Below are 72,089 nucleotides of genomic sequence, written 5' to 3' on the forward strand. Positions count from 1 at the left end.
TCTTCAATGTCTGCATCTTAAGTCCTAGTCAACATTTAGAGTAGTTTAGTATGGATGACATTACTATATAAATCTGCTCTTACCTTCTTTTAGGACCCTTGTGTGGTCTTCCATTTCCTACCCCTCTCAATTTCTGTGTCTTATGTTTCTGAGACCTTTAATGCTCCTGACTGCAGCAGGCTCAGTGCCAAGTCACTACTCACTCTTGCAAGCAACCTGGCACATTCATGTCAGCATCCAGATCATTATCTGGTAAGTGCTTTCACTCCTCCTAGGCTGACTACCTTCACGTTGCCTTTCTGTGATTGTTCTGTCTCTTCCCTGACATTCTAGCTTGCTCACCTCATCAGTGGAGATATGTTTCTCTTTTATTAATGGTTTTCCCCCCCATCTCTCTAATCCCTTCCTCCGGCCTTTCCTCTCTCAGAAATTCATTAGTAAATGAGGCAGAAAGCCACCTCACAGCTGTGCATATCCATTTGGTTTTCTGTGTTGATGCAAAGCAATTTTTGTAATGGATGTGTAGCAGAGACTGTTCTGTACCTTTCTGAAATCACGTAAGACATTGTCTAGGATGGTATATTTACTGCCTTCTGAGGTAAGTAGTCTAGAACTATGCACAACACCTGTTGATGATTAAAGCAACTCTAGACACTCAGAAGTCCAGCTGAGAAGATATTTTCTTTGCTATCTACATCCTCATTGTGAAAATGACTGCACAGCTAGAGTAGCTCATTTCCTTTAACACTTTTCTTTTTTTCTCCCCAAGCCTAGAGGACAGATTTATAAAGCTATAATTGCTAGGGGGTGCTGATCTGGTATCTGAGCAGTTTTACGGAAGTGCCTGAAGGGTAAGCATTGCAAAGGACAGCACGAAGTCCCTAGTCCAATACCTAGTCCAACACCATCCCAAGCCTTTAAATCTGCAGCAGTTGCTCAGCCGCACACAGAAGGCTGAGCTGCTGTCGGAAAGCAGTGAAATCTCCCTACGTCCCTACACGAACCTGGCTACACCAGAGCCTGACTTGCGCAGAGTCGGCTCAGAGTTGTCTTTTCACATACACATGCTCCCAGTTACCTGGACATGACACTCTGCAGCTGTTTGAACAGCAGAAAACTGATACAAAAGCATGACCTTTAAAGTCCACTCAGGAACTCATAGGGACTTGTGTGGTTTAAGGCCCATGACTTGAACATTATCCATCCTTATGTCTCTACGCCCATGTTTAGATAAAAAAATACTAATATACTTTTAGAAGCATAATACAAATGAAAATTTTCTCCCTGATTCTCATCAGGAACAACTGTATCTGTGCTGTTTCTACAGCAGCTTGCTTTGAGATAGATAAATTCAGGAGCATTTAGAAGGGAAAATAACAGCCCATAGCGCTAAAGCAGCCACATCCATTTCACCTCCTATTAGGCTTCGGGTTTCTGTGGTGTTGCAACTATAACAATCACAAAAACTCCTGAACAACTGATTTGGTTTTGTGGTACTGAATCCCTGAGATGTTCAAATGAGGTCCCTCTAAAATAAACAAGTTATATATGAGATATATATAACTAGCTTTACTATCCACCAGGTGGAGGCCTGTGACAAGTGGTGTTCCTCAGGGGTCAGTACTGGGGCCAGCACTGTTTAACATCTTTGTTGACAACATGGACAGTGGGATCGAGTGCACCCTCAGCAAGTTTGCAGATGACACCAAGTTGTGTGGTGTTGTGGACACGCTGGAGGGAAGGGATGCCATCCAGAGGGACCTTGACAGGCTGGAGAGGTGGGCCTGTGAGAACCTCATGAAGTTCAACAAGGCCAAGTGCAAGGTCCTGCACGTGGGTCAGGGCAATCCCAAGCACAAGGACAGGCTGGGCGGAGAATGGATTGAGAGCAGCACGGAGGAAAAGGACTTGGGAGTGCTGGTGGATGAGAAGCTCAACATGAGCCGGCAATGTGCACTGGCAGCCCAGAAAGCCAACCGTATCCTGGGCTGTATCAAAAGAAGCGTGGCCAGCAGGTCGAGGGAGGTGATTCTGCCCCTCTACTCTGCTCTTGTGAGACCCCACCTGGAATACTGTGTTCAGCTCTGGAGTCCCCAGTACAAGAAGGACATGGAGCTACCGGAGCGAGTCCAGAAGAGGGCCACGAAGATGATCCGAGGGCTGGAGCACCTCTGCTGTGAAGACAGGCTGAGAGAGTTGGGGCTGTTCAGGAGACCTTCCAGCAGTCTTCCAGTACCTAAAGGGGGCCTACAGGAAAGCTGGAGAGGGACTTTTTACAAGGGCATGTAGTGATAGAACAAGGGGTAACGGCTTTAAACTGAAAGAGGGGAGATTTAGATTACATATAAGGAAGAAATTTTTTACATTGAGAGTGGTGAGGCACTGGAACAGGTTGTCTAGAGAAGTTGTGGATGCCCCATCCCTGGAAGTGTTCAAGGCCAGGTTGGATGAGGCTTTGGGCAACCTGGTGTAGTGGAGGGTTTCCCTGGCCATGGCAGGGGGGTTGGAACTAGATGATCTTTAAGGTCTCTTCCAACCCTAACCATTCTATGATTCTATGAGATAGCTGCACAACCTTTATTATGCAGAGATAATGAAGCCAGTGGAGCCAAAGGCTCCTCAGCTGTCTGCCTTTCCTAACACAGTGGAAACTAACAGTTTCTATAAAAATACAGTGAAAGCCATGCTAATTACTGCCTTAAAACCATCATTTGCCTCCAGTGCCCTGATCTTACTTAAGAGACCATCGACATTATCCCCAAAATGTTTCTCTTCAATTTTAATGATGACACAAATAATAAACATAAGACTAATAATTAATAAGCATAATTAATTGATAGCATTGCTATATATCAATATTGAATTGTACTTTCTCCCATGTGTATATTTCTCCCATAAATATGATCAACTGTCTCTGTCCTCCTTCAGAATGAAGAGGGACTGAAGTGAAGGGTGGCAAAGTAACTCACCCAACTCCACCTATGGATGTGGCAAGAGTTTGTAATGGAATCCGGACACTCTACATCCCAGGCCACCACTGTGCCTACAAGTCCACATTGTGAACACCTCAACTGAAACCTATGGCAGATTAAGTTAGACATTTTCTTTTCTTATGGCTCAGTCCCCACCATAAACAGTTATGCTACAAAAAGTATCCCAAATTAAAAATTAGCCCTTTTTTTGAATAAAAGTTGCTGTTAAAAATAGCCACAAATTTGAAATTGTGGGAGAACAGAATGGAGATAGAAACGTGCAGATATCTAAAGCCATCTGCAACCCACTGAGAAAATATTTACAGTGTGGCTAGCTGAGTTATGCAAGGTATCCTATACTGTCTTGTCTGGTGGAATTATCATTGCACAATTTTACAAAATTGCAATTCTGACCTTTCAGGAAAGCAAAGCCATTAACCCACAGAGCTGACTTATTTGCTGCTCATCTTCCTCTCAAGTGATCTTATTGGTGCATCTCTTACATTTTTTCCTTTGAAGTGATACCACAGCTTGTTGATTCTTTTTAGTTACTTTAGTTACTTTTTATGGTCCTGCCCTCATTTCATGCGTAATGTATATGATGCATCAGCAAAGCAACCACACGTTGCCATGCACTGCTTAGGCTGGTGGTAAGGCAAGCTCATCTTGGCTGAAAGTCTCTCCCTACACACCCTGCTGGGAAGTGTTGTGCTAAGAATAAAGGTGATACATGACATCCACATGTACTTATGATCCAAGTCTGCTTAATTTGAAATGCTGTAGGGTATAATTTTAGAAGCACTGTAAATGTGTGAAAAAATATTATATAGTAAGAACCTGTCTCAGAGTTGGCAGACTGAGTGATTTGTATTGCTACTGAATTTAACACTGAGTGGTCTTCTGCAGCATGGGACTTTGAGCAACTGGCTCTCGTTTCAAGTATAGTTAGGAACACTTTAACGAGAAATACAAACCTTTGCATTCTGACCATATTGACCATCAGGATCACATCAAAGAAACCATGATTTCCATCAATCTTGCCTCCTAGAAAGACCTTGAATCTTGTGCTTGGGTAATGAGAGGCAAGACATTTATCTTCAGATAGCCTTGTAAGGTGGATTACAGTACGTGCACTGTTTTGACAGGTGGAAACTAAAGCACAGAGAGACCAAGTTAATTAAGGTTACATAGAAATCCTAGCAGAAAAGGGATCCGATTCCTTAGCATCCTGGCTATGAGGCCAGAGCACTCATTCCCAATACTGCTACAGGTACAGAGATTAAAAAAAAAAAAAAGATGGCAAGTGCTGATTAATGGCTTGATCCTAAGCCACACTCACTCACTAGAAGAATTAAATGCTGTGTTAGGATCATGTGTTCAAACCTCACAGCTATGGCTCATATTTGGGCTGAGTCAGTAAGAAACATTCCTGAAAGTTCCTGTGTACTCACTGAACAAACGTAAACAAGTAGCAGACAGCAGTGTTTTATAAACACCAGTCTACTGCACAGCTGTTTCCGGCATTAATACAGTATCACATGCTGTTGTTAGGGTATCACTACATCAGCTTCATGTAACACTTGTGGTAGCATTTACAGATTTCCCATCTAAAACTAAACTGCAGTTGGCACACCAACATGTGTAGACAGCCCATCTTCCTCGGAACATGCCCTTCCAACCTTGACACAGGTTGCTGTTACAATGCTTTAATAAACAGTAAGACAAAACATTGCCAGATCTCTCTTTTTTCATCAAATAGATTTTGAAAGCTGAGTTTCTATGTGTGCAGCAGTACGCACACACATCAAGACATGGGCATTCCTTACAGTGCCTTCAGCTAATAAGTAGGCACATCCAACAGCAAAGACAAGGAAACATCTTCTGACTCTTCAGGAGTATAAAGGTATAGCAATGGTTTTTGTAGCAACAACCAACAGAAATACAGACATACCAAAACAGCATAAGAACAGTCAGTCCCTTGCCAGGGTTAAAATCTACTTTCACGGGTCTTAAAATGACAACATTTTCCTAAGGCCAACGTTTCATTGTTTTTCAAAGAACTTCTTTTCCCAACTTTTTTCTTACCCAAGTTTTACAGAGGAGAGTCTAGTGACTTCTGTGAAGTCGGTCCCAGTTCACATCGTTATAAGATAATACAAACATTTTCACCAACATTTCTTCCTGCTACTTCATGGGAACACTGAATAGCTATACATTCTAGGATGAGTTACACCTCAGAACAGCCTACGTATTACAGAAAAGGCTGGGAACACATTCAAATAGACTATGATACTTTTAAAATTTTTCTTTTAAACAGAAAAAAACGATCTACCAAAAATTACTTGGCAGGCTACACATTCTGATTCCCTCTGCAACTCCTCTCTAGTTTGAGGATAAATGAAACACTCCAGTGTGGTTCATCTGTTACAGAGTATTTGATTTTTATTTAGCTCTAATACTGAATCACCCTCAGGTCAGGTGCATGTATCCTTTGGTAACTGAATGATGTTCTACCAACTTCACCATTTTTGCTGTAGACTACCCTGTTTGTGAATGATGCACTGCCTGAGCACAATGTACTGACTGTAGTCTTTTTTTCAAGGAATTCCTAAACAAATGGTTTTCATGTATTTTGTAGCTCAGCTGTCTCTGAATTCCCAGCAAATCTGATGTGTCTCAGATACGTCGGGTCTGAGTAAGCACTGGGCCAGTGATCTGCATGCATGCAGTAAATCCTATATGCTTAACATCCACATGCATACATCAGCTGTGCAATTTGTGCACTATATGTCCAACATCCCTACATTATGATTTACTGCACCTGTAACACAGGGATGATCTTTCCAAGTGCAGTTAATTCAGGGCACCTGGTTTCTCAGCCACACTGGGCTCCAATTGCTCTTTCATTTGAAACATTATAAGGCAAGTGAAAGCACCCATTGCTAAGGAGAGAGCTCCAATTAGTGTTATGTCTCTTGTGGCAATGCCTGCTTGGCTTTTTGCTCTACAGAAGCTGATATTCCACCCTGAGATACATTTGTACAACTCCTATTAACTTAAAGAGAAAACAGAAAGTTTTTCTACTGTCAATATGGCTACCTCCACTTGATGTATTGAGCAAAGTTGATATCCATGCCTGAGGATTTAACCCCAGCCAGCAACTAAGCACCACACAGCCACTCGCTCACTCCACTCTGGTGAGATGGGGGAGAGAATCAGAAGGGTCAAAGTGAGAAAATTTGTGGGTTGAGAGAAAGATGGCTTAATAGGTAAAGCAAAAGCCACACACTTTCCATAAGGAAAGCAAAACAAGGAATTCATTCACTACTTCCTATTGGCAGGCAGGTGTTCAGCCATCTCCAGGAAAGCAGGGCTCCATCATGTGTATCGGTTACTTGGGAAGATAAACACCATGACCCAAAAAGTCCCCCTCTTCCTCCTTCTTCCCTCAACTTTATATGCTGAGCATGATGTCATACGGTATAGAGTATTCCTTTGGTCAGCTGGGGTCAGCTGTCCCAGCTGTGTCCCCTCCCAACTTCTTGTGCACCCCCAGCCTCCTCACTGGTGGGGTGGGGTGAGGAGCAGAGAAGGTCTTGACTCTGCGTAAGCACTGCTCAGCAGTAATGAAAACATTCTTGCTATTAATGCTGTTTTCAGCACAAATCCAAAACACAGCCCCATACTAGCTACTATGAAGAAAACTAACTCTATCCCAGCCAAAATCAGCACAAAGACTAAGTTAAAAATTTAAAAAACTAAATTAAAATTTAAAAAAATACTAAGAGACTAGAATTCAAGTCTGTTTTGTTGGACTTTAAAGTTACTTATTACTAGTATAGCTTAATACTTTTAATCATCAGAAAAGACAAATAAAATTTTGCCTCAAAGATTGGCTAGAAAACCCCACAACTCTACTTTACGTAGAAAAATGCAGTTTTAATTATTTTTTTAAGCAAGGAAAAGAAGAAATTAGACCATTAGACTGTAGGAAAGAACAGGCAGCAATGCCAGAATGCCAGTTGCTTCTGAGTTTACAATATTATCTTAAAATACAGAATACTAACTGCCCGGCTGCCTGTTATTTTTGACAACCCATTTTTCATTTTTTTTTTAATTGGAAAAGTTGTTTTAGATGTCAACATGTAATTCTGATTTAAGTGTTTTGAAGAAGCAGGCTCAAAACTAAACTTAGTATCACAGAGACTTGAACCAGCATTATCAACTTCTAGGGTAGGTCTTACTAGTCAACCACTGACTCTGGGATAAATAAAACCCTGTAAGGTTTAGTTGTTTGGATGGGTGGTTTTTTTTTTTTTTGGTTGGTTGGGTTTTTTTATTTAACACATTCCTGCAAACCCTTTTCATTCAAGTAAACAATACTTTTGATGTTAGCTTCTGGCAGACTTTTCCTACCTGCTCTAACCTGCAGTTTATTACTAATGTGAACAAATGTAAGTAAACTACAGTAAAAGCATTGATTTATGTATGCTTGTAGATGGAACTATAAAAGCTGAAAGCAGTTACTGCCCTCAGCTGTTTCCACTGTTGCTTTTCCTGAGGTTGCTCCTGTAGAAGGGACAGTTTGACAGGACACACACCTCTAGCTGGTTACTGTTCACAATTCAGTAAACTCAACTGAAATTAACTATAATTTACTCCCTAGTATTCAGAGACATATATTTTCTAAGTCATTGTACAGTCTTTCCTTAATTTACTGTTTCTTTAAATACTTATTTCTTTCAGATGCATGTCTGCTACAGACATATTGTATCTGAAGCTTTTAAAAAGCTTCTATTTTAGTACCGTTACAGAAGCATACATAATTAAACATGAAATAAAGCAGCTGTTATAAGGCTGCTCTATAACTCTTCACGAACCTTTCTGGAACTAACAGAAGTCTTAATTCTGTTTAACTACTGCTAGCTTTTCATTCACACTAGACCAAACAGCCAAAACAGTCTTAATTTCTGTAGGACAAACAGATCTTAGGGAAGGTTAGAGTTTTTATACCATCTCATCAGGCACCAATAGGCTTTAAATACCCTCAGCAGCACCTAGATTGTCTTGCCCGTAAACCCAACTGGGAGTGCTATCTGAGTTCTGCCTCAGGCCTTGTTTGTGGTGCTGGGAGCAGTGAGATTGAAGCTGCTGTAGTAGGAAGGATGAGGGATGAGCAGGTCACCAACAATTACAGTGTAGACGGGGCTGTGTCCTCACTAATCAGCCCTCAGCAGTGTTGGGGTAGGGTTGGTTTCTGCTGCCTAATTACCACCAAACAAGTTAATAAGACAGCTCTGATACTAGCCTGGGAAGCCCAGGGAGCAAGCCAGAACTGGCAGGAGATCTGCTGGATGCCTGCCCAAGCAGGGGCTGGGGACTCAGGCCTGAGCCTGCCCGTGAGATGCCTCATGCTATAATGAAAGTTCTTACCCTACCAGCTACAGAGAGGTGGTACCCAAGAGACTGGGAAGAGGGACCCAGGATGAAGGACTGTGTAAAAAAACAGGTATGGGTTTAAACCTGACCACTGCAAGAAGTGAACGATCCGTGTTGCTGAAGAAGGTGGGTGGGTGCCCCTTCCTCCTTCTCTTACCCTTCTTGCGCACGGTGCCAGGACAGCAACGAGCCCTGGAGCACCTGGCGGCTGCTGCCCATCCCCTTCTTCCGCGCATCCCGCTGCCTGCCCTCCGCACCGCGCAGCCCTGCGCCGCGGGCCGAGCTCGGAGGCGAACGTGAGGCGGGCAGGTCCGCCCGCCGACCCCCGCCCCTGCCCCAGCGCCCGCCCGCACTGGAGAGCCGAGGGGCGGGCAGGGCAGGGCAGGGCAGGGCAGGGCCGGCCGGGAGGGAGGGAGGGCCGGCCGGCCGCCCGGCGGGGACTGCGGCGGGCCGCCCGCCACCGGCTGCCGGCGCTGCGGTGCCGCGCATGACATCACCGCGCGCGCAGCCCATGCGCCGCCGGGCGGCGCGGCCCCGCCAGCCCGGTGCGTGCGTGGGGGCGTGCCGGGGGCAGGGGCTGCCGTGCCGCGCCCGCCCGCCGCCGCTCGCCCGCCCGCCCACCGGAGCGCCCGCGGCCCCCCCGCACCTCGCCGCCCCCCGCACCTCGCCGCCCCCCGCGCGGCCGGCAGGGAAGAGGATGGCGGAGAGCGAGGCCGAGACCCCCAGCACGCCCGGCGAGTTCGAGAGCAAGTACTTCGAGTACAATGGGGTACGGCTGCCGCCCTTCTGCCGGGGGAAGATGGAGGAGATCGCCAATTTCCCGGTGAGGGACAGCGACGTCTGGATTGTCACCTACCCCAAATCAGGTAGGCGGGCGGGCGGGCCACCCTCCTTCCCACCCCCGCTCCCGCCCGGGCTGGGGCTGCCCCCGAGGGGATGGGATGGGCTGGGCGGCGGGAGCGGCTTCTCCTCCTCCCCCTCTCGCAGGTAGCCGGTACTGGGCCCGCGGCGCCCGTCCTTGCCCGGCGGGCGGTGCGCGGCGGCGGCGGCGCCGTGCCCCCGCGGGAGGCCGGGCCGAGGCCTCCGCGTGTGCGGAGAGGCGCTGCCCGTCAGGCCGGCGGCTCCTGGGGCGCCGCAGAGCTGAGGGGACTGCCCGCCGCGGGGCCCCGGCCCGGGCCCGGGTGGGGCGTGCACCTCCCTGCCCTGGGGGCACTCGCCGGGTTTAGATACGAGCCGGCGCCGGGCGCTGCTGGCGGTGGTCGTGGCCTCGGCGGTGCCGGTGCCCGCCAGCTCTGCTGCTCGGGGGTAAAGGTGCTGCTCCAGGCAAGGGAGATCTCGCTCAGCCTACGTGTAGAAAAGTGGGAACGGGTCTAGCACGCGTGCAGATCCCTGATGTGACATCCAGGTCCGTGTTGTGCTCCTGCGGCAGCCACCCGGATCGTTCCGGGAGAACATGTGCTCCAAGTACATTCTCGCTGCACTGGCTGAATTGCCAGAAATGTCTCCTCTTAGCAGTATAAGTGCGCGTTTCTCTAGGAAACGCATCCTTTGGCTGTTTTAAACCGTTCGGGTGTCTGCTTTTAGTATCCTGTTTCTTGACTTCTTATCCTCTCCTTTTCCAAGTAAAAATGTTTAAACAGAATTAACATGGCTAAAATGCTGCCTGCAAAGAGGCAGACAATATGGTAGCTTTGTAACCCACCTGATAAATCCAAAAGTGAACAGGGATGGAAAGACTATTTCTTTAGTGACTTTTCCCGGCAATAAAGTGATCTCTTTCTAGAAAATTCAAAGTGCACTGGAGATAACAGATGTTAGCTCTGTAAATGCCCTTGTAAATGATGTTTCAGTATCGTAGGTTTCTGACTTATTTCCTTGTTTGTTGTGTAAGTGGCTAACATCTTTCTCTTCAGCTGCTTCAAACATACACATTTTCTACAATGCAGCATCTATTATGTTACAATTTCTCAAGCAGTTTCAAATACTTGTCTTTATAATTTTTTTTGATATTTTATTGCTAATGATGCTATTAAAGACTGGCTGGAGCTTGATAGATGCATACATCAGGTAAGGGATAGTATGGCCCCCAAAATGCTGGGATTAGATGCAGACAGTTGCATCTTTATTGTTCTTTTAAACTGTCTTCTTAAAGATGTATAGCATGCAGCAAGACCGCTATTTAATTCTTTCAACTTTAAGGTCTCAGTTTGCAAATCTGGATTTATGATGTTCCTGTGTCAGTATAGCACCCCAGCTTCGTATTGATGGATCGTTAAATATCCTCAGCTCACCTCCGTTTCCAGACACAATATAACTAATAGGTCAGTTGGCAATAGCTTAGTTTTGATGGCTATACAGTTGGCCGTGGAAAGCCAGCTTGCATAATCATATTTAATTTGCTCTTATTTTGTGAGTATAGCAACAGCATATTGGGTCTCTTGGGGCCCCAGCTGAGGCCAGTGACAGGCAACTGTCCACTTCAAGTTAAGTGGCAGTCTTACGACGAGAGGATTTACTAACAGTCACTGTGGAAGAAGGAAAAGGGAGATTGAGAACTGGGGCACCAAAACTGAAGGTACAGTGTTGGGTGGAGGAGCTGGGGCAACAGCCTTGGGATCAACATAGGTGCCATAGTATTTTACTTGCCAGGAAAGAGGATACTTAAGTCTTGAGGAATCTGATGTCCTTGTCATGCAAGTAGGCTCTAGACAATAATAATGTCTGCAAGCTCCACCTTTAGGTAGCCTGAAGTCTACTGGGACCCATGGAACTTTTGTCAGCTGATCCTATGTGGCTTACAGCTCAGTGCCTTATTTAGGGCTTCTGAATCAATTATCAAAGGGTCTGTTGACTAGGGACAGGCCCGTCAGTAGAAATTAGGCTGCCCTAATATGGTTCCCATTGATTTAGCCAAGGTCATGCAGGAAGTCTACAGCAAAGCCAGAAATTGAATCCAGAACCCCAAGCTCCTGTGCATTACCTTAACTACAACTTCATCTTCCTGTCTCTTAGCAGCATTGACGAAGATTTTTCTGTTTACTGAAGCTAATCAGAATTTTCATAGTGTTGCTGTAATAAAAAAAGTAGGTTTACAAAACAGATTTGGTGCACAAAATATAATTATTTGGGTGAAATACTTTGGCTTTTTTGGTAATCCTTAAAGGTAAAACATGGTTGGAACCACTTACCTAGTTTCTGATAACAAATTACATTTGAAGGAAATTTTGAGAATATTTTTGACAACAGAATTTTAGGAAGAGAAAAATGCACCATTGTCAGATAAGTTCAATGGAAAACTTTTTTGTTTTTCTTAAGGAAATCAGTTTTGTTCAGTGTTTCACCAGCTCTTTATCCGCTCAAACCGCAGAAAATGCGTAAACAAGCCCTTCTGCTAGATGTGTGACAGGCCAGAGCTTCTGGCTCTTACTGAACCCTATGCTACAGCCTAATAGCAGAAGGCTCCATCAGTAGCTGATGACCATACATTGGTGTATCTGGCAAAGAAAATACAGAAGTGGCTTTATAGGGTCAGGACTGTTTTGGTAATCCTAGGGACTGATGGAGTAGTATGTATGCCATTTTGAAGACATACTCTGCAAGACTAGACGATACAGCTCTAGACATGTGAAATGGAGATAGTCCTTGGAAAGAGTTCAGATATTGGTAAACTGCAAGTGACCCAGGAAAAAGCTGGTCCAATAATGGCAGAAAATTGAATATACCAGTGGCCTTACTGGGAATAATGTAATAAGCCTAATGGAAAATTAATCTGCTTTAATGTGATTTCCACTGATGGATGCCTAAATAATGATGCTCCTTATATCTTTAATTATTCTTAACACCTGTGTCCAATCAATGGTAACAGCTTTTGGGAGCTGCTGGACTAGGAGAAGCTTACGCCTAAAACCCAGAGACTCATTTAGATGTGTAAATATGTGAATGTGCATATATGTTTATGCATATATATATATATAGTGGAAGTGTGATTACAGAAAACCTTTTTATCGTGATGCATAATTTTGAATCAGATGTGCTACTGCTTGTGAAGAAATGAAGTCACAAGTTTCCTCTTACTTGAAACTTTGTAATATAGAATGGACAGGCTCAATGTGACACACTGAGATTTAGAGTAGCTAAAATGGAATACCATTCTCTATAGCATTAAATAACTGGAGCTCACGCAACAGATTGCTTCACAGATAAGATACACATGCAGTGTTCCTAGGAAACAGCAAAAAGTCACAGCTATCCTTGAACCCTCTCATACTGTGGGCTTTTTGTACCCTACTTGAAAATTGAAATTCTTCTCTATGAACTTAAACTACAGAATTAATGAATAAGCAGATTTTTCATGGTACTCCCTCAGTCACCATGCCAAGAGCTAGATTAGCTGTTTGTTAAGGTCAATGATTTCAGTGGAATTAAATCAGTCCCTAAAGTATGGTATTGAGTCCGGGTTCACTTAGTATTTTGCTGTGTCTTATGATGCTAACCCCTGACTGCACATGGTCTGTCCATTTGCTTTACTCCTAAGTGGTGTGCAATAGCTCTCTTAATACCATCTTGTATCTGTTCCGAATGAATGTGAATTTTACATTCTTGGGTCAAAGCCCATGGATTAATGCCTTTTGCAAAATTGGTAATTTGAGAAAGTGAGCTATTTACATTAATAATGAAGCTGTCTCTCCCATGTTGATTATTTTGCCAAATGATTTTCTGGAGTTCTGTATGGGAAAATGTCAGTTGTTGGGCAAACATAAGCTTCAAGTCCAGAATTCTTGCATTTAGCACCAGACAACAGGTCGGAAGAGCAAGTGCTGGATATGGCCTTTACCTGTCTGGAGGTGGTTTTTTGGTTGTTTTTTTTTTTATAGACAGCATTTTGAATTTTTAGTTGCAGCACTGGATGTTTTTTTATAACTACCTATTAGCTTGTAGGGAATATGATGGCTGACTCTAGGCCTTTGGCTTAATGAGATGCCAACAGTGAATTTGCAGAGCAGTTCAAGGACAGTTTTCCTGTGTGTACATTCATTGAATTCTCCTCTTTCAAATTCTTTAATACTCGCCTCCAGTGTTGTATGAAATGAACCAGAGAAAGTTAAATTGAGTTGTCTATTATTTTATTTGCTTAAAAGACTCCATATGTACAGAAGAAGGTCATGCTTCCCAATGTATCTGTGGGTAAAGTGCATTGCACGCGTTGTGGGTTCTTGGTCTCCTCCCATTCTGCGTGCCTCTCTCACTGCATGCATGCCACTCTTTTATCCTCTTCTGTTTCCAGTGCTCCTGAGTCGAACACCACCTCTTGTTGGGACACTGGTATGCCCCAGTCCCTTCCCTGGCTGATGGGAGGAGCTCTGTTCACGGCTCTGTCCTTCCCCTTTCTCTGCCACATGTTAGGGGCTCCATCTGCATTCTCCCATGGCCCATTTCCCTCATACTATAATCCCTGTTAATTTTTCCATGCCAGGGGCACTATGTGCCCCGAGGTTTTCTTCTGTTATGGGGAAACTGTTGTTTGACCCATTGGCTGTTAGAGCAGTGACAATCACAGCTGCTGGGCTGTGAACCAGATACAGAGGGTACAATGTAAATGCCACTTTTTCTTGTTTGTCTGATTCTTCACTAAAATTAATGGACTATTACTCATCAACATCTAGAATGTTCTTTGAATCAGACTCGGCACTCAAAAGTTGTTACACTTCAGGCAAAGGGAGGCTTGAACCATTGAGGAGGTAGACACATAGTTTTTCTTTGTGAAAATGGTTTAAGGATTTCTTATTTCTGGACTCTTCTTTCTTCCCCTACACCTTCCAATGAGTCTTAGCTGTCTATGGACTATGTTATAAAAACATATTGGCAAAATGTCTCGATTTAAGAAATCCACCGTAAAGAAAATATACCAAATGAGTATGTCTTGTGTGAAATCTTGCTTTGTTTGTCTTGTGCAATCCTAAACTCCGTGTTTTCCTCAGACTATAAAAATCTCTTGGCAGGGATTTTATATTTACCGTTAAGGTTGGTTTCTGGTTCTTTCAGTGTTAATGTACTGCACAATAATACCCATATGATTCAATATAAAAAGATTTATTGCTTGACTAGGATGACGTGGCTGCACATGACCTGTGCTTGCGGGAACATTGTACAGTCTGTGGACATCTAACCAACCAGCTAACATATCTAGTTACCTGCCATAGCAATCGGTGAGTAGGTGACAGGTCTGCACAGAACTGCATCAATTGAGTATTATTGCCGTGGGTTAGGCCGATCCGGCAACTAAACTCCATGCAGCCGGTTTCTCACTCCAGTAAAGTGGAGAGGAGAAAAACGTAATAAAGGGACTGAGGGTCGAGACAAGAACAGAGAGAGCATCCACCAACCATGGTCCCGGGCAAAACAGACTGGGCTTTCTTAAAGCAAAACAATTTATTGACGGTTACTTAAAAGGACAAAGGGAACCAAAACCGGTTATTTGAGAGGGTAAAAAGAAACAAAACCAGATCTTAAAACCGACACCTTCCTTCCCCCCCACCCCGCCCTTTTCCTTTTCCTCCCGACTCCACCTCCTCCCCCCAGCAGCGCAGGGGGACAGGGAATGGAGGAGTGCAGGTCAGTTCATTCCATGTTGTTACTGCTGCTTCTCTCTTAGAGGAGGAGTCCTTACACCCTTTTCCCTTGCTCCAGTGGATCCCCTACTCATGAGGAAAAATCCACAAACTTCTTCAGCTTGAGTCCTACCCGCAGGATGCAATCCTTCCCCATCGGATTGCTCCAGTGTGGGCTTTACCACAGTCTTGGATTCTCAGGGAGCTGTTGCCACTCGATCTGGCGTGGGTCGTCCCACGGACTCCAGATGCCTCTCTACCTTGTCGCGCGTCCCAACACAACCATCCTCAGGCTCAGGCATCTTCTCCTTCCATGGGCTGCAAGTGGATCTCTACTCCACCGAGTCCGTCCTGGCTGCAGGGGGGCCGCCTGCCGTCTCGCCACCGGCTGCAGGGGAAACTCAGCTCCGGCACACCTCGTCCTGTTCCATCTTCACTGACCTGGTGTCGATGCGGCCGTTTCTCTCAGTTCTCAGTCTTCTCCGGATGAACTCAGCCCAGTGGGCACCCCGGGAGTGGGGTGCTCACTGAGTTCCCCAGCCGGCTCTGCCACCGCCATCCTCAGTGGGTGGTGCTGGCCCAATGCAGGCCGGGAGCCAGGGAGCGGGGGCAGTGCCCATGTCCCTTCTCTCCTCCCTCCTGGGCAAAGCACCTTTTCCGGTTCCTTTGTCCCAACTTAAATAGGGCAATTCGCAGAGGCGCCGATTAGCTCAACCCCGAGGGGGATGGGAGTCTGATCTGGTGGCCAGAACCAGGTCTAACCCAGTTCCAAAACCAGGGAGGTCACAGGGAGCAAAGCCCGTCTCCTGCCACCAGAACCCTCCCACCCCCTCCACATCAAACCATGACAATTATGTCAGGGTATCACTGTGCCCATGCGCTCTGTTACTTGCCTGCAGGCATACCCTAGTTATGGCTTGGTAAATTGTACTTTTTCTGTGCCTTGGCTTGCTGCCTAACTGGCTAACGTGGATATGACAGGCTGATAAGCCTGAGCACAAGGAATCCAGTTCTTCCCACCTACCTGTATATGCATAGGTCCAACACTGCTGACAGTCAATTCTGGTTTGCACAGCCATAAATCAGAGGAGAATCAGGCTGAAAGGTTACCCAAGGATGTGCCCAACCTGTGGAAGTTTCTAGGCTGGAAGCTGTGGTGAATTGCAGAGGCTTACCCTGGTAATGGCAAGTCTGAGATGGCGTTATGCCATTGTAGCTAAGGCTCCTCAGGGAACGTGAGCATCCACGTGGATGTTTGTGTGTTAAATTAGTTGACTTGCCTTGATTTCCAGTGTTCTCGTATGGAACCCCTCCCAAGAGTTTTGTTGGTATTATTTTGTAACAACAGTTTTACAGTTGCAGAAGAGCCAGATTCTACTATTCTGGATTTATAGTCCTATACTCTTTGCAAGATCTTGGTGCCTTAATCCTTTTTCATTTAAAGAATAAATGCAAATGTTACTTGCCCAGAGGCATGCCTCAAGAAATCATGAGGTTGGCTTAAAAATCAAGAGATTTTTACACAAAATAAATTTGGGATTCTTTTCCTTTGACCTTTTTTTTTTTTTTTTTTTGAGGCAATATTATGCATACTTACAAGATCTTCACTGTGACATGGAATGATAGGAAACCTCTGTTAGTTTCATGAATGTGGATGAACAAGTTAATGTCTTTAAAATCAGAATATGGTATTTAACTTTTTCTCTTTTACAATAACATCACAGTTACTTGGTTTCTCTATGTTAAGTAATTTATAAAGCTCAGATATTGTTCTGTTTTAATGTGATGTGAACATGCATCAGTTCTCATACCAACCAGCCAGAAAGAGTGGACGACTCATGCAAACAGAAGAGAAACAGCAAACTGCATCGGATGATGGAGATATGTTTAGTGAGCTGTTCTTTTCGGGACCGATGTACAGGGTCCATATTTGAATCATGCTCTCGGTCACTGGAGTCATGTTCTTTCCACCAATGAGAAGAGTAAATACTCTGCTGCTTAAACTCACTCCATTGAGAACCACTCAGGTGCAGAAAGTAGCACCTATAGACAAGTGTTTGTGGGGTTTAGGGCCACAGGGTTCCTGTGATTTGAGAGTCCTTTTGAAATGAGTCTATCTTTTGTTTTATTTATGTATAGCTCAAAATACCTTCTGATATTGACTCAGTCTTAAATACTGCTAGGCAAAGAAATGATAAAGAAAAACATCAAATAATAAGTAATTGAAGACAATGTTAAGTTTGCCTCTGATGCATTTGACTTGATTTCAGTGGTAGTAGAATTGAATAGCTCCTTTTGTGCCTCAAACAGGAAATAAAGGTGGAGAAGAAAAATCTGTTGTTAAGGAAAACTCGTTTTTGTTACCTAGCTAGCAGTGTTTCTCTCATGAGCCTTTTATCAAACCAATGAAGAGATGTTACTAGAGACAGAACAAATGGTTCAGAAGAGGAAAGAATTCTCCAGCTACCTAATAGGTTTCACTGGGTCTTCTGCTACATTTGCAGAACTGATTCCCTGCTGTGAAGTAGTGAAAAACTCAAGAAACTTGATTTTTAAAAGGAGGCTCAGTGGGAAAAAAAGAAAAAAGGTTTTGACCTGTGTAAAAAAAGAAGTGTATTCTGGACATGTGAAATCACTATTAACTGGATTAGATGATAATGACCTCGAAGACTAAAGAATTAGAAAATTATGTAAATTGGCCAAACCCAACAGCCAGTCATTCTCATTGCATGTTAATGTTCATCTTGCATAGTGAAGATATTCATGAAAGGGAGCAAAATGCTTGAACACTGGCATGTATTAAATTAAGCACACATCACTTTTCATTCTTATTATGCAGTCTTTTATTAAATGGAGCCTTTTGTTGGGTATGATAGGGATTCATACACCCTTTGCTGAGGGAAAGGAACTATCCCCTGTATTGTCTCATCAGTGCTGCTTTAGAACTGATACAAGGGTTGGTACACTGGGCATGTGATATGACTTTCTGGCTAGAGATTCTGTGACATTGTATAAGTCATATAATCTTTCTGTCTACATTTCTAATGGAGGCATGAGGCTGTATTTCTTCTCTACCAGAATTTTTTATGTATAATGACAAGAAATTCTCTTGGACAAAGGTTATCACCTACCATCTATATTTTAATAGAGAAACTAGCAAATTGTGGCTCTGAAATTGAATTAAGCATCCAGGTATTAAAGCTGAGTACATAATAATGCTAGTATATAGGAATGTGTTTTTTCCCTTCAGTGGGAGGGAGCAAGGAGCAGAGGATTAATATCATGAAGCACTCAGGATGTCATCACTTTGACCCTATTCAGAGTTTCTGTAACACCTTGAAGAATCCAGGAAGGTGGGGGGGCACAAGAGCAGAAATAATTATGGTTCTGCATACCGAAGTCTTCTAGAGACTCTTACAAAAGAATTAAGCCACTTATGTCATGCATTAATCCTGTAATATATATTGCAGATTCAGAAGCAAGAGAAGTGTTTTGCTGTGTGTGCGTGCAGACAAGACAGTATGGCAGAGGAAACGGTCCATCTCAGCCAAATTGTGCTGTAGGCTTAGGAAAGCCACTGTGAGGGGATTGAAGGGGTACTGAGGAATGTCAGGAAGGAAGCTTATCAAAGGGCTGAATGTACGTAGTGGAGGTTTGGCTGGTTAAGTCTGAGGCAGTGGCTGAGATAGTAAAGGGTAAAAGGAAGAGCACTAGAGAAACAACTGAGGAGGGATTTTTTTCACTAAATGCCAAAATCCATCTATAATTTAAAAAATGCAAGCTGATTTCACATGCTTTTACCCACCTGCTGTTTATAGCACAGGATGGGAAGGCCATCATCCCTTATAAGGCTGCAAGTTCTAGATGATGTATAATGACATGAGATCACCATATAGGATATAGACAATGGTGCAGAATTAGCTGCATGAGTAATAAATTCCTCTAAGCCAACAAAATGAGACAAGCTTGAAGCAGGTACGATGAGAATCATGTTCAGGAGACACACACTGATTATACATGTCGCAGTCCAGATTTGGCAGTACGTTGGCTGCTTTGCAGTGTCCTGTTGATGCAAGGTGATCATAAACCCAGGTTAACCATCCAGTTAAAAGCCTATTTACTACTGATCAGGGTTGCCAAAGTGGCATGAAACAGGTACAGACATTGCTAAAATTGGGTTGCTCGATGCTTATATAGTTGAAGTGCACATTAATAGCGATCAATGTCGGTGCTGCAGTTGGATCACCAGTGCTCTCTGTCAGAAATAGTGTGTTCTCTTCAGCGATTTTGCTGCAATACTGAGAAAACCTGGGGTGATACAGATTGGCTGATCGCCTTTTATGCTCTTGATTAGATCTGTTTCCATTTCTAATTCTGAAGAGCAGCAATAGGAATACAATAGAAATGGCTGTAGTTTGCCTAAAACTAAAATCCAGCAAACAGAGGGAATGACTGTGTGCTAAATATGAGTGGGAGCATAGCTACCTTGCAAAGAATGATTTTGCTTAGGGCAGCTATAATTTGAGGAGGCTTCTGTTTGAGATCAAATGCTTTAGTCCCTGACCTTAGACAACCAATAGCTGACTAAACAGGCTGCAGTTTCATGTGTAGAGGGTAAACAATATTTCTTGAAATTCTGAAACAAAGATGTGCCGCCTTTTTTTTTTTCTTATGTATAACTGTTACTTGCAATGGTTTCACATGATGCTATTGGTGTGCTGCCTTCTTGCAATTTAACCACTTAATATATGCAAATACACATTAATGTGTAGGCAGGTTTTGCCTAACAATTTTCCTGGAAGGGACTGAAACTGAGGCATAGAATTGCGTTTTGAGTAGTGACAGACATCTGCTGAAATACGCTTACCACATGGGGAGAGGAATGTGTTCACAGCAAAGGGTGTGAGAACTACCTCAACACAGGTTTCTAGTATGGGTGCCCGATTGTCTCCTGCCTTCTGATTCTATTTCAATCAGCAGAGCTCACCACGAGGCTCTGCTTTTAGCCACAGACCATATTACGACTCTGTAGAACAGAACATAGAAAGTGATATAGTTGTCCTAGAAATCCACGGCGCTAAGAGTAACTATGAGCTTCTCTTCAATGTAATGAAGTCCTTGAGAGTGATTTTAAAAAACAATGACACGTCATTACAGCAGAGTTCTCTTCTGCATTGTTATCCTTGGTACGGTGTTGTCACCTGTACGAAAATGAAGGGGGATTAGTCTCGGTGGGAGGACTTTCTGTTGGAGATTAAGCGAGCTCCTGCTGGGGTAATGTATGAGGCAATTTAGGCATGGTTTTGGTATAGGCTCTAAAACGTTGGGAGAACGCCAGAGAATGCAGGGGAGCAGGATGCAGCTGAGATGAGACTGCGGTAAGGGAATGTACCTTCTTATGTACGCTCCAGAGAGAAGGTGAGGTTTGAAAATTTGCTAATATACCTTTTGCCCATCACTCCGAGGAGATATCATTGCTAGTTCACATGGCCAGAGTTTACCCTATACCTTTCTGATGTTTGAGACAGGATCTGCCCTCTAGCATGTATTAGCCAATAAAAATACTCCTCCTCCCATGAATTACTGTCCCGTTGGCCAACCCATTGATATGACTGCATGATACCACACGCTCACAGTATTGTCATGAAAGGCATGGTGTCTCTGAATTGCGTCACCAGGATGTCCATCAAAGGGAGAAGCCTGGGGAAGGAAGGTAACAACTGAATGTACTGGATTGACTTTAGACCTGGTCAACCTTGAGCAAGCGTGGGAAGGGTGAAAAGGAATGTCATTGTCGGATAGTTGGAAAGGGAGCTAGCAGGCTTGTCTGTTATTTTCATGTTCCTGACATGTTATACTATACATTTTTTTCTTTTATTTTAGCATGATAGATGTTGTGCTTTCTTACACTGTGGGACCATGTTTGGTTGGCAAGTAGAGACTGAAAGAGATAAATAATCTAAGGGTATGGGTAGATGTCCTCTTTTAAAAGCATCTGCGCTAGTGCAGGGTGTTAGTGTCCTTAGCCTGCTGTTTGTCATTTCTCTTCAAGAATCACCCGCAGAGTATTTTGTGTGAATGCATTCTAGTTTGTCCCAGGCAAAATTTGCTAGGTGAGTTGATGCCAAAAAATAGCAAGTCCTTAAAATTAAACCAGCCAAATTAGCTTTGGAGTAACTTTACACAAACTGCTCCATGGGTGATGACATCTGGAGCAGATATGATGAGCATCCATAGACATGGATGTATTGTACCAGCCCAGCTGAAGTTTAAAAAGAATAAAATACTTTTCCCTTTGAATATCTGATACCAAGAAATACCAGTTACCAACCAATATCAGCTGTCAGTGAAGGACTTGTAACAAAATCTGGGACATTTAGATATGATGAAATCATGGATGTGGAGACAAGCTTGAAGACACAAATCATGACTCTTCAATCAGAAGATAAACCAGTGTCTTGTTGTTTTTAATCCCAAGATTTTGAGCAACCTGTGGGCCTGACTCATAGTTATTAGAGCTGTTAGTATACTACTTACCCAGTCCTTGCTGCAGTGCACGTGAGGATGTTGTGGCTTATTAAGAGGGATGGAAAAGAAGCACCTTTGCCCAGCTGTCTTCAACATGAAGCCTTTGCCTTGCGGACCTCTGTCTGCTGGGACAGGTTGGGGTAGCCATAGGTTTGATGCAATGGTTAGGGAGTATGTGACTTGAGCTATTTTCTTCTGGCTTTATGAAGTCTAAAGTGGGCAACATAGGCAATCCAGTTACCTGCTTCACCATGGCTATGCTAGTAAACATAACTATGCCAGAGGCTCCGACAGGCCCTTTCCATGCTATTTCCCTGCTGGCTTATTCCCAGACAGTTTTGCTCTCCCCTAGACAGTGTGCTCCCCAGCATTTGCCATCCAGAGGGACCTCGACAGGCTGGAGAGGTGGGCCTGTGTCAACCTCATGAAGTTCAGCCAGGCCAAATGCAAGGTCCTACATCTGGGTCGTGGCAATCCCAGGCACAAATACAGACTGGGTGGTGAATGGATCGAGAGCAGCCCTGAGGAGAAGGACTTGGGAGTACTGGTGGACGAGAAGCTCAATATGAGCCGGCAATGTGCTCTTGCGGCCCAGAAAGCCAACCGCATTCTGGGCTGCATCAAGAGGAGTGTGGCCAGCAGGTCAAGAGAGGTGATTCTCCCCCTCTACTCTGCCCTCGTGAGACCTCACCTGGAGTACTGCGTCCAGTTCTGGAGCCCCCAACATAAGAAGGACATGGGCCAGTTGGAGAGGGTCCAGAGGAGGGCCACGAAGATGATAAGAGGGCTGGAGCACCTTTCCTATGAGGACAGGCTGAAAGAGTTGGGGCTGTTCAGCCTGGAGAAGAGGAGGCTCCAGGGTGACCTTATAGCGGTCTTCCAGTACCTCAAGGGGGCCTTCAAGAAAGATGGGGAGAGGCTGTTCAGGAGGGCCAGTTGTGATAGGACAAGGGGTAATGGTTTTAAAATAGAGGGAGGTAGATTCAGATTGGATATTAGGAAAAAATTCTTTACCATGAGAGTTGTAGAACACTGGAACAGGTTGCCCAGAGAGGTGGTGGATGCTCCATCCCTGGAGACGTTCAAGGCCAGGTTGGACAAGGCCCTGAGCAACCTGATCTAGTTGGAGATATCCCTGTTCCTTGCAGGGGGGTTGGACTAGATGACCTTTGAAGGTCCCTTCCAGCCCTAACCGTTCTATGATTCTATGATTCAATGGTGAGATGGCTGGAGCTGGGGACTGTTCCCAGGAAGCTATGGATGAAGCTGCCTTGCTTTGGGAAATTATCTCTGTGAATGTGGATTCGGCTGTCCCGCATGTCCTCCCAGAGGGCATGTCCTCCCAGATGACATGTTGCCATAGTTTGATGTGTGTGTGGGTGTTCTGGTGGCAGGGGAGGGGATTTGCTCCCTGTGCCACCAGATCTGAGTCCCATCCCCCCCGGGGGAGGTTGAGCCAAATTGGCGCCTCTGCGAATTGCCCTATTTAAGTTGAGACAAAGGGGCGGGAAAGGGCTTTTTGCTCAGGAGCGAGGAGAGAGCAGGAGGGCGCTGCCCTCGCTCCCGGCTCCCGGCCGGCGCCATGTGCTCAAGATGGCGCCGGGGGAGCCGCATGGGGGACTCGGTAAGCGCCCCACTCCCGGGGTGCCCACCGGGCCGAGCTTCCCCAGAGAGGATTAATATCTAAGAGAAGACAACCACAACGACCGGGTCAGCCAAGATGGAGCAGGAGGAGGTGTACTGGAGCTGAGGCTTCCCTTGCAAATCGGTGTGAGATGGCAGGCGGCCCCCCTGCAGCCAGGGTGTACTCGGCGGAGCAGCGACCCACTCGCGGCCCGTGGAGAAACCCACGTCGGGAAGGAGATGCCTGAGCCCAGGAGAGGTCGTGGAGCAGGGGATGCGCGACCAGGTACTGTTGATAATGGGGCATGGAATGCACGACGAGGTCGTGGAGGCATCTGGAGACTGTGGGACGACCCACGCCGACGCGAGTGGCAGCAGCTCCCTAAGAGGCCGAGACTGGTAAAGCCCGAACTGGTACAATCCATGGGGAAGGATTGCAATCCTGCGGGCAGGACTTACTTTGGAAAAGTTTGGGGACTTTTTCTTTGTGAGTAGGGGATCCACCGAAGCAAGGGAAAAATGGTGTAAAGACTCCTCCTCCTTTAAGAAAGGAGCGGCAGTGAACAACATGGATGAACTGACCTGTACTCCCCCATTCCCTGTCTCCCTGCGCCGCTGGGGGGAAGGCAGAGCCAGGAACGAAAGGAAAATAGGGGGTGGGGAGGTGTTGTTTTAAGATCGGGCCTTGTTTTCTCTTTTCTCCTCTCAAGTAACCGGTTTCGTCCCCTTTTGTCTTTTGTTAAGTAACTGTTAATAAATTGTTTTGTTTTATTAAGAAAGCCTGAGTCATGTTTTGCCCGAGACCGTGGTTGGTGGGTGCTCCTTCTCGGTTCTTGTCTCGACCCTCAGTCCAAAAAAAACCACGACACATGTCCTGGCGTGTTTTATTTACTGCTGTTTCTCCAGCACTAGGATCCAGCATGCTCAAAAGCGTCTGTAGGCTTTGTTCTCTGAGCTGCTGCTGCTGGTGTTAGCGGTGAAACACGCTTCATCACCAGCTTTGCTGATGGATGTAGAGATCCCTCAACAGTTGGTGCCTGGTCTGAGATGCACTGTGGTCGATTCTGCACTTTTCATCCTGTCCGCTACTGAGCAGATAGTGTGCTAATGTAAGGCAGAATTAGGACTCAGGCCATTTTTTAAAAATAGTACTAATGCATTAGCCAGAAATAACACTGTTTTGTAACCAGTTTATTAAAGCAGTGCTTTAGGATACTGTATTAAACATAGTAATAGTAATTCTATGGATAATATGTGTGTAAACAGTTCAGTGACAGCTTTTTTTACCAAACAGAAAGTCCATTTTAGTCCTAAATAGAACACAGTTTTCATAGTTTGCTGTTTACAGACTCTGGTGAAACACATTCAAAACACAGCTCAGACCTAATGGGCCCATTTCTGCATTGTCTGATGGAAGCCCAGTGAAAGGCAAGCAGAATTTAGCCTATCAGTTTTGTTTTAAAAGCCAGTAGCTGCAAGCAAAAACTAAACTGATTAATTAAAGTCTGAAAAGCCAAGACCTTGCTTAATTAATGTTACTGGAAACCGGGTAGTTAACCCTTGTTTTAAATTCAGTCTTATTTAAGCTGTTGCCATCAGTTTCAGAAGATCTGGATTCAGTTTCCTCACATTCCACAGGCTCCCTTGTCAGGTCACTATTGAACTTAGGGGCATTTAGGCCATGTAAAAGAGACATTGATCTTAGACGATGAGGCTGCTTTCTGAAAATTGGGCCCTCTAATACATATTTAATTAGGCAGTCAAAAGAATTGGCAATATCACATCACAATTTCAGCCTTTATTCTGGATCCTGAGTCTCATCTGGGAGCAGAAGAATTGGAAAATGTGGTATCAAGGTGTATAATTTTTTTTTTATTATTGAAACCCTGATCGGTAATGAAATTCTATATTCTTAAGCCAGTTGGGATTCCAAGATGTAGGAGAACTAGAACATACAGACCTCAAGAGGAGATGTTTCTATGGTTTGGAAATTGTTTTCTCCTAATGGAAAAATCTAATTTTCCCTCCACTATTGTAGGGTGAAGGTAAATCTGTCATGCTTACCTGCAGATACATCCTGAAATTGGTAAAAGAGAAATGAGCTTGCAGGCAATTAGAAGAACTATGTGGGGAATGTACAGCACTTGCTAGGCCAATCTGACAGCTTTAGCAGCCCTCGTTTTTAATGAGCACTTGCATCTACTGAAGCTATAAAAAAATTATGAGTCATAATGGGTCCGTTGCATTGTATTAGGTGAAAGTTGATCAAGCATTGGTAGATCAAATGAAGTGCAACTAACTGGGAGTGCTAGAAGACTTAGTACTAACATTAGTGTTTCTTTATTTTGTTTTTCCATGTGGTTCCCAAACAGGAGGTGAATAAAAGGAATACACGAAAGACTTTTGCGTCCTTGAGCTGCAGGTTTGTCCCATGTTAGCTGATAAAGAGGGAAGAAAGCTGAAATAAACTACATTAGAAACCACGCAGGGAAGCAGAATTTCACAGGAAGTGTTATGGTTTTATATCTGCCACTTCCTTTTGAACAAATCTGTGAGGTTCAGTGGCTGCCTGGGAGTGTGCCAGCTGGCCAGAAAGTAGTGAGAGGAGCCACAGAACAGCTGCACTAAAGAGTATTTCTCCCTCCTACAGAAACTAAATTTGATGTCAGAAGACATCTAGTGCATAGAAACAGAAAGGAGTAGCTGTGGTGTTTCTAAAGGTTCGGCTGTCTTGCTGTGCTGTCTGGTTGCTGCTGCAGCAGTTACACTTACTGATAAGCAGAGGCAGTGTGACCATGAACTGACTTTGCTGTTGTCGCTGAGGCATTGGCCATGAAAAAGGGTACACATGAAGAGTTCCCATTCATCACAGGGGCGGGATCATCACAGGGCAGGGGTGACAGGATTGTTAATGAGTCCTGATTTCTGTGCATCGTTAGACATCACGGAAAAAGACAGTGCCGTCTGACTAGCACACTTTCAAACTGTTGTCACTGGGCTGCTTTTGTACATGCTATTATGCAAAGTAGCAATGCAGGTTCACGGATAATTTAAAAGACTCTTCTAAAAACCTGCAAATTCTGGCAGTAGCTTATCACTGCTGTTTCCCATCTCGTCTCTTTCCAGATACCGTGTGATAAACTGGAACACTCTTGTTTTCTCCTGAGATGTTGTATTGATATAACAGAAGAGCTTGTCAGGGCAGAGCATTTCTCAGGTGCAGTGCACTGAAGATCCTCTGATGCTGCCTGACTCCATTTTAGTTGGAATGGGATAAACATAAATGAATTCCACATCTGTTTCGGCGGTATGACCTTGGAGATGGCAGGGCCAGCAGTCTTCCTCCAAGATGAAATGTGTATGTACCGCAACTGGAAGAAGGAAGGGTAGAATTGCAGGGTACTTCAGAATGTTGCATCTGGTGCCTCGTGCCCAAAGGCTGACAGATTACTCCTGTTAGTCAGAGACTGTTTACTCTTCTTGTACCATCCCAAGTGAGGCATGAGCATGCATGCACATGCACTCAGCAACTCAAGGAGAAAATGATGTAAAATACCAGCGATGCACAAGATTCACTGATTGTCTCCAAGAAAAACCTAGGCTTCATATGCGTGCATGCTAGCTTTTTCACTTAGTGACCTAATCCTTTAATTTCACTTAAAAAGTGAGTAACCCTCAAGTGACAATAAATCATTGTTGGCAGCGAGGCCAGAAATCTAGGGAGTATAATGGTAAATTCTGCACTTTTTTTTTCTTTAGCTTCCTTCATCTGTTTCTTCTCTCCAAGTATCATCGTGATCCCTTTTACTAATAAAGTTTCTATGGCTTTTAGATCTGGCCAAGTTTTGTAATAGACTGGGATTATCAAAGGTTGTTCCCAAAATCTCCTTTGAAAGTCTCAGTTTCAGCGATTTACTCTAGCTTCTACCCGTAAAATGATGGTTCTTGCCCATCTCCACAGACATCAGTTTAAGTCAGATGTTCAAATGGCCAATTTTTATATGGTTTATATGCAGGTGAGGAATCAGGGGCTACGGCAGAAATCATGGTTCCCTCAAAAGCTGAATCTCTAGTTTTCATTTTTATTAAGACTCTGAAAATCCTAACCAGTGTAACTCAAGTGCTAATGTGAAAGAAAATCAGGCTAATATAGTAGGTGATGAAAGTGAAAACTAGCACAGAGATCACAAGTGGGAGAATTCAGGATCGGTGGTCCTACTGCAGGTGTTAGGAGGAGAAATTCCAACCTGCCGGATGGCCAGAAGCCAGGTGTCTAAACTATCAGGTTGCAATCCTCCCCTTTGTAGAAGAGATACTGCAGAAAGACTTTTTGCTGTGTGAATTGGAATAGGATACTGGACTACGTGCAGCACTTCATACATAACTACAGTAATTTGTGTGTGTGCGTGCTAATAATTAGCATTGAGGTTCACAAATTTAAAACACTGTTTTAAAGAACCTGTACTTGATGGAGATTTTTAATTTTCTGCCTTGAGTACCTGCCATGTGCCCAGCATTTCTCTTTCAATGAATCACTGTTTTCGATGGAAGCACATTTAGATGAAGAATTCTGAGCTTCTGAGGCCCACTTCCTTCTGAATCGGAACCCTTCTTCCCCATGCCTCCTACATTAATATGTCATTTCCTATCTCCCCTGTGCTCCATGGATCTGCTAGCAGTCAAGCCAAGTCTAGTGCATGGCCACGAGTCTGAGCAGAACTAGGTAAGGTTGTGGGAGCTGTGCTCCCTGGCCCTCACCTCCTGCTTGTCTGGTGGACTTTGTGGAGAGCTGGTAGGGAGCATGCTGCTCTCCTGAAGTTTCAGCATAGTTCGGCTCTTCCATATTCAGAGGCGCAATGGAGGTGGCTTTTTGCCTAGAGAGAAGCTGAGTAACAAAAAATTAGAAAGTCCTGGTGGCAGTGTATATCCCCATGCAGTTATTCCTTTTCCTTTTGTGGCACAAGGTTGCTATAATAGCATTTTTCTTTGCAGGCGGATTTGGAAATACAGAAATAAATTATGGACAACCAGGGTGTCTCCTGTCAGAATAAATATTTAATGAGAAACAAGGGTTGTGCTCATTCAGAGTCACAAGGACAGATACTGAAGTACTATATGTATGTTAATTTTAATGTATAAAATATGTGCTTGGACTTAAAAATGCAGAGTGAACAGCCTTAAGGCCAAGTGTGTATTAAGCCTGTGACAGCTGTCTCTGTGGGTGATGATAACGTAAAAGTTTCTTTTTTTTCCAAGCCGTTTTAATTTACCCACCAATCAGTCGTCAGGAAACACAGGAATCTTAAAGTACTTGCTCTCCAAAGCAGTTCTTGGAGATGTGTTTTCTTTCGTGTTGTTTCCAGACTCTGTTCACTCTAATGAGCCTCTGAAGTAAATGAGCTTTTTTTAATTCTTCCTAGCTCAGACTAAACAAAAATCCAAATAATGATACACTGGTTTTCTTAGTGTTGGAACAACATACAGAATTTGTACAAAACGTGTCTGTTAGTGTGTACAGTCATGCCAGTTAACATGAATTAACTGGTGACTGTTAGAAGTTATTTTCAAGTTAAAACAGGAACAAAAAGTGTGATCTCAGAGTTTGCAGCTTATCTTTCCAAGGACAGGGGATGTTGAGGCGGGCTTGGGCTTTGTAAAGACTTCTGGAAGAATAAGTTGTTCCTTTAGGCAACACAAGAGAGAGAAGAAATCCTAGTCTCGTTTTTATTACCACTCACAACTCTTAAATAATTGGTCAATCTGTTGCAGTATCCAGGACGTCCCGTGCCTGTGTGACTTAGCTAAACTGCGGAGTCCCTTCTCTGCTAGCTCACTTTGATCTCTCATTCTCTTCCTTCATCTCACCAAAAGCCCATGTCTTTCTCTTCATAAGCCTTTGTCAAATATCTCTGAACCTTTGTTTGCTTGTTTTGAGAGTTTTCTACCCTGAAGGTAAAGTCATTTGAAATAGTTTCCCTGTTCAAACTCGTATTTGGAATACCTATTAATTTTCCAAAGGGCAGTCATTAAGGCTATAGTATCTAATGGTTGCTTTGTAAACATCCTCGGACTGGAAAGAGGGCCTCTAAAGCTTATGGCTAGCGTGCTGTGCATCGATACATTCAGTGGTTTATCCAGTCTGTAACGTGGAGGTATATATAGACTCTCAAATAATTGCATAACAGTCAAATCGCCTACAATTTAGAATAGAGGACACTGGTGGTCTCCCAGTATGGCTGCTAATGCATTTTATGAAGTTGGATGATACCTGTCTGCCTCATTTTTTTTTCATTTCTAAAATGGAAATAGTAGTATTTGCTTAGCTAACGTTCACAGTGGAAAAACTTTTAAAAAATGCTTTCCAATTCACAGGTAAAATGATTGAGACACAGAAACTTAATTTATTACCAAAGAAAAATCTCAGGTCTTTTACCTGAAAGGAGATCTTAATTTATGTTAAATAAAACTAAGGGAGCAGACGTTTTACTATGTTAAAACAACAGTTACAGACTTAGTTCACAGCAGACTGTTCAGGACAAAAGTTCTCGTGATTTCTATGCCTAGGTCTCTTTTCATATGCTTCTGTTTAGATAAGAACTGTAATACGATCTGTTCTCTTTCATTGTTTGGTTTCTGCAGGCACAGGCTTGCTACAGGAAGTGGTATATCTGGTGAGTCAGGGAGCTGATCCAGATGAGATTGGACTAATGAATATAGATGAACAACTTCCGGTCCTAGAGTACCCTCAGCCTGGTCTGGACATCATCAAGGTACAATTTATTGCAAAGAAAGTCTTTCAGCTTTTGCAGATCTTTTTTCTCCGTTCCATATTTATCACTTCATTTCATCCTGTGCCCTTGTCCTTTTCATCACTGGATTTGCTCAGTTTGTTGGAATGATTCAGAGTATTACTAGGTTATTTTAAAATTACTTTTATTAAGCTTGATTATATTCTATTTTATGCTTTAGGAGATGTTTCTCCATGGCCTAAATATCTTGGCAACGGGTTTCCTGAATGAAAGTTCCAGGCCTCCCTTGCTTGTGTAAACAGAAGCTGCCCAATTGAGTCAAATTTGCTTTGGTCCTTTCTCTGATTTTGTGAAAGAGGAACTATAGAGATCTGTCTACCCACTACTCTGGATTTATACATCTAAATCCTTAAAGACCCAGGATCTCTGTAGGTATAGTCTGAGGAGTTGGGAATATTCAGCATGAAATGACTTCCACACTATTAAGAATCACTCAGAAACTAGTGACCTTGTCAGTGCTGTAGCTACTTCTGATGTAGGCGTATCTTGGAGTGATTAGGCAGAATACTGGGCTCCATCCTAGAACAGCGACAGTGCATGTTGACTTGAGCTAGGTAAGGCTGGCACAGATAGATGTAAGGTGCTTCTGGTCAGTAACAACTGCAGCATCAGCCTACTTTAGGCTGAAAGTATTTAGAGGTCAGAGGTTGCTTTTCTTTTTCATGTATGTGACACCTAGTCTGATGACACCTCAGTGCTGCTTTGATGCAAGTAAGCAGTAGCTACTATATGCTAGCAACTTGATCCAGGATGGATTTATGCAGTTTTTAAATAGTGGAAGATGATTTGTGTCATAAGACAATTTATTCTCAAATTACAGAAAAATACTCTGCTAGAAAGATATTCATGTGTTCAGATAAACCTTTGGATTGTCTAGGCCTAATTCTGAGGGTAAAATAAATTTCAAGAGTTAAAATTTTGAAGTGAAGAAGTTAGGGGTAGGGATTTAAAGCTTCTAATATTTTTCAAGGAATTTTAGTGGAAGCATCGCTGGAAGCAAGGTTAGTTTGGTACTAAGAATCTTCAACTACTACACTCTCTTTTTGAGAAGGTCCTAAAAATGGAAGTACCTTGAAAACAGAAGGGAGGAAAAAAACAACAAAAAGCGCCAACGCATTATCCAGCCTTTTGATATTTAAAAACCAGATGTAACTCCTTGACCTAATTTCTAGTCCCAGACTCTTATTAATTTAAGAAGTGAATTTGTGAATGTGACTCAGTACAGTAAAGGACTTCAAATATGACAGTTCAGGACAGCTCTGGATGTGCCAAAACCTAATGCACAATAAGAAATGTTTCTGTCTGCTTTATTTTAGGAACTGACATCTCCTCGCCTCATAAAAAGCCACCTACCATACCGGTTTTTGCCTTCGGACCTCCATAATGGCAATTCAAAGGTAAAAATGAAATGAAATCATGTTCGTTTAACTGTGTCAGCAGCAGTTGTTTAAGTCCTTTGGGAAGGCAGAGGAAGGGGAAAACTTTTAATTCAAATGATTTTTTTTTTTCCCCTCTCTGTCATAGGTAATATACATGGCTCGCAACCCCAAAGACCTGGTGGTGTCTTATTACCAGTTTCACCGCTCCCTAAGGACCATGAGCTACAGAGGAACGTTTCAGGAGTTCTGCAGAAGGTTTATGAATGACAAGTGTAAGGAGCTGTTCTCTCTGCACACGCTGTTACACATTTATTTTCATCTCTGCATTCCTTCTGCAAGTACAGAAATGAACTGGATAAAGGTGCATTTGTTTTCCATATACAGCAAGGACTTAGATTTGTCCATGCAAACTATGGCCATGCCTTGTAAATAATTGCCTTATGATATTTGACCCCAGGGGCTCAGCAGTGTTCCACTTAGCTCAGGCAAAACTCTGGTCTACTCTTGAAATTCAGTTTGCAAGGTACTAAGTACCTCTTGAAAAGTGGTGAATACTCCCAGCGTTGTTCGATTCCAGTTGTACCTTGCCATTAGCTACTTTGTAGAAGTCTTTCTGTTCCTCATGGCTTTTTTTCTGGTAATTCCTTTAATGGTTTTGTTTCACCCACCACCTCAAGGTTTGTCCTTGGCAAGATACCAGTTAATGCACAAAAATCTCTAGTTTGCATGAGATTGATCTGGAGTACATCAGATAGTGGAAGTGAGCCCCTGTAGGAAGGCAGTTGCAGGCTGCTACTGTCTGAAGAGTACATCTCTACAATAAGAATACAATAACCTGCTTTGCAGCAACTCATCGGCTGCTCACTCAGGAACTCCTTTGAGCGAGGGCTGTTTCATGACACACACACCCACTGTGTTCCCACTCAGGCTGTGCTGCCTTAAGTAGCTCCACTGCGCTAGCTCAGTAGGCTTACAGGGAGGACAGACCCTACGTTCTCATGTAACTGGCTGCCACTGGGCTCTTTGCCAATGGGCTGCCACAGTTTCTACCTAGTAAGAGAAAAAAAATTTAGTCTTCTGTTTCTCTGCGATACCTTAATGTGACACCAAGAATTCACCAGGTGCCTTGTGCTCTGAGACCAGAAACTCCTCCAGATCCAGTGCAGCAAACTTTCCTTCAACCTGCCATTTGGAGGAGATGATGATAAAGGAGCTGTATAATACTAAAGGGAAGAAAAAAGTAAAAGTTTACTAGTGGAGGTTATTTAACAGGCCTTAAAAACCTTTGATACTTTCTCCTGCATGTTTGTGCAGGGAGGGTAAATGCTCTCCTTCCATTCCAGCCCACTGTCAGCTTTTTCTTTTGCATTCCCTGAGAATGAGATGTTTGTCTGTAGACCATGATCAAGAACTTCTAGACCGGAGACATATGTAAGACACATTAGAAGGCCTTCGAAGATAGGAGGAAGGTTCTCTGCTCTTTTTCAAACAAGTATCCCAAGAGCTATTTATATCTTCATCTTATATCAGCTAGCTGATTTATCACAACCTCCCAGAGCCAGTAAGACATCACGGCATGTGCTGTGTCCATAATTGTGCAAATTGAGTGTTTTGTAATCCAGTAAATTTAGCATTTAGCTACTCATGGAAGCAACGCAGCAGAAAAAAAGACCTTCATAAAAAGTCAAAGTAGTGCTAGAGGGAGAAGCACTGAGCCCAGATGACACAACTCCACTCTTTTTTACCCGTCCTTGTTCCTGGCCATCTTGAAACAAATTCCGTGCATGTTAGCTATGGTATTTGAAAACATGTGGATAGCGATTAGGTTTGGATGTGCTAGTTCTTTGGCATTATCCTCTGAAGTTTAAGGGAGTTTCTTACATAAAACATAGGTGAACTCTGCTAACATAATCTTAATGAATTCTTGCCCTGTGCCACTAAGAGCAGATAGGAACCCTTTTTGTTTGACTAGTGTGTTAGTTTCATGCATGAGTTTCTTCAGGGATGTATGGAACGGGAATAACAAAAACGGAATTTTTCCAGTACCTTTATGAGTCAGCTGATTAGAATAATTTTCCTATGAAACCAACCTCTTTGTCCATTGAAAATGTTCAGTCACCAAAATTAAACAATCCTTTTTTAAAGGGAAAGATGGCTTCAAAATAAAAAACTAAAAAGTTTAATATTTTTCTATAGCTGCTTTGCTGAAAAGATAAAATTGGCCAAAAAAAAATGTTGGGAGAGAATATGAAAACTGCTCACCATATTTGCTTAACTCCTGCCTTGATTATCTGAAATACTTCGGGGGAATTTATCACTAGTAACAAAAAAATATGCAGAATGCATTTCTCTTTGGGTTGTCTTTCTGGTAATATTGGCAGTAGAAGACATTCTGTAGATAATAGATGCCAGTGTCTGAACCTCTGCTAGAAACAGATAAATTGACTGGAATCAGTGAAAATGTGGACTTGATTAGAGGAGTGGAAGAGGAAAGGTTTTTTGGGGAGGGATAAGACTCCCAGTAACCACTGCCTCAGCAGTTTCGGGAGCACAGGCCCTCCCAGCGTAGCACCTCAGCTTCTCTTCAAGTTCTAAACCCTACGCTGAAGATACGGGGAACTGAAGACAAGCTACTGGTGGCGTGCAGGAGGCATAAGCTTTTCATCATTGGCAACCCTGCATACCGGGCCTGCTCACTTCAGATATCTGGGGAGTACCCCGTCACATCAGTTTTAAGCTTTTTGGAGCATTCAGCACCCCATGGGCATCTGGTGGTTATCTGGATTTGTGGTGTAACTGAGATAACTGATAGCAGTGTAACTGAAACAGTGTTCTGGCGTATCTACAGAAGTTGTGTGGAAGTGTTCAGAAAACAACAGTAGAAGAGAATAGGTCTTAAATTTTAGCAAAATCTAAGGGGGAGCAAAAGATGTAATGATAAATAGAATATTCTGTCAGTATATTCTAAGCCTTTGGGAATCACGATGAAGCATTTTTATAGGTCTGTTTCCTCAATGCTTGTTTAGTTACGAAAGGACAATGGTTGTTAGCAATTCTTCATCCGTAACAGAGGTTGCTCTATGGAACTTTCCACGAATGCTGTATCTAGTTTCCAAGTGAAGGAAGCTGCAGTGTGATATGTTAATTGCAGGAATTCACACAGGTTGGAGCCACTGAAAATTTATCTTCTGCAAACTATCTGTGTAATTTTTATTTTGGCTCAATTTCCATTCAGTAGTCAGGGGTTATTAATACTGAGCTCCAAGAGATCTATCATGAAATATGGTGGCATTTTCAGTTGAACATTTTATCTTTATGGTAAGTTAGTTCTTTAGAATATTCCAAACTGATAGAAAAACTCTTTTTTAATTAAGTTCCTTGCTGTGCATGGCAATGGGTCAAAACCTATCACAGTTCTCCTGGGGCTATGAACCACTCCAGATAATTTGTTTTTCTCCTTTTTTTTTTTCCTTTTTTGAAGAGGGATTAATAACAAAATTGTTCATTTTCCTCATGCCAATCATGTCGTCTTTGTAGTAGGATATGGTTCGTGGTTTGAACATGTGCAAGAGTTTTGGGAACATCACATGGATGCCAATGTACTTTTTCTCAAGTATGAAGATATGCATAAGGTAGGTTAGATGTAGCAAAAAGGTGTTTTGCATTTAGCATCGTAGTGTTTAAAATACCTGAAGTACAAAATTTGCTTCTTATGTCCATGTTTGGGCTCCCTAATATCTGACACCAGTTTTAAAGCACTGGCATTCAATAGCTTCTATGGACATCAGCAGTTTCATAATTCACTCAGGAATCTGCCTGCATCCATAGGCACTAAACTACTCACAGAGAAGGCAGAGATGTGTAACTGTTCAGTGCTTGACACACTCAGCCCTGGGTGTTCATTTAAAAGAAATGTCTTGCTGTACGTGCTGTGCCAATGAGAAAAAAAGTATATCAAAGTGTTTTGTCCTATATATTTGGCATTTATTCTGATTTATTTGGCTGATCTTACTGTCTTCTGTGAAACAATGTTGAAAACAATTAGGGATGACTGTATAGCATAAGGTGAACATAATTACTGGGTCCTTACAGTATGCTGGCTAATAAATCCACTTTATTTATAATGAGAAATTTAGTGGAAATACTACATAGAACATTGGTTTCCATTTCCTATTACAATAATATATTTTTGAGAATTAATTAAAATACTTCAGAATGTTTATTTGACTGGAAAATTAATGCAAACATAGGAAAAACCCAGCTCCTATCTCTAAACCTACAAAAAGGCAAAATCAGGGTAGGACTCAATAAAGCTGAGTACATTATAATTTCAGCTTTACTGAGCCTTCTGATGGAGTGAGATGCTAAAAGATGATGTAATACAATCAAAATAATTTAAAATGTTTAGTAGAAATTATTTCAAACCTGTGGTTTTGAATAATGGTATATTCCTAGCTGTGCTCACTGATGGATGCTGCCGAAAGCTGGTGGCATTGGCATCACAGTATCTTTCTGCCTCCTGATAAACATTGCTGTTTTGTCCTTGCAACTCCAGGAGTCTTACTCTTACTGAGGAACTCTGGAGTTCTGGATATAGAAATTAATGACTGCTTGTTCTCAGAGGCCACCTCACTAGATCCTTTGCATCTACATGAATGCAGTCCCAGGAGCTGACAATGAAGGAAGGGCTGTTCTAGCATTTGTAGTCATGTATTTTACCAAGATCAAAGTCAAAATAACTTTTAATTCCTCCAAAATACACTCGTGTTCCAAAGTGATCAGTTAAGGGTGTGGTGTTGTCTGAAGTGGGAAGCATCACAGTTACTTAGCAGTTTCCCATTCTAATGGTTGAAGAAGCGAGCTTACATAACTGTTCTCTGCTGACCTGTCTTGCTCTAATTGCTTGGAATGTGTTTATTTTCAGCAAATTGGAAGGTGGCAAAATCTTAAAACAGTAGTGTTTCTACAACTTCTGCATTTGTATTTTTCATGTTCATTAGGATGTAACTTATTTTGAAATATTTAAACTCATTAAAAAGTCATTTAAAATACTGTAAAATAATCTATGTTTAAATACTGTCTTACAGGACCTTGCAACAATGGTTGAGCAACTGGTGAGGTTCTTAGGAGTTTCTTATGACAAAGCACAGTTGGAGTCCATGGTGGAACACTGCCATCAACTCATAGATCAGTGCTGTAATGCAGAAGCACTTCCTGTTGGCAGGGGTATGTTCAAAGCCCACAGTAAAACTCTTTATTGTGGTAGCTGCAAGAAGCAACTGACAACTTAGTAACCTCCAAGATGTGTTAAGGTGTTGGCAAAATATTGTGATGTAAATGATGGGAGGAAACTGACTGTTGGTGCAATTTTGGGGTTGGTTTGTTTTGAAATAAAGTTAGGTAGAAGTGACTAAAAAGAATGGAAACATCCAAGATCAGCAGTGTGTATTCAACACCATGCAAACCACTCTGTTAGAGAGTCTTTGGCTTACTTCAATGGATTGAGCTATTCATTCTGAGAAGACTGCACTGCTCCTTCTGACCTTTGGCATGTTAAAGCCCACACAATTTCATATCGTTTATCCTGGCTTAAGCCCTTGTGTTTAAGTGTATCATACTTTCTAGAATAGCAGATAATTCTAATTTGAAGGCATCAAATGACAAGTAGTTGTAATTTTCCTTATGAGCTTTTTCTTTTCATTGTCTACTTTGGCTGTTTAAAATGTGTTTAGCTTCCAGATATTTAATCTGGCAAGATCTTTCTCTGGGAACCTGAAGTGTCCTTTAAACTGCTGGTACATCTGTCCCTTGATAATGTCAAGAAATCAAGTCCTTTATCAATCTTCCTTCTGATAAGCATAAAACAGTGATCTCAGTAAGTCTCCCTCAAATTATTTTCTGTAGGCTGCTTTACAGCACTTAACAGTTCTTTTTAAATGAGGCCATAAGATCAAGGTGGAGGATTCCTGTCAGCCTCACAGATGCCTTATCTAGACATAGAAACACTTTATCCACTTAATTAATCCAGTTTTAACTGGAGCTTTCTCTCCCTGTCTCCCTTGTTTGTCCATCCATGGCCACATGAGCACTTTTTGCTACGGCATCATACAGGAAGCATGTGTCGTTTATCATGACCACGAAGTCTTTTCAGAGGAACTAATTTGCAGGTTCTTGTCCCTTACTCAGGGAGCATGACCCGAATACTTTGTTCCTAGGCTTCTGTGTAGGAGCCCTTTCCACACTACCCCTTTCAGCCAACTTTGTTACCTTCAGATTTTTATAATTATTTTCAAATCTCTGTTAAAAATACCAAATATCGTCAGTCCTTCTTGACTACTAATTTTGAGTTAGCCAGCATTTATTCATTTATCATGCATTCTGTTGACGTTATGTAGTTCTATTAAAAACCACTAAAGTCACATACCTTACAAAAGCCTATTTTATCTTTTCATTCACCTTTAATCAGTCAAACTGTAATCTTACCAACACTCAGTCGGGGTTGTTTGAGAGCAAGTGTGCTTTCCCATGAAAGCAGCTTTGCTGGCATTCAGTACTACCTTTGTGTCTTTCTTGGCAGAGCCATATGCCAGTTTTCCATCACTCAGTTCAGACTATCGTCAGAGTAACTGACCCCAGTTGACTTGTCCTGTCTGTGTGTCAGTACAACTGTTTCAGAATGTCATACTTGGAAAAAAGTCATTACTCACACCTCCTTGCTTTTACCTGTGAGTTTGTGCACCTGGTATGGAAAGGATCTTAGTGTGTTTTGTATGGGCTTATACACTCCAGTTCTTACAGTAGGACCTAGAAAGCAGATTCCTATGGGCAGTTCTCTGTCATAATTGTGACATGAGACTTCTTTTTGCCCCAGCTCACTTACATTATGGTAAATGATGAGTTCTTGAAATAGGCATCTCAAGCTTGCTGGCTTGAGGTGAAATTCCGGTGAAGACAAAGGAGTTTGCAGTTTCACTGAAAGACCTGATATATTCCCTATAGTTTCTGCTATAGGGTCTCTGCTGCGTAGCCTGTTTTTCTGCTTAGTTGTCTTGCTTTAAACTCCCATCTTGCCCTCCCCCTACTACTTCAAACTGAAAATTCATCATGAAACACAACTTGCATCTTGTGTGAAAACAACAGACCATCTCATTTGCAGTAGGATTTTGTGGCATGATACCTAACTCTGATTACCAACCCACTTCTCTGCTCTGAAGACAAGATCACAAAATAATGAGTCTGGTAAGACAACCTAAGGGCCTTGGATAAAGCGTTCTGTGCCAGTGCAAGATTTTTACAAACAACAGAGCTGCATTCTCCTCTGTTGATTTGCTTGAAGTAACACAAAAACCTCGGTTTGTTCCTAAGCTCCACGATCTAGAGGTCTGTGGAGCAGCAGTGCTGCTACATGCTAAATCACCCCTCCTTGCCCAGTAAAAGCCAGAAAGGCAGTTGCGAAAGAAAGGTGAGATTGTAGTACAAGAGAGAAGAGGACTGAGCTGCTGGTGAGACCTTCCACAGGCAGAAGGGTCAACTTCTGTCTCTGCTGGACAGTTCATCTCCATCCAGGTAAACAGAGCGATGCCCACTTTATCTGTGTGCACCGTGGTGTTAGCGCTCGTTGTTCTGTAGTGGAGCCTGCAAACCCCCAGTCAAGGGTCAGAGCCTCTTACTGATACCTTCTGCACATCTTTCAAAAAGAAGCCTCCATTGTGTCATAGAGAAGGAAGGGAGCTAGAGCAGTTATTGTAATATTTTGTCATTTGTTCACTGTGTGCTTTTTATTAAAAATACCCTTATTTTGAATTTCTTTTGTTCGCTGTCTCTGGCTTTTACAGTATTTTGTTACTTCAGAATGCAGCTTCATTAACAGTGCTTTGTTCCTTCTCTGTTTGTTTCTGTGACAAAGGATTGTGGCAATAACATGACAGCGTATTGTAATTTGTTTCAAATATTTTTGATTTGTCATTTGTTACTTTTACTTTATTATTTTGCTTTATTTTAGTTCTTCATTTTTTTTCTTTTAGCACATTGATCTTTACTCTGAAGATAACCCTGAGCTGCTGTGAAAGCAGAACAATGATTAGATATGTTACTTATATTTGACTCTTATCACATCATAATTTACACAGTTGCATGATTCAAATCATAAACCAGGTGGGTGACTTTTTGACAAGCTATCAATTCATATGGTAAAAAAAAAAAAAGTTACAAATAATCCGCTGCGTGTGTGTCCTTTATAAAAGTTGTCGTTTGTTCATACGTGTTGTTAGGGACATTTAGAAATGAAAGGCTTATCTTTCTCAACCAGAGGAAGAAAATGTCTTCTTATTGTTATTAAAAAGGAAATACAGGCTTTCATGTTTCATTCTGTGCTTTATGCAATTATAGTTGCCAGAGCAAAATTGAAATCAGTATCAGATGTTTAAGATTGCAAGAGTTTTCTTAATGATCTGTTTGATACAGGAGAAATTTGGCAAAGACTATAAATGATGTGTTTTCAGTCAGTTTCAGGTTCTTTTGATCTTTGGATCCTGAAAACAAACTAGAACACTATCATACCTTCGGGAGTTACAGGAAAATTCTAATTTCATAAAACAGCCCTTGCCACACATACTACCATTGTGTTAATATGTAATCTGTAGATGTTTCAGACAGTTTTGTCTTTGGACTCAATTATGGAGCTGCTGCATAAAAGCAATGGTAATTAAATTAAATGGGTATTCTTCTTATGCATCAAATGCATAATTAAGCTCTCTGCATGTAGTTTTGTTCTTGCTGTTATGATTAAACTCTCTGGTAGCACAGTCCCAATTCTCCTTTCATTTATTCCAGTTGAACAAGCCTGGATTTTGTCTTTATTTATATCCAATATAAATGAGAAGAGAGTTGGGCCTCTCAGTCTGGTTACTCCATGGGGCTTGTTCACCAACAAGTAACCCTGGCTGACTTTGAGTTAAATAAATTCTGGACTGCAGTGAAACAGTGGTTAAGAGGGCCACAACCTTTGACTGGTAGGTTCAGCAGTGTCATCAGGTTATGTTACTCATTGGGTTCAGTAGAGCAGAACAACACTCCGTACAAGGAAGAAGTGTTCAGTGTCCATACTGCGTCCACCAAAAGCCTGCTCTTCCTCTTGTAGAAAATTAAAATTTAAATTGCACAAACCGGGTGCATGGCACTTGTCCTCTTCTGCAGATATAATCTAGGCACTCGTATTTAACAAATCCTTTCTCTCTGTATTGAGAAACATGAATTAATCTGTTGAATTTACTTTTAAACATAAAATAATAGAAATTAGTGATGATAATATTTCATCTTAATAATCAGAATTCAATAATCAGTTTAATAACTCTGCATTCCTTGTACCTTTTGGATTGTTCTCTAATCAGCGTATGCTTGAAGGCACAGTAATTTTGAAATGTACTGTTGTTAAGATGATGACATTGTTAAATAGCCATAGTTTGCGCTGAAACCAGAAATCCACTTCTAATCAAATACCCAAACCAAAATCTGTGTCCATTTGTGATTAAGGTTAGAGCAAAATCTCACAAATACCCGAATTATTCCTGTAGAATACTCGACCAGTGCAGGTGAGAAGGTGTATGGTACTTATTTTAAGGCTTTGCAAGGGTTGTAGCATGGGAATTGGGTAAGACAATGAACTCGTTGAGCTTCCAATGAAAGCCAAGACTGATTAGCATCTCACAGATGATACTTGGTGCTCTGCACAATTAGATTGTAGATATCTGGGGTCCTGTCATGTCCACTCTCTGACTTGTGCTCCTTCTCTGTGTTTCAGGTCGAGTTGGGCTATGGAAAGACATCTTCACCGTTTCAATGAATGAGAAATTTGATTTAGTTTATAAACAGAAGATGGGAAAATGTGACCTCACATTCGATTTTTATTTATAAAAAATGCATGCATATGATATCCAAATATAGCTAGAAGTGCTTTATGCATTCATTTATTACCTGCTGGACAAACTACTGTAGCTATTATGTGTAACAAGATTTAAAGAAAGAAAAACAATCTAAGTAAACCATATCAGATACAATTATCTTTGATCCGAAACAGCTATTTGTCTTCTAGTATTTTAATCCTTTGTCCACAAGCAAGAACTTCGAGACAATACTAGAATATTCAGCTGTTATGGAATGTATTATATACGTATAAGGTATGTATCATATATGCAACTAGAATGTACACCTTTTCAGCCCCACATTGATTATTTAATGTGTTTTATAAAAGCTTTTCACTAGAACCTAAATAAACGTCCATAAACCAAATAAAAAATTATTTCAGCGGGAAACAAGTAACAGGCCAAAACTGTATGCTAGAATGATCTCAGGGGTTAATCGTCACATTTATTTTTATAGCAGGTATATCAAGTATAAATAAATCCCATTCCAAAATAGTACCTGATCGAAGTGGGGTTCACATTAGGTTCTGCACACCCTTATCTGTATAATTTGAGTAGGTTCTGTGCACTGGCATACGCTGCAAGACAGGCCTTGTTATGAAATGTGGCTGTGATTGTCGTTCTAATCCTAAAACCCACCCACGCTTTCATGGATGACAGCACACAGCTGTCTTCTGATGCATGAAGTTCAGCTCCATGCAGAAGGTCAGCAAACAGAAGCTTCTTAAGCCTCCAACTCTAATTCAGTCCCTCAAAATGGGGTTTAAAAGCAAGGCATCTGCTGCAAGGTCTTTTTTGAGGGAGCAAGAGTCTGACGCATACCACTTTCCTGTGTAGATGTGAATTTCACCCATTAGATACACTAAGAGAAGATAAGGTGCTGGATATCCTCTAGTTCCACTGAAAGTTAAGGGTACTCGTCACTGTTCGTTGTTGGTGCTACTGGACTCCACCAGACTTAAGGTGGAAGATGAATATCCAGGCTAGGGTAAGCAGGCAAAGGAAACAGCAGCACTGAAGGAAGAGAGTTTAAAAACATGCCACCAGGTGGGAGTATTGCACAAATATTCACGCAGAATACAATTTCTGCAATTGCTAGCCATGACTGGTCTGGATTATAATCAAAATTCAAGTTTATTTCTGTATCTTTTTTTTTATTCTCTACGACAGCTACACAAACAGCCTGAAGCAGGCTACTGTCACTATAAAACGCTCCAGAATTATTTTATTGTTCTGTTAGGTAATGACATGTATGCTTTTCAGGTTCTCAACTGCAGGAGACCCGTTTTTGCTAGTCAAATATTCAGGCTCTCCAAAAGCCGTGCGAAGGACTAGCTGATTTTCAGTGTTTCAGTTCTGTTGGGAAACTGTCAGTTCAGCAACTGGCAAGTGGTGTAGCATGATGTGGCTTGACAGCACTTTTCCTTGTATATTTGTGAGTGAAAATGCTTTCAGTGAAATTTTATTTCTATTTTTATATTTTTAGTACTGTATGAATATTAAGCACTACACATTATACTTCTGTGCTTGCTTGCTTATTGAATAAAAGATGTGTTCCATGCATCGTGGTTTGGTCATTTTCTAGACCTTCTGCTCAGGCCGGGTAGTCTTTGTACAAGCCACAGATGCTCTGCCCTACCCACACCTCCTAACTTAGGACAGAAGAATGACAAAAGGAAGACATCAGCTCAAACCACCATCCGACCCAGTGAGCTGTCTCTGACAGCAGCCCATAACAAATCCCTGTGTGAGAGTACAATGAGAGCACAGGACTCTGCGAGCATCTTCGTGTTTAATAGCCCTCCACAGGGTTTTCTTCCCCTCATGCTGGTATTGACAGCATCCCACGGCAATGAGTTCTTCATCTAAATACACACTGTATGAAGAGGACTCATTTGCTTAGAAACCACCACCAGATAGCATGATTTGGTGTTCCTTTGTTCTTCCATTACGACAGATGATACACAGTCACTGTTCAATCCGCTTGAGATTTTACTCACTTTAATCTTGCACGTCTTGGGCAACTCCATGCTGAGGAGTCCTACTAGTCTCTGTCATACAGAAGACCGAAACCCACAAACTACAACAAGCTGCAAGAAGACAGGAGTAGGAGAATTCCTTCTTGCTACCAAGGAAGACGAAATCTCCCCATAGTTCCTGCAGATTAAAGTCAGAAGAAAATTTCATTAGCACCAAAAATCTATTTAAGTCGCTTAATCCCAAGGTTGTATGAGCGACATATCCTTACCAGCTGCCTAAAAGGCTTCTCACGTTTCTGAAGGCACCAGGGAATCCTACTCCTTTTCCCAAGCACAGCCTGTCTCCTTTGCTACAGAAGATGACCACCCCCAGCCCCTAAAGCCAAAAACGTTCTACAGCCACATTTTTAACATCCGGGCGTATATACATGCCATTGCCAAACTGAGCCTGTGCAGAGGGGGGGACCCCCCCTTCCTTATTGTAGAGAACAATAGGCTCTGTGACAATCTTGAGCGTTGATGGTCACGCTCGTGTTCCTTGTTTTAGATAACAAAGTTGCTGTGTGCTAGGAATCTGCTTTCTAGGTCCAGAAAGACTGTCCTGAGCCAGAGCTTGTCTTTCCTCTCTGTTGCCTTCTGTTCTATCCGGTGAAATTCATCCAAGAGTCAAAAGTCTGGTCAAAGCCCACTCCCACATAAGCCATGCTGAAATCCTCCCTTTGGATCTCTGGTCCTTGAAATCATTTCAGTCTTTCTATTAAAATCCGGAGCGTTAACATGAAGGAACTGAGAGGAAACTAATCTAGATAAGAAATTTTTGCACGGTTTTGTATACAAAAAGTTTAAGTGTTCATTGCAGTGAAGTTGGACAGTACAGAGGAAAGACAAGAAAACTAAGGAGCAACCATTAAAGATTCTCAGTGCTTTTGTATAAGCATCGCAACACGGCACCAATAGTTCTGACAATAATTATAAAGATTTATAGGGTTGAGTCACCATTATTATAAGCCATTCAGTCTTGCCTGGGCTATAAATAACACCACTTAGTAGCTACCAGTAAAGGTTTAGAGGGAGGATTAAGGAACAGCATTTGCCTCTTCAGTCAAAAGAAAAAGGCTAAACGGATTCATCTGAATCAAATAACGTTAACAAAAAAATCCCACACCCAGTGACCACACCCCTGGGAAGGATATAGTACAGAAATTATTCTAAGTAATCTCACTGCATCCTTCTCAGGCGTCGATGTGCTCGCTACATAACCCATTCGATTTCTATACCGCAGGATCTGCAGACTGGTGTCCTCTAGTGTTTGAATAATAAAACATATGCAGATGAGTATTTTCTGCAACATGTCATGATGTATATCACACAGACAGAACAGAAATAATTGCCACCAATAATCAGCTTCATTCTGGCAATGGAAAGAGAATCTGCAAAAATGAGCACCTTTATTTAAAACCAAAACCTGTCCAGATTTTGGCGTGAGGTTTAGATCTCAAGTGCCAAGTCCTACTCCAATAAAAACTGGTGTTCTGTCTTTGGGGGGTGGCAAGGAAGTCAAGAACACTGATACCACCCTGCCCCGGTCTATCTGCATATAAACCACCCTGCTAAAAGATGGGAGAGCAATGGCAAATTCTGCAGGCAGACTGGAACGAAGCCTCTTTCCAGCTTTAAGGCTTGAACCGTACATAGGTGCATATAACATGCGTCCTTCTGAAAGCGTCTGAGCTGCGTGGTCTTCAAAAATGAATGCGAGAAAAGTTTACAAAAATGTGGGGTAATTTTCTGTACTTTTAGGAGCCCAACGTGTGGGAATTACGATTAGCAGTGTAGGACTCCTTGCCTTAAACTGGTTTTAGAAACAATGAAACTGTTTACACCAATCCAATAGAGAAAAGAAAGAAGACTTTGTAGTCCCTGCTAGTGCAGGAACCTAAATGAGGCTCCTTTGGTAAGCTGTGCTGTGCCAGTATCACTTTTCTGGATTTTACCACCTCATCAAAGAATAAAATTGTAAAACCACGCGACAACTTTTGTGGAGATCTCACTATGTACAGATGACAAGCCCTGGCAACGCACGCTAGAGTAGTTTTAGAAGCTACCATCTCCAGCTGTCCACTCTGCCTCTCTGCCAGAAATGGCCACCATGGAGGAGAGACAGCAGAAGCAAATGTGTGCTGGCTCCTCCGCTGCAGTAATTTACAGGCTGACATATTAACTTAAACTGATATGGATGGTAGCTTCAGGTGATTTGTGAACTGCAGCTGCAAGGAGCCAAAGCACGTCCGCAGGTGCTGCCCTGGCTGGGAGGTGGTCTCCCAAGTCCTTGTCAGAGTTTTCCTGAAAGAGCTCTGCCATCAGCTGAATGCAGTCTCTACTCGGGAACAGTCCATTTCACATATGGACAGAGTTTTACCTGTGAAAGATGGTCTGTAAGGGTGGAACTGGTGTCCTTCAGCAAGAAGGGAGGCAAATCCACACCGCCACATGGAGTGAATTAACTAAACCCTCGTTTTTGGAAGGAATGTTGTTTTGTAGGAGGGAGTGCTGCAATAAGACATGCTGTGTGACAGCGCGCAAGATGCAGAAAGAACGGTAACGTAATGGCAGCTGACTGCTCTGACTGATTCCAATCGCAACCACTAATATGCCAACTTGCCTGATATGTGTGGTATAAGTGATATTCAAAGTAACTGCCACCCAGTCGTTAAATCCGCTGTCACCATCTCTGTCACATACTCCGCTTTTGCCAGCACTGAACATAAGATGACAATTTAATCCTCACACACAGATAACAGTAACACAGCTGGTGTAACAGTGTGCTAAGGCTTCAGCCCTTGCAGGCCTTGCATCTGCTTTCTTACGGCTTTGGAAAAGAGTCACCCATAAAATATGTGGCAGTTCTACGAATTCAGCACGAGTGAACCAATTAGAACAAAACAAGAACCAAGGAAAATATTTAGATTTCAAGCTCCACTGGGAAGCCATTTATTTTATTATTTTTGCCCATACATCACATAATCAGATGGTTCGGGCTTAATAAATATATAAAAATTTACCAGAGGAAGCAAAAGTGATGATGATTATTCCCTACTCAACACTTGCACCACTCCAAATTTCGACATTTCACAGGTTATTCATGTACCACTCTCGTTTGCTTCTGCACCCTAATTGTTTCTGGTGCTGCAAACACTCCCAAAAAAGGCAGTTCTAACCCTACTGAAACAGATTATCCTGGAAATGCTGCAAGACACTTTGAGTTCCTGGGACAGCCACCACTCCATAGTTGGTAGGATTTAAAGCCAGAGAGGAAGACCTACAGTGGGTTTCCAGTTCAGTTCTTTAATCACCCTGCTTCAGCCACGCATGCTTTGGGGTTGATCTCTTATTAATAGCCAGACCCTTTTGGACACGTTCATTGTTCCCTCAGTGAGATTAGAGACTAAAACTAGTTCTGACTTTTGTTTTTATTATTAAAGATCTGTGTGAGCCTATGTATTCTAAACAGGATGAAAAAGGCAGATAAACAAAAATATGATACGGGCCAACTCAAGCTGTAAGCATGTGTTTTTTAACGATGTAAGTATGGATCATTTGGTCACTTTTTTAGTCAGTAATCTGGAGCAATTTAAATAAAATCTTTGAAATGAAGAAATAATTTCAAAACTATTATTCTTTTTCCTAGCAATAACTATGACACTACGTACAGCCGTTACGTTCTTGCAATCTTACGTACTTCTGCTCAAGTTACTGTCTCTAAATGAGTACTACCATGGAATTCAAAGGGACCACGTGAATGTTAAGGTACATTCATAAATGTTGGTGGGAATCAAAGTTTTAATGTGCCCTGCAGGGCACTAGTCTACATCAAGAACTGTTGAAATACTGAACTTTTTCATGGAATTTTGGAAACGGAAAGCGTTATCAGTTAATTGCTGATGCGCAGCAATATGACTGGACTCTGCAAGAGACTCTATTTTTCCCAGACAATGGCTACAATATATTTTTGGAGAAATCTCATTCAATTTTTTCAAAAAATACACCAAAGCTTAGGGAAGGCCATGGAATAAGGCCTCTTTTCTCATGTCAGATTGCAATAATTTATGCAGTCTTTTTTGGAATTAAAAGAGCTTAAACCAAGACAGAAAACACTCTATCAGTACTTTACATGGGTCATCATACCATGAAAAACTCGTGAGGACCGGCCAGTGGAGGCACTTACCTCTGTTGAAATCCTCTGCTATTGCATTCAAGAGAAGAAAAGAAAGAAAAGAGGTTATCTTAGGCGGGAGGCCATTCCTAAGTGCCCCTGTTACAGAGGAATCTGATTTATGTGTCATTTGTTCCACAGTTCTGTTTCCCAGGAGCTCTTTTGACTTTTCGCTGAACTACCTGAAACAGAGGCTTTGTAGTTCAGGACCTTTATAGGGCAGTAGTCTGTCACTGTAGCCCAACTTAGAGCATGTCCTGATAATCAGAATAGCCTGCTCTACACTGAAGAAGCACAGGGCAGTATAGGAGGCAGCCAGTTTGCTGTTGAACTTCGTTGTTGGATGTATTGCAGGTTGGCTATAACTTTGAGGGATTTTCTGCCTTTTTCTCATGTCAGTCTCTGAGACTGTCTCTGAGCTCATAATATATATTACAGAGTCTCTGAGCTCGTAATATATAAAATTCCCTTTGCAAAATAAAATGCACATCCTGTAGGTTATCTCAGTCTTTTTGCATTACTCATCAGAATTGAATCTTGGAGTGGAATTTTCTGGATTTGCTGAAAAGCCATCATCTGCTGTAGCAAGAAGGTTATCACCACAGATTAGAGTGGTGCCAGGTCCATGCCTGATCAGTGTTTCCAGCTGTACCACCTTGTTTGATAAACACAGGAACAAGGGAACATGCTCAGCCACTTGAATAACATTAAGCCTTTTAAAGGGCAGGGTCCTTAGAGGTGGTTTGTCCGTGTGAAAGACACACAGAATCCAGAAAGCTCTGCCTTAGTGTGTCATACAGGGGCGTCTTACATGCAGAAGAGGATATGGGATGTGAGTGATTGTTCGTTCTTTCTAGAGAGAGCCTTTGTGTTTATTTGCTTCTGGGTTGGGTTTCCCATAAAGCAAGTGCTACTACTGTTTTCCCTGGATTGTATGAAGAGAGGAGAGAACTTATTTGGTTGTCCTCTGAGTGGGGCAAAATCTGGCTTTAAGTAGTTGACGCTTCTAGAACCAGCCTTTCCTCCCCAAGCCATGGAAAGAGAACAGGGAACAGCAGCAACTGCAGACTGAGAATATATTAATTAAAGATTTTGTAACGGAAGTTAGGGAGCTAAGAAAAGGAAAGCAATGAGAAGACACCATCTTTACAGTGGATAGTCTGTGATTTGCACACCAGAATTTTTCCTATGGCTGACAAACACTGATGAAGATGCTGCATGCCTCAGAGACAGTGAGCTCCAGGAAGAGTTGTGAGGTGGGAGGTAACAGTGACTTCCCCGAAAAACCCTGCTTTATCTATCATTTGGATTTCAGGGTGACTTGCCCTGTGTATTCAGTGTAGGTGTCAAGGTGTCAATAGTGGTAGGGGGCTGCAGGGGAAGCAACTGTGAGGAGAGGGCAGGGGCTGCCCCATGCCAGACACGGCTGTTTCCAATTGACTCCAAGAGACCCACTGCAGGGCACAGGTGAGACCATCAGCTGTGGTGCTTCTGTTAAAGCATATTTAAGAAAGAGTTGGGTTGGGGGGGAAGCAACACAGCTATGTTGAGAGAGGGTGGAGTGAGGGGAAAGAGAGAAGTGTGAGAAACTGTCCTGCAGATACCAAAGTCAGAGGAGAAGGAGGGGCAAGAGGAGGTGTTCCAGGCATTAGAGCAGAGATTCTCCCGCAGCTCCTGGAGGAAGCCGCAATGAAACAGGTGTTTCACTGCAGCCTATGGAGAGGTCTATGCTGGAGCATGTATCCAAACGCAGCCCACAAAGGACCCTGCATCAGAGCAAGCAGGTATGCCCTGGAGGAAGCTGCAGCCTGTGGAGAGCCCATGCTGCAGCTCCTGGCAGGAGCTGTGGCCTGTAGAGGAGCAGTTCCTGAAGGACTATAGCCAGTGAGAAGGACCCACACTGGAGCAGGGGAAAAGTAAGAGGAAGGAGCGGCAGAGAGAAACTGTTATGGGCTGACTGCAGCCCCCTTTCCTCACCCCCCTGCACTGTGCTAGGGGAGGGAGTAACAGAGTTGGGAATGAAGGAGTGAAGTTGAATCTGGGAGGAAGGGGGAGGGTGGTGGGAAGGTGTTTTAGGCTTTTTGCCTTTGTTTCTCATTATCCTGTTTTATTTTTAATTGGTAATAAATCAAATTAATTTTCCCCAGATTGAGACTGTCTTGCCTGCGATGGTAATTGGTGAGTGATTTTTTTCCTGTCTTTGTCTCAACCCATGAGTTTTTCCATCTTGTTTTCTCCCCCTGTCCTGCTGAGGAGAGGGAGTGAGAGAGCAGATGCATGGGCATCTGGCAGTCAGTCCAGGTCAACCTGCTGCACTGTGGAAGACTGTGGTAGCCCATTTCAGATCACACAGGAGCTCATACTCTGATGTGGCTCTGCTGCCAGTTGCTTGCTCTAATGCCATCATGAGAAGAACAAATTGTGCTAAAGCCACAAACCATTCACTCTTGATCTGCATGGAGGAATTCATGGCCTTAGTAGTTCTCTGACAATTGCAGAGTCTGGCACTCTTTCAAGGGGAATAAAACAAAATAAAGGACAAGGTTACAGCAGTCCTTTTACTTTAAGTTACATAAAATAAAATGTGTTAAGCTTTAAAAAAAAAAAGAGTTAAGAGAAAATGAAGGTGAGATTTGCTATCTGTCTTGCCAAACACAATACAAAATAGTGAAGCTTTCAGAAAAGTCATTCTATTCTAAAGCTTCACTTATTCTTCCAAGGAAAGAAAAGGATGTGGTCCTGTGGTTCTGACTGAGACACCGTAACAGATCCTCATTATTCTGTTAGTTAGAAATTGCCTTCTACGTTTCTGTCTAAACTGACCAGAAATATGTTTATACCATTTGCAAAATCCATCCATCTTGTAACAATAGTGAAACATGACTCAGAATCAGGAACTTGTTATATAGACACTTGGAAAACTCTTATCAATTATTGAAATGAGGGCCAAATCCCTTAGTGGCTATAAATGCTGTAAATCTTCTGAAGATACGAAAGCAAGCAGAGCTTTTCTGATTTAGAGTAGCTGAGGATCTTGCCCTCATACTTGTAGGAGTGTACTTAAAAATATAAGCAACGGATCTGATTTGTGACTTTTTATGCACCAGCATGAATTCCAAGTAACATATAAATCAGGAGCTATTCAGTGCAGGTAAGTTATTTTTGATTCATGCACTGATATTTTGCAGGTGTAAAGGCAGTGTAAGCGAGAAGAGAGCTAGGCTCAACATCTGATGAAACTTTAAATTTGATTGTTCTATATCAGTAGTCTTTGACTTTCAGTACGTGGGCTGCTTATGGACCACGGACTATTTCTGAAAGGATCTCTGAAAGATAGCTAAGAAAGGCAAGCTGACTCTTAGTAGACCAGACAGACATGCACCACTTCTTGAAAATGTCTAGAGTCCAGAAAAATACAAGTTGCACTTGGTTTTTACAAGAGTACTTCAGAGCTCCATCCAGATTTTCTGAAGTCAGAGAAAGCTTTGTTAATGACTTCAGTAGCAGGATGTCCATCTACTTACCATGTTCTTGTAGCCCAGTTACTGAGCCACAGAGCTGTTGCTGCCTTAGCTGTTTGAACAGTCTTTTTGCTGACAAATTGATTTAAATATGTCTACTGAACCTGTGAAAAGGGCAGAGCAGTACTGAAAGGTCTGTGAATTTCCCTCTGGCTTGGGCATGGTACAAACAGCTGCCACAGCGTTTTTAGTATCAACCCCTAGTACTTGAGATAGAGCTTGGTGGTGCTGGGGCAGGCAACAACGGGATTGACTTGTGTGTGTTTGTTTCAAATACACTTATTGTCTGCCCATATTTATGATGGGGTAGATCTTGCAGCCAGAACCCATTTATTTGAGCTCTTGGCCTCTGGGAAATGGACCCTCCCTGTTTACAGTTTCTAGGGAGCCAAACTTACACGGGTGCCACTGTAAGTACATCAGCCAAGAGACGGTAGGAATGACACTTAGCCATGTATCAGATGAAGAAGAAAAGGTTGTTTTCCACCTGAATGGTGGAGAAAGAATGCTTGGAGGCTAATTTCTTTTACTGGATGAGTACAGAGCTAGGACATCTGCCAGAGGTTACTGCTGTAGATGGGCTATTCTAGTAAATTAAGTGTGCTTGTGACTGTTCCTTGGCACTGAGGTAAACTGGCATGGAATAGTCCATGGCCAGACTGTTAAATGCTTCTCCCCCTTTGAAATAGGATGGCTGCATGCAAACTGCCCATTGGGAATGGTTCCTAACCAAGCTAACTCCCAAAATGTGCCCAAGAAGCTGCTTGATCCAAGCTCGGGTCAAAACCCAAGCAGAGATTATTCTAACAATTTGAGTGTATAGGGGATGAAGATCCAGTGCCCAGTGACAGTACCCAGCAAGTGCTTTATTTGCTTTGTGTTAAGCAGTGGTGATGGTCTACTCAGATCTACTTAATTTCTCTTTGATAACGTGAAGATGCAATTGCTTAAGTTGTCAGAAAGGCGGTGTTTCCTCTTCCTTTCCTTTTTTTTTTCTCCCCCCCCACTTCTCTCATACTCCCTAGCAGTTCAAAGCACTGAGCTGGGTAATGAAAGCTTTAAGTGTTTGAACTGCGGTGATTTTGTTCATTTATTCATTTTGGATGGGTTTCTTTTTTTTGGGGGGTGGGGGGGGGGGCAGGCGGGGGAGCAGAAGGGCTTTTCTATCTGTATAAAACGCTGCACAGTGCTTCATTTTTGCTAGAGGACTAGTAAATCTTGCTCTTGTCTCACTGTTTTTCACTTGGCTATGCAAAGTTTGCTTGATTTTTACTTTTCATCTTCCTTTACAGAGAACTGGCTGAGCCTTCTTATATGGCTTTTATCATTTGTACATAGCATGCTGGATTTTCAGAAGGCTATATAATGGCGTTCCCTGTGCTAACATCTGCTTTCTATGGTGGTATGTTTTTGGTGGTAACTGAATGGCAGAAGCAAGGTGCAATTGATTGGCACATATCAGAAGGAGGAGGAAATATATTATAGTCTCTGAATGCTCAGTTTGGGGAAAATCAAATTTTGAACTACATTTGTAATAGAGGAAACAGGGCCTTTAAAAATATTTCCTTTGAAATGTCTAATTGGGTTAACTACCTAAGTATCAATAGAATTACCCTGTGATCCAGTGGGCAAGACTGCCAATATTTGAAAGTATTTATGTGACTAAAACGGCATGGAAAACATTGCGTGACAGCACTATCACCTGGATCACCCTTATTTTATTAGCACTCAAAACATGTTCCACATGGGCAAAGACAAATGCCTCACCCTACCTGAATAAGCCCCGGAGCGGCTTCTCCCAAAGTTTTGAGTGGTAGAGCGTTGTCGGCTCTCCTGTGCATTCCTACTGGGAGCTCGCGTAACGGTGTTGGGAATGGCAGGAGCTGTGGGAGCGGTGTGGCTGCACGGAGCAGATGCAGACCCCTGAACGTCGCCTGGCAGGTCAGCAGCGAGCCACGCTTACGAAACTGCTACATGTGCCGTGTAATACTATCTCCACCTGATTGTTCTTTTCCCAGTTAGCTCCTCTGTTTATACTTACAGTATAGTTTGCCTCAGATTTCCTGGTGCGGAAAATTAATAATAGCTCTTCATAAAACAGAGTAATTAGTGTAATGAGCTGGTATCTGGCACATGCGTTTTTCTCCTGCAAAAGCCTTAAAGTCTAAATAAACATCTACACAACTGTACTGCTTAATAAAATAGCAGGCTTTCTTAACTAAAAGGTTGTGTTTTTAAAGATTTTTAGAGAACTTTAATGTGCATAGCCTTCAAGATAATGGCTAAAAACATTTCCAGAGACAATTCTGTGTTATTTGGTAAAGGAGTTAGTCTACCAATCTAGTCTCCTACTCTAAACTGCGTATCTGAGAGTGCTGACTTAAGAGGCAGTATCCAGCACAACCACAGAAATTGTGGACTCTTCTCATCTGGTCACTGCTAGTCATCAAGAACTATCTCAATCAATATTTTTATCAGCAAATTAGATCTCATGTCAAGAAATCTGTTTTTGTCTCTCTTGTTGCTGTTGCCACCTACACTGCTTCTTTTCGTGTCCTGTATTCTGGTGTATTCTCATAATTCTGCTTCAAACTGAGAGGAGACCGTGGCCAGAGTGACAACTGCAGAAGACCTCAGTGCCTTGTGCCCCTCCTCTCGATAATCACAATTAACCCAGGACCTCATTCTACACAATATATATACACATTGTCCCCTATACTCAGCACTGGCGAGGCCACACCTGGAGTACTGTGTCCAGTTTTGGGCCCCTCACTTCAAGAAGGACGTTTTGGTGCTGGAGCGGGTTCAGAGAAGAGCAACGAAACTAGTTGAAGGGTTTAGAGAACTTGTCCTATAAGGAGCGGCTGAGGGAGCTGGGACTGTTTAGTCTGGAGAAGGGGAGGCTCAGGGGGGACCTTATCGCTCTCTACAATTACCTGAAGGGAAGTTGTAGGGAGATGGGGGTCGGTCTCTTCTCCCATGTTGTGAATGACAGGATGAGAGGGAATGGCCTCAAGTTACACCAGGGGAAATTTAGGTTAGATATCAGAAAAAATTTCTTTACAGAGAGGGTTGTGAAGTATTGGAACAGGCTGCCCAGTGAGGTGATGGAGTCCTCATCCCTGGAGATGTTTAAAAACCGTGTGGATTTGGTGTTGAGGAACATGGTTTAGGGACCCTGACAATGCAGGGTGAATGGTTGGACTCAATCTTGAGGGTCTCTTCCAACCAGATGATTCTATGAAAATAGAGCATTATTTTGTGGCAGCAGATAGTCCTCAATTAAATCAGCTGCAGGTTTGTACTGAAGTCTAAGTGTTCATCATCTTGGGACTTTAAATCAAAATCCTTCTATTGCTTAGAGGACAAGCACTGTGTAACTTACAGGTGGCATCATCCTCTCAGTCCTTTATGTCCTGTCATTTGCCTGGGGTTTGGTGGTGCCTTTCAATATAGCAGGTTGCAGCAGACAAGGAGCCCTTAGGGTTTGGGGTGCATTTCCCTCACTACTTTGAGAGAAGCTGTTTGTCACAGATAAACTGTGTTGCTGGATCCGATGGACATGAACAAGATCAATCTAGTTCTACTGATGGAGTAAGGGTGGAAGAGGGAGCCATGACCCTTCTCGCCCAACTCTTCCTCCTGCTTGTATGTGAGGAAAAGGGGCCTTTATTTTCCTCCCTTCTCTGGAGTCCATTGGAACTTGAGAGAGATGCCTTCTTTGAATCACTGTCTCGCGTTCTGAAGTAACTACAAGATCACTGTTTCCAATTACAACACATTATCAGATTTGATATACATCTTATCCTTTGGGAACTCATTTGAAATTACTATACACTTAGCACAGAAAGCTCATTTTCTGGAGCAGTAGATTTATAGTTTGTTGCAATCAAGTATGAATTTTCTGTTAATCCCAATGTGGACATTCCTCTCGCAAGCAATTTTTAATTGTTGTCATGCGAGGCTTCCTCCATCATGGTTCATGTCATTTTTCCTCCTCTCCTTGCCATGTAGTTTTAGATTTAGGGTCAGATTCATTGTAGGTGTAAGCTGTGACAACTCCATTGATTTCACCGAAGCTGTATCCAGCTGTGAATTCGCATGCTTTCTTTTGTCGGAATGGCTTGAAGTTGAAATGAAATGTGCAAGGCGTCCATGATTGTATACTTTCTTTGTAAGGAAGAGATGAGCATAAGAAAAAATTCAGCTCTCATAAAACAGCAGCAAAGCTGTTAATAACAAAAAAAAAAAGCTGTATTTTGCCATCTTGCTTTTTGTAAACAAGCTTCTTCTGAAGGCAGTCACATTTTGTTTAAGAGCAGATCCTAGATTAAAGTTTGGAAAAAACGTAAATGCCTATGAACTAGCTGGTGTTCAGATTTGTATACAAAACCTCCTTTGATTCAAGTGGTAGGTAACTAAATGCTTAAGCTATGGCTGAATTTGGTTCATTATGAATCCAAACAAAACATCAGGCCAAATCTTAGTTCTTATTTAGGTCTAATGCGAGACAGAGGTGTCTTAAGTAATCCAAGACATACCTGTACCCTGTATTGCACTGTTAGGTGCTTCCAGTCTCCATTGCTGGGTGTGTTTTTAGTGGGAAAGGGGCTAGCATGTCCTAAAATACTTACCAGCCATAGACTCCATATACAGACAATGAATGTTGACCCCACTACTACATGATATCTCTACCCGAAGCTCAATAACTGAGTAAAGTCTCTAAATTCTACAGGGCAAAGAAATCCTCTCTGTAGTTTGAAGTGGGAGGGCTGCTGTCATGGAATACATCTGTGAGCTGGAACTTTCTTTAATAGTTTTTAACTTTTAAAACTCAAGTGTATATTCCAACTTACTGTTTTGGCTGTGGTAGCAGAAAGAGAAACCCCAGAATCTTTTCTTTAAATGCTTACAATTGTGTTTGGTTCTTTATTGTTTTCAAAACAGTGGACAAACAATAACCAACTTACTTATACATTTCTAGAAATGAACTGATTTGTATTGAATTCTCAGAAAAATGTGACTTTGCCAGGCTTAGGAGTATCTGATGACTGCCTAATATGTTTTACAACTACGTCTGTGAGCTCTGTCCCAGATGCCACATTATTCTCCTGGGGCATTGGGCAGATCTTACTTCAAAAAACAGCTGAAAAAGGAGACGAACTGAAAAAAGCATTTCAGATGCTTGATGTTGGTCAGACCCTGACAGTCACAAAGAGTGAATTCAGGAGAGTGATTGAAACCTTCCTCTTCTATCTAGCAGAAGCCGAATTTGATGCTGTGCTGGCAGAGATACGCTACGTCATTGCTGTTGATCATTTAGAGGCTGTTCCTATTTATGCCAAGAGCAAAATTTCAAGGAGATGAGATTCCAGACCAATATTATCAAAAAGATGCTACATATGGTCAAAACCTTCTCTGAGTAGTTCAAGTGAAAGTCATACAAAATTTGCAGAAGTAATGTGAGCTAAATTCGACAATTGGTATGTTTATATGAGGATTCTGTCTGTGTGGCACATTTCACTATTTAAGAGTTGCAATTTACTAGCAGATTCTGTGATTTAAAAAAAAAGAGCTCATAGCTTAAATTCATGTACATGTGGTGTTACGAGGACGGATAGATTAGGTTGTGAGCTCTGAGACAGAGCTGCTTTTTGTCTGGACGGGGAGTTTCTCAGCTCACTTTTGGTGTTTGCTACCTTATAAACCATCGTCAGATTGGATTTGAAGGAATGTTGGTTGTTTATATGATATTGTGACTGAAGTTTATCAAAAATAGGTGAGGATTATGATGCGCAACCTGCACCAGTATTATTGTACACTTAAATTTGTGCCCTGAAAGTGTAGGTGACTATGATTTGTGTATATATTTTTTTTTTCTCATCTACTTGACTCTTGTTTGTTTGTTTAGTTTGAGTGAGCTGAGCTATTACATTTGCATTTTAAACTAATCAGTATGTGAAGTTAAGCCCATTTCAGCTAAGATTAATGTTAAATTCTTTGCTGAATGCTAAATTGTCATTAGGGGGAAACATATACACATGAAACATTAAATGTGTATATGTTTTGGAACAAGAGAAGGGTGCATCAGTGAGGCTGATGAAAATAAATAATTTTATATATTAATATATAAAAGTATATAAATATTATATAAAAATAAATATATACTTTCATATATACATGTGAAAGATCATAGAGCTACAGAGTTGAGAAATCTTCATCTTACATGATGAAAAGGCTTGTAACTTTTTTGGGAGGGATTTACCAGATATTAAAGTAATGCCCTGCTTAATTCTAGACGAGTTGCTGAGAAGTAGTAATGCGTAGTACACAGAAGAAAACCAAAATTATAACATAAATTTGGTTTTACTGTTTAAGAAAAGAAGAAATCAGTAATTCAAATGAAGTATTTAGAAGTATCTGATATCGCCATTGGACTTACCCATGTACATATCCATGTATATTGAAATACAGATCCCAAATATTGTCAAGATTACTGTGCCATATCTTGACTTCCTGTTAAAGTTCGATAAAGTTGCTAGAAGTACCAGCGTACTCAAAAGGTAAGTGTTCTATATTGTGTGGTCAAATTGCTCCTAAATTGTAGTCATGAATCACTTGTGAGTTGTTTAGCTCTCAAGGCAGAATCTAGGTGCTAATGTGAGCTTCTGGTGAGACAGAGATACAATATATTTTTTTCTAAAAACGCTTTTTCTGTATGTGTAATTGGTGTAGTTTCTATAGGAATGTTACCTGATTGCCGAAGGAAAGGGAATGGTCTGCTAAGCCACTGATCTGCTAGTGGAAAATACAAACCTTTAAGGCTAATCTGTCTGTTCAATAAATTAACAATGAAAGTTGTTGTGTATGAAAGAAATTATAGCTGACTCAGTTTAATAGGGATTTGAAAACATGCCTCTCAGCTTGACATGTTTTTAAGTGAAACACAGAAGACAAGCGACCCAGTAATAGGAAAGTTATAATAGTTTCAGGGTTCAGTCCTTTAGCAGTAAATAACTCGCATTTGTCTTCGTTTCCAGTGCAAGTAATTTTTCAGTAATAAAGTTGAGTGGACACCAGCTGTGTGTGAACTGGGATTGATCTTGGATTCTTACCTTCAATGAAGTAAAATGGAAAGTAGAGCCACACGCTACATAAAAACAAAGATCCAAACAAATCTGTGCTCTCACAGTAGCTTTCTTGGTGGAGCACTAAATATTTTTCACCACCTCCCTCTGCCTCCAGTGAAATATAAAGAGTAACATTCTGCAAGGGGATCTGCAGGGAAATTAGTTTTCCATCAGTTTGTCCTGTGGATTTGTATGATCTGGCCTTCAATAAAGAGTTGTCTCAAAAAAATATTCTGTAAATTCCAGTTCAACTTTGTTCCCAGCAATGGCAAAGCTAAGAAAAGTCTCAGACAAAGAGAGAATGAGGGAGTGTAATACTGAGGATACAAAAATGGGATTAGGGCTTTGAAAGGAGGCAGGAGGAAGAAGAGTAGCAGCAAAAGAAAAGGAGAAAAAGGGAGGGACCTAAGCCACTTTCTCCCAGAGAGACAGGGGAGCTTAAAAAATTCTAATTAATTAGTGAAAACTAATTAAATAACAAATGAGAGATCTTTCCTGGAATAAAAGGTTAATCTTTTCTTTATTGCATGCAATATAATAAAACAGCAAAGCTTTTTGTACACTCGGGGTTGGATTTTCCTCCAATGTTCAAGGAGAATATATAAGATGCTACTCTTTATTTTCTTTCAAACTCCCTAAAAAGTGGAAAATAAGGATCGGGCTTAGAAGATCTTGTCCTTTGGCCAGCTAGTTTGTTAGAGAACTTCTCTGAAACTGTCTGCGACGTAGGGAAGGAAAAGGAGTGGTAGGTTTGTTCGAGCTGTCGGGCACGGCTCGACGTCGTGTCACCACGGGAGGGCACTACGGGTGCTGTTTTCCAGGAGTTTTCATGGAAGGCATTAGCAGAGCTTCTTTCTCTCCTCATTTAAAACTCAGGCGATTCCACTACGTTCAGAGGCTGAAATGACGGCAGAGCTTGGCTTCTAGGACTTCGTCCCACAAATATAGATACTCATAAAATCGCACAAGGCTTTTCAGAAGCAGTTAAGGCTGAAACCAGAGAAGGATGTGCAGAGAGTGGAATTTGGCACCTGCAGAACCCACTAGTGAAAGTAAACTTGGCTGGTAGTTGACTCTGAAAATGACCTGCTCTGGTGCTTGATGCAAGTCAATAGGATAAGGAAACGAAACCAAAAGCAAGGTGATGTATTTTTAATTTTTAAAAGAATTTTAGAAGTTACTGGGGACAAATGTATCTCAGATTTGTGCTGGGGGAGAAGAGGAGGAGACATGCTTGTTGTTCTCTGAAGAACACTTGATGGGAGCAGAGGAGAGGGGAGGACTGGATCTATAACTTTCTTGACCTTGGGACTCCCAAGTACTCTGCCATCCAAGGGCCAAATCAATCTACTAATGTCCCTTTGTGTCCCTTATGGCAGCCAAAAAAAAAAAGAAAAAAATCCTTCAAGAAAGATATTTCACACTAACAGTCATTAAGCTTGTAGTAGAGGAGCCTCTGCCACGTTTCTGATCTGCTCAGGGATCCAGATTTGTGATGAGTTTCTCCAGGAGCAGTGCAGAGCTGTAGAGAACAGTCACAACGAAGGCAGGATCCAGCCACTTTCTTGCATTTGTGGTTGCTCACATGCTAAAACAAAACTCTCCCATTGGTGTCCCTAGAGCAGTCTTCAACAGTACTGTGATGCACTTGTGGTTTATGCTCATTGATGCACTTGTGGTTTATGTTCATCTGATCTTTTTTATTATGTTTATTCTCAGGCTGAACAGCCACAGTCACCAAACAATGATGTTAAGTCATCTGGAATTCCTGCTCAAGGAGAAAACGTGTTGGCCAGCATAATTACAGAAACCACGTGCTGGGGTAGTGGTTCATTTCAGGTAAGTAGATGTTGCTCTTGATGTACTGATATCAATTTAGTAACATGTTTACAAGGACGTTTCCCTGTTGTTGTGTCATGAAGATCTGGTCATACTTGCAGGCTTAGGGTTTGTTGTTGTTGTTGTTTGGGAGTCTTTAATTATGCTAAAATACTAAGAAGTACTTTAAAAGCGTAAAAAAGTAATAAAGTAATCTATACTGTGAATCCTTTTTTAGCATCAAAAACATAAGTGCTCTTCATGCAACAAATCTCTGGTGTAGAACTGGCATAGTCCCACTGTGATTTTATTTGTTAGTTGCTAGATGCTTGTGACTTGAGTAACAGCGCTTGACTTATTTAAGAAACTGGATTCTCCATGGCAGTACCATTTCTGTAATTGTTTAGCCCTTCGCAAGACTGGTGTAAAACATTCTGTCACATCAGAACAACAGCATTTTAGGCATTTTGTAGTCTTTTTACTTGGAAGTATCCAGCCTCCTAAGAGCTCAGTCTACTTAAATCTCAACACAAATCTGAACAGCAAAAACTTGCTTTTTTAAACCGAGGAGGAAGTGATGGTTTGAGTACGAGAAAACTAGATTTTTATTGTTTTGTTTTTGCGCAAACTGAGCCATGAAAATCTGTTTATCAACATCTTGATATTTTATTATATCTGGGCATTTGCGAGTTAACCTAATGTCATGTATCAGGCCTAATAATAGTTATTATTTACAAGGACACAGAAGAGTATTCCATGCCTTCTATAGCATTGTGTGACTGTCTGTTGACTCTATCCTAAGACTGTTCATAGAAGAAGAAATACATTAAACATAACCTGATGTAAATTCCAAGGAAAATTCAACCTCCTGCTGTGCTTGGCATGATCTTGGCCTGTAATTTGGGAAGGGGAAATAAAATCTTTCTGATTTCACAGCTGTTATTGCACCTCAGGGCTGCAGTAGTATTTGTAACCCATTTGCTTCCCTTCCACTAAGTAGGACATCTGAATATATCCTCGCTCTAGTCTGAATAAAATACCAACATATCACAAGGCTGTTAGGACAGATTGTATCCAAGACAATCTTTTCTCGCCGGAGGAAAGCCTATCAATCATAACTTGGTATAGTTGTTATTAATGTCATAGCTTTTATTCATTTGGCTATATGCAGCTAACTGAAGAGTAACGTTTACATGTTAAGTGTTTCCTACCACAAAAGAAACTGCTGAAATATCTCTTATTATAGAATTTATGAGTTTAAAGAATTTAAAATATCCTCCAAAGTACTAATTAGAGATATATTTAATTTACAAGTTCTAGGTTATTTTCTTAACAGCATTGTGAAATAGAGCTGTTACATATATTCCAGTACATTAACAGAAAACATCATTAACTTAAGGGAAGGTTACTGCTACATATATGTCCCAGATAATTATTCAGATACACTTAAAAGTTCATATAGTCTTTTAAACATTTATCTGTAATGTATTACAGTGGTTATTCCCAAGCCAAACGTTATTCTGCTTCTGTTTGGATGCATATCATCAGTCAAGGATACATTTATATTCATAACTCTGATTGAGTTTTGAATTTGTATATGTGTGTTAAAAAAAAAAAAAGCAAAACCAAAACTCAAAAACAAACTCAAAAGAAAAAGTTCCTAATGTCCTCAGTAAAATGCAGAATAGTAATCTTCTCCTTGTATGAGCAGAAAGCCACATTTGGACCACCTCCCATATGTACCTGTATTTAGACATCATAACTAGTGTAATAGCCAAGATCAAGAAAAGCAGCAAGTGATTTAGAGATTCTTCTAGTCAGTGAAAAGACATAGGGGAACCAAGACCTGACAGGCAGTCTTGGATTTCTCCTTACTGTCTTGCACTTAGAAACTTGCCATGTTGACAGTTTACTTAATCAAATGATCTAGGACTGACCTTGCCTGGTTTTATGACATCAAAGTTCTGTGTTGTATTTGTTGGAAGTAAGCCTTATGCCTTTGTAGTCATTCTTACTTGCTCAGTAAAGCATAGATAAGCTAGGAAAAGATCTTGAGTATTTCAAATGCCAGGGCAAAACTCTAAATTTAGTTTTGACTGTAGAAGTCCTTCCATCATTTCTAGTCAAATATAATAAAATGTTACTCCTGAAGGGCACTGTCTTGGGAAAAGCAGGATTAAAGAAAAGGGGGAAAAAAACCCAAACAACTGATCAAGAAAGAAAAGTAACAACAAATTGTAGGAAAATGTCCACAATGTGTAGGATCCGCAGTGCTGCCTCCTGAAAAAAGAACAGCCTGGGAAGGAGGGCCAAATGCTGAACAGATGTGTGCCTGGGATTATAAATGATGGTGCATGAAAGAGCTCTTTTTTACTGACTCAGTGAGCGTTCAAGGTAGTAAGGCAGCAATGTAGTTCGGATAGCTACTCACTTCTTTATGTGCTGTGAGTAACAAGAACCAGAGCTTTCACACCATAGCAGAAGCCCAGATGACTCTTTTCCATGCTCCTGGCCAGCTGATGCCCTGGCTGCATCCTACTGCCCTGGTGTAGCACTGACCTGTTCAATAAAGGGCTGCTTGTCTTCTAAGCACCCAAATCTGCCTTCTTTTCCTTTACAGAGTGCAATTTCACTGATTTGGCTGCTAGGAGTGCAAAACAGGGACAGGATCTGTTCCCTAATAATACTTGCAAAAGGATATGGCACCATAGAAAGGATCCTCAACTTCAGTGACAGTGTTCCTGAAGGTTAAAAAAATAAAACTTTGTTCAAGAAGAGCTTACAGCCTGAAACTCTTTTTTTTTTAATGACAGTAAAAGGACTCTCCTGAAGTGAGTCAACCCCTCCAAATAATAGTCTCCTTAAGAAAGGAATCCAGCAAGTATGAAAGAGAAATAACTAAAACTCAGTTTGTCAGAGTGCAAAGATGGCTCTGTACTGCATGTGCACATCCATTTTATATGGAGGTCTTTCACTCATAGCTGACTGGTGGGAGCAGGAATGTTTTGTTAACTAAGTTCAGACTCCAACTGTTTCTCTTTAAAGATTACTAAAGTACTGGGATTGATTCACACTTACAATAAGGCTGTTGATGTAAAGCACAATGCAAAGAGGACTGAAAATTGATTTGTGTACTCATTGCACAAATTTCAAGGTCTCTAAAAATTGCTAATGGGTTGTAAAGGGCTATCAGTATGAACAAGCATGAGGCTCGTATATTTTCTCCACTCCCTCTATTCTTATCTCCCCTCCCCCATTAATTTTTGATTTTATGTTTATGAGGATCTGAAAATAGTCTAATTCTTTTCTATCTGGTTTGGGCCTATCTTTACCAGCTGGTAAATAGGAAATGTTCACTGTAGGAAGCCAATACTCTGCAGAGTGTAAACAGATGGAATCAATATAAAGTGACAAGTTAGACTGTGCTACTGAGAATACAGAGCCAAAACTAAGAGCATAACAGTCACGATACTTATTTTGTTCCAATTCATTTGGTACTGAATAGCACTTCATATATGCACAGCTGTGTCCTTCCGTTTTTTACTTTCTTTCTTCTGGTTTGATGATGACAATTTCAAAGAAAAACTTTAATTAAAGATTTTACACAAAATGGCCCAAAGTAGAATATAGGGAAAATGAGCACTGATGTGTTTATAGCAAGAGAGGAATATTTTTCAGGCATTTATTTTCTTTCTTTCTTTTTTTTTAAAAAAAAAAAAAAAAAAAAACCAAACAAAATCTGATGTGTGTATCTCTGCATGTAATATGCTAGATTGATAGATCTTTGCAGATTGAAATCTTCCATTTGGCAGTAAGGTATATAACCATACCTCTAGAAGCTTCCACATCATCCCATTTCTTTGCCTGGTACCTGTTACAGCAGGCTGCCTTGAAGGGCAGGATATCTAAGTGTACATCTCTGCATGGGTGTGCTGGCCAAAGGGAAAGGGGACGGTCAGACGGAGATACTGCTACAGACTGCTGTCAGACTGTCCTGAGACAGCTTGTAAGAAGAGTGACTGAAGGTCTTCCTTCTCCTGCCCTGGCCAGGTTCCCTCATGTGCACCTCCTCCACTCTCGAGGAGGATGTTCTGGAGACCGTGGATCTGATGCATGGTTCCCTAAGGGATGGTTAGCAGGGTGGTAAGCTTCCAAGCTGTCCTGTGTGGCAGGGTTTGCTTTCAAAGCACATCTGAGCTCAAGTCCCTTTGCCAGAGAGAGTGCCAGGTGTTGTAGTATGGGTTTTTCTTTACTAATTTATGCATTTTTGACACATTTTCACAAAAATGGAAGAAAGTAGCATGTTTTACCACTCTGTCTCCAACTTATTCCTTGCAGCATATTTCTTAATGCTGCCATTAAAATTTTGCTATTTTTGCTTTCTTGGCAAATAATAACCCCAGATTTCCCATATGTTGTTTATTAGGGTGACTGTACGGCTCTAATGAGGGGCAGCAACTATAAGTTTGAACACAGATTTTGCAGATTTTGCTTCTGATTCTCATGTCAAGGGCAAGCAGCTTTTGTTTCCTGCAGAAGAAACACCGAGTCTGTCCCAGTCTCTTCCATGCGCATCCCTCTAGATAGGCAAGCCATGGTAGAGCATCTGTGCAGAACTTCTCTGCCTCTCCAGCCAGCCAGCTGCTTTCTCTGCAAAGCACAATTCTGCTCTTAACTAGCATGCTAGGGGTTGGTTTGTCTCAGAGATTTCCTAAAACCTTTCAGACTCATTCAACATCAGAGAGAAGTTATACGTCATTGTAGGCAGAATTCAGGAGTTTCAGGTAATGGGAATGCATAGGAAAGCCCCTTTCCAGATCTCCTTCCCACCCTTTTGCCAAATGCCCTGAGCCACCAAAGCAAGTTCCATAAAGGCTGGGAGTGGGAAGCAACGTATGATGCAGGTGGCACCTTACAAGCCCAGATCCGTGGGACGCGCAGTTGCTGAGGACAATGCCTTGATGTACAGTGATTGGCAGTACTTGTGTGGGTAGCAAAACGAACTTCAGTGATTTGTGGCAGGAAATCACCTCACATTAAGCCACTGTCAGCATAAAGGAGTGTCTGGAACTTCCTCTTGTTGCGATGTCTGTAGAGGATGCGTTTTTGATGGAAATCCTTTGTGCTTCTGAAGTATAAGAAAGTATTTAAAATATTCATTGCCTTCCTTCTTCCCAAGGGATCTCCAAGTGCTTTACATGCGTAAATGCTGCTGAAATGCAGTCACTGCTGGGGTGGGGAGCAGCAGCCAGCTGGCATGTGCCAGCGACAACAGAGTGCGTTATGCCAAAGACACTATGGCAAGGCCCTGTGGTTGCTAAAAGTGCTGTGATATCACTGATACTCCGAGGGCAAACAGGAACATGGCTTCTAGTGTCTCTGCTGAAAGATTCTGATAGCATAAACTGATTGGTACGTAGCTTATCTAACCCGTAAGGACAAACGGTAGTATCAAGCTGGCAGAAAAATGTACCACTGGCGCCAGGCACCACAGTATCCAAACCTGTGTTTCACTCATTAAATAATACATTTCGGTTAAATTTGATTACTGGAAGAAATTCATCAAGATTGCTGCATTTCTTTCTCCATTAAAAGCTTGGAGCTGTGGTGGAAATGTTTTGCCAATCATGGCAAGGAAGAGAAATTCTAGCCCACTCTGGTGAGGTCTAATCTTTTCTTTGGATTTGAATTTCCTGTATTGTTTTATATATATCACTATAGGAAAATACTTTTTTTAACAAATAAAACTTGTTTTTCCTTCTTCACATCTTTAGCCAGATAAAAAGCGTTATCCTCTTCCACCCTTTTTTGCCAGGCAGAGTTGCCAAGGAGTAGTCGAATCTGCCTGATTTGCAGCTACTTACTTTGGGCAACCTTTGCTTTCATCAGTGGTTGGTTATAGCCACAAATAAGCCTATTCTGCGTTTGTGAGAGTACCAGACTTGGAATCTTGACTTTTTTGATGAAAACAAACAAGATGTGAAACCTTGGCTCCATTGAAGTACTGACTTCACTATGATCAGGATTCCCTCCAGGTACTTTCCTCCTTGTTACTCCTGGTAGCACCGCAGAGCATATGCAACCGAGCAGGATTTAGTTCTGCAGCTGCATTTGAATGAGTGAGTAAGGAGCAGTGGCAGAATCTTTATTACTACTGCTATTATGTGAGTCAGAAAGAACACAGCCTGACTCAATTCCCCAGTTGCATTTGCAAAAATAGCAGTTAAAAAGAGCGATATTTTTAAACAGGGCTTTATTTTTGTAAGCTGAACAGTTCAACATGTAACAGAGTAAGCATGGAAGCCTTCAGTACTACTTTTATTGTCAGTTTTCAGTTTGTAAGCTTACTTTAAGGTCCAGGTTTCTGAGATTTTGGACAGATTTGGAGAAGACAGTTGCAATTGCTAGAATGTTAATATAGCTGTCAGTTTGTCCCATGTGTACATTTTCTTTTAATCCTTAAATCTTCATTTTGGTAATTTTCCAAGTGAAGTGAAATAACGAATGCTTTTGTATATGTAGAACAAATAATTCACTGATATCCTGGAGTTCACCGACACTTATGAAATGTATACCTGCCTTGATCTCTGATATTTAGTTTCCAGCAAATCTCTAGGTTTCAGTCATTGAAGGAAGATCGTCCTGTATCTACTCTTTAAAATATGAGTTGTATCTGAAATTCATTACTTTGCTTAAAAGAGTTTTGAAGTTTACTAGTGCCATTTGCAGAGGAAATTGCCTTAGACATTGAGTAAATGCAAAATACTCATTTCTCATGGAGTGTTATTGTAACATTTTCTACTGTGCCAGGGAAGGTTGTCCTGTATTACCAAAATAGGTATAAAATGGCATTTTGTATTATATGTTAGCAAAGCTTTCCCGTGCTTGCAATTGCGTCAGTTGAGTCAGTATTGGTTTCTTGTTCGTTGAAATCACCTGTAATTTGTAGATTGCAAAGAATGTGAAAACATTGTCAGGTGCTGCAGACTTTTTGACTATACCTGTGCCAGATGGATACAGAGGCACACGCTAAGACAAATTCTTGAGACCACCTGTTTTAGGATGAAGGACTCAGCATTTGAAAAGCAAGTAAAGAAACAGCCGTGATTTTTCTGTGGAAGTAATAATAACAATAAATGATGGGGCCTTTGTGATCTTCTGAATGATAGTGGCTGGGAGCTGCTTGCAGCAGGCTAATTTGCCAGTTTATCTTCTGTATGCAAGTTGCAGCCTTCAGCCTTTCTCTGACTAAATGGATGAAATAGTATGCAAGGATAAATATGTTGGTAATTCATTCCAAATGGATGAGTCCTGCATCAGAAATCATCCCAATCAGCTTGATTTGGGGTTTAAGATACCTGAGGGACAATGTGGGACTCCTCTTGTCTGCAGACTCACAGAATGACATCGGGGGTGGACGTTCTTGGCCTCAGGCCTGAGACAGGGTTGAAGAGTCTGCATGGAGATGCTGGTGCCTGCTCCATTCTGAAACTCGAACAGAAGAGACAGTGAGAGCCTCAGAGGCTCTTCCAGAGGAATAAGTAGTGAAAAGAGAAAAGGATTGCCTTACTCTGCTTATAGCAGGTGCTAGGACAGTCTGTTGCTTGACCTCTTCAGTTTCTTTGGCTGACATAGGATATAGATCTTATGCAGCAGAACCAATGTATCAAGAGGACAAAGTGTGTGTGCAGGACACACCTATAGGAGCCAGGATCCCCTCCCATTCATAGCTGATTTGAAATTGTTGGCTTCTGAACAAGAAAGTGGCTCCCCACTCCTGCTGAGACCAGTGAGTGGAGAAAGCCAAGAGCCATTGCCTCTCACTGGAAAAAAAATCCTAATAACCAGGTGACTAGTGAAAATCTTGCCTTTGAAAAAGGCAACAGGTCTCATCAGTGCTGTTTCATGTTTTTGCTGAATTCTTGCAATATGACTGTTTTTTTGCCCATGGGGTAGAGGAACACTGTTACTTGAAATAAAATGGTACCATGGCACATCTTACATCCTGGGCAGCTTGAGGTGGTGAACAGGGAAATGTTTTATTATGGATAATATGATCGGCTTCCTCTTTCCTTAGCACAGTTTTCATGTGAAGTGATACGGCGAAACGGAAACTCAGAGGCTGCCTCCGAGTAAGGTGAAGCCAGAAAGCAAGAAGTGGCTTGATTCGGTGACCTAGTCATCTTGGTCTGGCAGTTGGTTCACCAGGAACCTCAGAAGAAATAGTCTTTTAGGGCTGTAGTTTGCACAGCTACATAAGAGAATAATACTTGCTTACCTCAGAGGTACAATGCGAACCTTGATTAGTGTTTGCATAGCATTTGGAAACTAGATTGCTCTGCTCTTCAATGGAAGAGTATCAATATTGGGAGTCCATATGTGCTTCAGCTATGATGGATCCGGTGCCCCTACTAGTTTGTACTGGCAGAAACTGTAGCAGAGCCTGCTTGCTCAGAGCAGGGATATGAGGATGGATGGGAAGGAGCTGGAGGTTTGACTGCAGTAGGGGTTGCAGGAAGAAGGATGGTCCAAACATGATGGGGTAGGAAAGTACATATCCAAAGAGCATGTGTAATACTTCCTTGGTATTTCCTTTGATGGGTTGCTGTGAAATTGTGATTTAGTGTAAAAAGTCCTTCTCCAGCTTTATTGTAGGCCCCCTTCAGTGACTGGAAAACTGCTCTAAGATCTCCCTGGAGCCTTCTCTTTTCCAGGCTGAACAACCCCAACTCTCTCAGCCTGTCTTTACAGGAGACAGATGGGGACAGGCCTTTTAGCAGGGCCTGTTGTGATAGGACAAAGCGGGTAATGGTTTTAAACTAAAACATGGTAGATTTAGATTGTAAAAAATTTCTTTCTTATATATAATGAGGGTGGTGAAATGCTGGAACAGGTTGCCCAGAGAGGTGGTAGATGCCCCATTCGTGGAAACATTCAAGGTCAGGTTGGACAGGGCTCTGAGCAACCTGATCTAGTTGAAGATGTCCCTGCTCATTGCAGGGGAGTCGGGCTGGATGATGCTTAAAGGTCTCTTCCAAACCAAACTATTCTATGATTCTACATGCTCTGTTTTCGAAGAATGTTTAGCGTCTTATGATTTTGAATGACTTTCTGTGGATTTTGGAGTGTATGAAATCCATCAGGAAATACCACTAGAGATACTATTTGCTGGATAGGGACCTAAAAGAAAAGAAAGCAAATTAGGATGGTACTTTACTGCTTGAGGATTTTTGTTTAGCTTATTTTATTTGGATATTTTTTTCATTGTGAACAACTTCCAAAATAATTCCTGTCAGTTCATACTGCCTGGCTACACTATTTCACTTTATATATTTTTTCTGGTTGGGATACTTTCCAGAATTAGATATCAACAAAACCAATTAAATAATTTGGTACAGGCAATTATAGAACAGAAGCAATACTGTTCTAAAGCAGGCAATCAAAAAACCAAAATGATGCTTTATTTGACAATAAACCTTGTGTTTGGCATTGGAATCTGAAAGGTAATAAATCTATAAAAATGTTACTATGTCTCATAAGTGCTGAATAATAAAAAAGAACACAAATTTTCATTTTGGGAGTTTAAAGCTCTAAAATGATGAAGTTTCATCAGAAAAACTTCTTAAGCTTAACAAATAAAAATAATGGTACCAAGTCACCTCTGTATGAAACCACAGAATATCAGAAATAATAGAGAGATAAAATGTAACATTTATTTTATTTTCTTACTGATAGAATATCACACAAATGACTTTTGAAGAAGCCTATTAAATTTGAGAATGTTTAAATATACCCAGGTTATACCTGAACTTATTATGGAGGAACCTTAAAGTGACTGAAAGTGTATTCTCTTCTCAAAGTACAATTTGCAAGATAATTAATGTTAATAATATGTTTAAGGAAAAAGTGTGGTTGAAATTATGGGTCAAATTCACTTCTGTGCTGGTAATTTTGCACTGATCCAGTTAAATTTCAAGGACAACATAAAACTGCTGAGTGTACTCTGCTCCTCTGTCTGCACATTTATTAATGTACAAAAGCAATATGCCCTGTAATCATCATGCCCTAAGAGAACATTGCCTAAGTGTGTGACTTAGGTCATACTGACTGGGTTTGTCTATGTCGTAGGTGGTTGGAGAGGCATGGGCAACCCAAGAAATTTGAATCTAAATGTCCTCAGCTATTTCAACTATATCCATGTCTCTCTGAATTCCTAATAAATGGGACAAGTACAATACTTTTTTTTGCATATCGGGAACCTTAATCAGTCACTTGACTGCTCCAAAAATCTGCACTGCTGATGGTAGTCATTATGGCTGAGAAACTGGAAAAATCCAAAGTGAAAGGCAAAAAAATCTAACCAAAATGGGTCTCCCACAGAATAGTTAGATTCTCAAAATCACCATCCATCCTTCACAAAAATCAATAATCCCTGAGCTTCTAGGTGGTTTTTTTTAGCATGTTGAGGGCAGATAAGCAGGCAGGCTAAGTAAATGCTAACGGTCTTTTTAGACTGTTCAGATGTATCTGTCCCCCATTCTTCCCACTCATCTCCCTTCCTCAGGCAGATAATTGGTGTGTCGTATTCCAGACCCAGCAGTCTAAAATGTTGATTTCATCAGAAAGAATTTTTCTTCCGTTTTTGAGGTTCCTGATGATGTTTCTGTATATCTAAAGAGCCTCTGCTTCAAAGCTATGGGTCCAGGGATGTTCTAGGTCACTGGATGCTCAACTAGCTGCTAGGCTAGTTGATATGATACGATTGTCTATCACATTTCTCTGGACTGTATATCTTTCATAGCATGGACCTGTGGCTGTGACTTTTAGAGAAAATGTGTCTTATTTGTTAGATCCTGGGCTCCTGCAGTCCTTCAGGTTTTTAGTTTTGAATTACAGTAAACATAGTCCACTTGAAATGCTTCTTTCTGCATTAACCTTGAAAAAAACCCCACAACTCAATATTGTTCTTTGGACAGAGTTCTGCTGCCACTTTTCCTCCTGCTGTCCCTTCACAGTGTGGTCTCCTGAATTGATTTCTGCTTTTGGACTCTGCAGCTGTTTCTGATTCCAGCCAGAGGCTGCTGAATATTTACCTTGGATTGATTAACAAATATTTTTTTCCCTTAATCCTGTTATGGTTGTTCTGGGATACAGTGTCGAGTCTCTCAATTAACTCTAATGGACTTTGGACCAGTCCTGTAATTATTAAGAAGGCTTTTCCTGTCAAGATCCTGACATAAAGCGCTGTCCATACATATCTTTTGGGCTGGGGGCACTTACTATGTAGTCAGGGGAAAATATTTATTTTCAGAGATGTGTTTTAGATCCACAGACTCTGCCAGAAAAGCCCTGTTTGCGCTTACAGCGTTTCTTTCAGATAGGCCAGCCCCACTCCAGAAAGACAGAGCAATTGTATTACCTCACCAAAAAGATATTAAAAATTATCCGAAAAAAACCAGTTCTGAAACTCAGACTCTGCTAGGAAGAAGTAAACACTTTTTGGATGGACCTCCCATCTAAAGATTTATTTGATTATGTGAAAAATATAACTCCCCTTAAGACCCGACCCCAGGACTTCAGCTTTTAGGCTTTCACAGTCGGGCAGTCTTGATCATCTAGCCTTAATGGTCAGGAAAGTTATTTGGGATTCATATCAGGGCTACATTCTTCAGTTTTGTCAGAAAAACCATCCATGAAATACACACGTACCTATTTCCTTAACATCCCAATGACATCCTGAACTCATTGCAGCCAGGCAATACAGATCTTCATTATTAGACAGATGACTGAAAACACAGAAACAAAAAACATCGGACTTCTTCCTATATGTGATAACTGAATTTAATTTAAAAATCAGAGAAAGAAAAAGGATACGGCAGTAATTTTTAAATATTGAACTTAAAAGCTTTTTCTTAAAAGTCACATGCTCAAGACGAAGCTGTCCCTAGGCACCTTTAATGTACTCATGTGGCAGTTATGCAGCAAATAACTCAAGGTTATTTTCTTTGGCAGCAATTTCAGAGCAAATCTTTGTGTAAAGAATGATTTCTTTTCCTTGAACAATGGGCTGGATTCATAAAAAGTATAATGGGTACATTTGTTTGTTTTTCAATTTTAACAATTAGGAGGTATTCGTATGTGTGTAAAAAT

The 72,089-nt window shown here is 41.7% G+C and overlaps 1 protein-coding gene across 1 annotated transcript; it reads left to right on the forward strand.

Moving 5' to 3' along the window:
- Positions 1–9,108: 9,108 nt before the first annotated feature.
- On the forward strand, positions 9,109–41,270 carry SULT4A1 (sulfotransferase family 4A member 1). The gene is made up of 7 exons (XM_086610580.1): positions 9,109–9,277; positions 29,810–29,940; positions 31,296–31,376; positions 31,504–31,630; positions 34,896–34,990; positions 36,446–36,584; positions 41,158–41,270. Exons 1-7 carry the CDS (start codon positions 9,109–9,111, stop codon positions 41,268–41,270), a joined length of 855 nt encoding a protein of 284 aa, XP_086466706.1.
- The last annotated feature ends 30,819 nt before the right edge of the window (positions 41,271–72,089 follow it).

The sequence above is a fragment of the Tauraco erythrolophus genome, chromosome 4 (genome assembly GCF_009769465.1).
Source record: "Tauraco erythrolophus isolate bTauEry1 chromosome 4, bTauEry1.pri, whole genome shotgun sequence".
Taxonomy (NCBI): Eukaryota; Metazoa; Chordata; class Aves; order Musophagiformes; family Musophagidae; genus Tauraco; species Tauraco erythrolophus.

Bases quoted from the DNA above. Each gene is read 5' to 3' on its own strand.
- SULT4A1 (XM_086610580.1), top strand. From the start codon at position 9,109: ATGGCGGAGAGCGAGGCCGAGACCCCCAGCACGCCCGGCGAGTTCGAG. The intron at 29,941-31,295 runs GTACAATTTATT...GCTTTATTTTAG, and splicing joins CTGGTCTGGACATCATCAAG to GAACTGACATCTCCTCGCCT. The intron at 31,631-34,895 runs GTAAGGAGCTGT...TCGTCTTTGTAG, and splicing joins AAGGTTTATGAATGACAAGT to TAGGATATGGTTCGTGGTTT.